Here is a 72,089-nt window from a genome sequence, read left to right as displayed (position 1 = left end):
TTTTTTTTATTTAACTTTGCTTTTATTTATTGAATCTTCTCTTAATTTTGAGACTAACAATAAGTTTACGAATCTTAACATTAAAATTTAACTAACAGTATAATAAGACTGCATTCTGGTTGCGCGTGCCTCAAGTCGGTCGCTGGGTGGGTAAGTCGTTGCGACGAAGGCGTGATTGGTTGATCAACCTTGTAAGACCTCTCGCCAGGTGGTTAGGGTGCAACGATAGCTTGGTAAAGTACTTTTCCTTCTGTTCTGCGATCACTTCTTTGACTGGTAGAATGTTTAAGTCGCGATGTATGGTTTCGTTGCGAACGTACCACGGTGCCCCGGTGATTGTTCTCAAGATCTTCGACTGAGCTCGCTGGACTATGTCAATATTGCTATTGCTGGCATTCCCCCATAACTGAGAGCCGTACATCCATATAGGTTTTAGTACCGAGTTATACAGCAGGACTTTATATTCAAGACTAAGGGGAGACCGAGCGTTGATAAGCCAATGAAGGCTACTGGCTTTTAGCTTTAGGTGTGTTCTTTTGGCTTCAATGTGCCGGCGCCATGTGAGTCTTCTGTCGAGGTGTACTCCTAGATATGTCACTTCGTTTGCTTGCGGGAGTAGAGTATGGTTTAACATGAGCGGCGGGCAGTTTTGCCTGTTCAGGGTGAACGTAACGTGCTTGCATTTTTGTTCGTTCACTTTAATTCGCCAATCTGATAGCCACTTTTCTACATCGACCAGATGAAGAGCGAGCTGCGCAGTTGCTTGCATCGGGCATTTTGAGCGGCTGAGAATGGCTGTATCATCAGCAAACGTAGATGTTGTTAGTCGTGTGCTTGTTGGGATGTCTGCTGTGTAGAGGACATATAATGTTGGCCCAAGCACGCTTCCTTGAGGAACTCCAGCTCCAATAGTGAAATCGTCACTTATAGCAGTGTTGCATCGAACAGCAAATTGTCTGTCGTAGAGGTAAGACTCTAGAAGCTTATGGGTGTTGTAGGGGAGCATTGTCTTGATCTTGTACATTAGACCAAACTCTATCAAATGCTTGAGAGACGTCTAAAAATATGGCAGTACAGTACTCTCGTTTTTCGAACGCGTTCCGAATTTCTGATGTTATCCGGTTGACCTGCTCAATTGTTCCGTGCTTTTCACGAAACCCAAATTGATGTGACGGAATTCCTTCCTGGATTCTTAGGTATGTGTTTATCCGAATCAATACGCATTTTTCAAAGAGTTTAGATAAGCATGAGAGTAGGCTTATAGGTCTATACGACGTGGGAATTGTGTGGTCTTTTCCTGGCTTTGCTATCATTATTATAATCGACTTTTTCCATCTCACTGGAAAGTGTCCAAGTTTTGCGATGGCATTAAAAAGCTGGGTGATAGTGCAAACGGCGCAATATGGGAGCTCAATGATCATTTTGGGAGTTATGAGGTCGCAGCCCGGGGATTTTTTCGGATTCAGCTGATTTTTGATGATGTTAACGATTTCGTTTGGGCGAAACTCAATTGGTTCATGTTGAAGCTGAGGCTCATGTGGTAAAGTCGGCAAGGTGAACGCACTAGTGGCAGGATTTGGTAGGAAGACATTTTTAGGGTGGTTGGCAAACGTGCTGGCTCTGTCTGCATCGCTGCGCGCCCAGCCGCCTGTGGGGTTTCTAATAGGCATCACGGTTACTTTCGGTGAGCTTAGAGTAGGGTGAGCTCTCCATAGTGAGTGTTTTGTGCTAGATGTTGACAATTGCTCTATGTAGCGTCGGTGGACATGTGCTTCTTCTTGCTGTAAAGCTTTTGTGAGTTGACGTGAGGCATATTTGAAGCTTTGCCTAGCAGATGGTGATCTGTGGAGTTGCCACTCTCGACGTAAGCGTCGCTTTTCGAGGACGAGCTGTTCTATTTGTAGATTTGTCTTCTTTTGGTTGCTTTGTGTACTTGTAGTTTGGGGTGTTGAAACTCGAGAAACTCTCTGCAGAGACGAGTACAGACTCCAGTGTATTAACAAATCTGTCTACGTTGGCTTCATCGTTGAGATGAGGACTTAGCTCAATGTTTTTTTTTTTTTTTTTTTCACGCGGGGTCCCACGGCCCACTTACCCGCCCAACCGACCGAGGGGCGCAGCCGTGTATCGTACGGCACGATTCGCGATAGGATAGACGCGAGATAGGAAAATAAAGGTAAAGGTCCGGGGAAAAAAGTAATAGTTAGATCAATCTTGTGCCAATGAAGCAAGTATTAATCGTTTTAGGAGCGGCAGAGAGTCAAGATTTGATATTACAGGAAAAAGTCTATTATAGTCAGAACATAATACTCTGAAAGGCTCATGCAAGGCATAGTTAGATCTACAATGATTTAAAATTAAGGGAATATAATTTCTAGTTAATCTACTTGGCACAGAAAAGTTTAGCCGACTTAACAAGTCGGGGCAGTCAATATCACCATGTATAAGGTTATAAATAAAGATAGTACCAAGCATCGTTCTACGGTTGGCTAGGGATGGTAAATTAATCAAAAGAAGTCTACTACAATAAGAAGGTAAGATAAGATTTGCATCCCCGTTTAGGCGCCGTAAAGCAAAAAGAAGAAAGTTTTTTTGTACAGATTCAATACGACCAATATGTATTCCGTATTGTGGACTCCAGACGGGAGACCCATACTCCAGAATCGGACGGACTAGCGAAATAAATAAAGTTTTAGTCAAATAAGGATCATCGAATTCTTTTGACCACCTTTTAATAAATCCAAGCACTCCTCTGGCTTTATTAACCATGGACGAAATGTGATTAGAAAATTTTAGTTTAGGGTCCAAGAGAACGCCAAGATCGTTTACAAGAGTTATTCTATTCAAAGAGCTGCCACTTAACGTGTAAGTCGCGTATATCGGATTGGCCCGATAAAAAGTCATCAGCTTGCACTTGGAGCCGTTTAAATTTAGTAAATTATCTCGGCACCAGTTTTGAAAATTATCTAGATCGGATTGCAAGTCTAAATGGCAGGAAATGTCCTTATACTGCAGGCACAACTTAACATCATCTGCGTACATAAGTACGCGAGAATGACTTATAATTGAGGGAAGATCGTTAATAAATAATGTAAAAAGTAACGGACCCAGATGGCTCCCTTGTGGGACACCGGAGGTAACACGGAGAATTTCAGAAATTGAATTTTTAAAAAGGACCCTTTTGTGACCTGCCATTTAGATAACTTGAAATCCATTTAAGCAGATCAACTGGAAAACCTAAAAGGTCAAGTTTATGAATAAGAAGTAAGTGATTTACAGAGTCAAATGCTTTACTAAAGTCAGTGTAAATGACATCTGTTTGAAAACTACTATTGAAGCCTTTTATCACAAATGTAGTGAGCTCTAGAAGGTTTGTAATTGTGGATCTACGTTTAATAAATCCGTGTTGACACGGAGAAATAATTGATCTGCAAAAGTGCTGCAAATGAGGAGTAATAATTTTTTCAAAAAGCTTAGGAATAGCTGACAACTTAGAAATACCTCTGTAGTTACTGGCTTCTAACTTGTTACCTTTTTTGAAAAGAGGAATAACAAATGATTCCTTCCAAATATTTGGGAATTGGGACGTTTCTAGAGATAAGGTAAACAACTTGTGAAGAGGTTTGCACAGGGCCTTAGCGCAATACCTAAGCACGCACCCAGGAATACCATCGGGCCCTGGCGAATAAACAGGCTTAATACGAAGAAGATCCAAAAGAAGAGAGCTTTCTGTTAAAGTGGGACAGAATATGAGGTTTGACTTGGGCATGGTGTAAGAATAAGGCTGAGATGAATAATCTAAAGTAGAGTAAGTCGTTTGAAAAAATTGGGCAAATATATCGGCTATTGCCTGATCTGTGGTTCCCGTCATGTTTTCGAACGACAGCGAGGAAGGAAAAGAATTAGATTTACGCTTGGTGTTAACAAAATTATAAAACTGTTTCGGGTCCTGAGAGAACTGGACCTTACAACGGTTTAAGTAACTATTATAACACTGAGCATTAAGCACGGTAAATCTTGACCGAGCACTTAGATATCTAGTAAAAACAGATTGAGAACCGGTATTTTTATATTTCCTAAAAAGTCTGGACTTTACATTTCTTAAGTGTGTCAACTCTTTGCTAAACCAAGGTGATTTATTGGAAGTTGACGGATAGTACCACGGAACACAGGAATTAAAAAATGAGTTTATTGCAGTATAAAAAACATTAACTGCATCGGACATATTATTGCATAAGTAAAGATCAGACCAATTAAAGCCAGAAATAAAATTATTAAGCCTCAGAAAGTCTGCCTTGCGAAAACAATGTATTCGTTTGGACTTTTCTGATTTTTCTTCTATAACTCTACCCGTATCAAATGAAAGTTCGATTGTTGGGTGATATGGATCTTCAGGTTGCGTGAGTGGTGCTACTCTGGACAGAAACACACCTTCAGGATTCGATACAAAACACAAATCAAGTAGGCGACCTAATGAATTTCGAACATGGTTTACTTGAGATAGAGATATGTCAAGCAGGCCATCAATAAAATCATGTTGTGCTATAGGTAGTAAGACATTCGATCCATCCTCAGTGGACCAAGTAACTCCAGGTATATTAAAATCACCTAGAACTATCAACTGATCCCTATCGGAAAGCTTATTTGCAACGGACTTAATAACGGATAGGTGATTTAAATAATCAGGAAGTTCAGACAACGGCGGAATATAAGAGCAAGTTATGTATATAAAGTTACCAGGAAGCGATAACTTTACACAAATAAATTCTATGGTATTGAATTCATCAAAAAATAACTCCTCAGACGGGAAGTTTGAATCAACTCCAATTAAGACTCCACCTCCCCGTCTAGAGGGACGGTCATACCTATATATTGTGTACTTACCTGGAAAAACTTCGGAGCTAAAGATCTCCGGCTTTAACCAGGTTTCTGTGAACACAATAATATGAGATGCAAAGGAAAGGCTATCAGAATACAATTTAGTGAGTTTGCTACGCAAACCTCTTGCATTCTGATAGGAAAGAAGGAGGTTAGAAGTTAGTTTTTTGAAATTGGTACACTGGTTTGGCCTCGACTAGGAAGTTTTACTCCTACGGGCCCCTTCTTCTTTATCTTAGCCTCGAACTCTTTTCACAACCATATTATCCGGCCAAAAGTCGCCCGAGCATATGGCTTCAAAAAGCTCGTTAGGGACAGTTATCTTGAAAGATGAAATGTCTCTAGCATAAAGAAAACTTAAACTTTTCCACCTTTACACTATTACAATCGGCTTTAGTTTTGTCTTGTATATAAGACAATACATCAGAAGATGTTTGATCAGGGGAAAGCCGAGAAACGAAAATTTGTTTCTTTAGTGGAACCACTAAAAGGGATTTTGGTGGAGCAGACATTGTTTCTGCAGAACCAACATGAGCCGGTTGTCCGGACTCAGTAGTCCCTTGTGGTGGTGATACTATATTCTGAGAGATAGGTGGATCCACTAATTGTGAAACCACTACGGACAAATCGGAATTCTTAGAAGTCCCTGGTTGCATGCATTCTGTAACGGATTGTTCGGATACCGAATCTTTTTTAGCTGCTGATCTTAGCAACATTTGAGGGTTTGCTGAAATCAGCTGCTGATCCGCCGGAATGCTCTGTTGTTCTTTTGATTTCGGTTGCGGGGTGTTCCCCTTTTGCTCCTTACCACCGGCGGCCTTTTTGCGCTTTAGGGACTCTTCTAATAGCTTACGACTATTAAACTGCGAGTCCAGCGCAGATAGGAGATCATCAGCTCGGCGAAAACTATCTCTAGCCACTCCGAAACAGCTAATCAGTCCCATCAGGCCGCCTTTAGTTTGGCGCATGAACGATTTCATCTCGTTCGCAACCTCGACACAAGCGTCACAACAAAACTGCAAATTGGGCCCCTTTGAAAGGTCATCACTTGTCCGGCCAGTAAAACCGGCGCACTTGGTGTGCACCATATTTTCACACAGCCAGCAAGTCATATTAGACTGGTCAGCCCTGATTACGAGGCTGCATTTTTTGCAGAAGCAGACTAAATTTTTATTATTCATTTTTTTTATTTACCACTGTACCAAGAAAGCGAAATTGAAATTTATAAGCGAGCAGTTATAAGTACCGCAAGAGCGCAGAAACTGCACGCTTAGAACTTTCAAAAGCAAAGAGAGCAAGAGAGCGGGAGCGTAAATAAATTAAAGTGCATGCACAAAAGAGAAACAGCTTGGATATAAATAGGATAGAAAACACAGATAAGAATTACGAAAAACTAAAACAATTTATTAGTATCAATACAAAGTGCACTCGCGAAGCGAACGGAGTTTAAATTTATGTTTAAATAACCGAAAGAAAATTTAATGTTGTTTTTATAAAACCCACCGATGGGAATAAACGAAAACAAAATACAAAATTCGCAGAAAAAAAACACGACCGTTCACTTTGAAAGTCAAAGACGATTTGGTGAGCTAATGTATTTTTTGTACTTAACCCAATTGGTTTTCTGAGATGTCAATTTAAACGATTACTCCAATGCGCCTGGATGTCGGAGAAGAATAAACAGGACAGGCGAGTGATCCGATGAAAGATCGGAGAGAGGCATTCGGCGCTTATCAGATTTTTAGAAATGTTTTTGGTAATTGCAAAGTCTATTAAATCGGGTAGTTTCCTTGGGTCTGCCGGCCAGTATGTTGGTCTGCCAGGAGAAACATAGTCCAGCTTGTTCTTGGCTTTTATAACTGCATTATAGAGCTGTTTTCCTTTTGGAGTCACGAGACGTGATCCCCAGTGTGTGTGCTTGGCGTTGTAGTCCCCTGCTGCTATGAAGTGGTCTCCTAGTGAGTTGAAAAACTGCATAAACTCATCTTCAGCTATGGTGAAGCGAGGGGGGCAGTATACGGCGGCTAGTGTAAGTTGGTTGCCAGTATTTGTTTGTATATTTATAGATGTGGCCTGTAGATAATTTTTAGCAAATTTGTTATGATAGTGGTGCTTAATACGGCTTCTGATTAGAATTCCAGTCCCACCATGTGCTTTACCATCTGGATGATTTGTTCCGTAAAATGAGTAACCTCGAAGTTGAAAATTGTATTTATTTGTAAGGTGTGTTTCTGAAAGCAGCATTACGTCGATATGGTTGTCGTGTAGGAATTGAGCTAACTCAAGTTTATGCTGTGAGACGCCGTTAGCGTTCCACGTAGATATCCTTAGAGAAGTCATCATTTGGATTGTTGTGAAACCAGCATTTGAATCAGTAGATTTTGGTTTCGCATTAAATCTTGCATAGTTGTGCGCATAAACGACATAAACTCCGTAAGGCTTTGCTGCAGGCTGTATATCATATCTTCGAAGTTGCTTTTTGACTGCTCCGGGAATTGTTGCTGCTGAGCCGTGTTCGGTTCTTGGTATGCTGATTGCAGAAATGAACTTTTTGAGACAGGGTTAGCCAGTCCTGATTTTAAAGCGCTTGCGTAAGTCGCATTTTTATCAGAGTTTAAGGGTCCTAGTGAGGATCTGGCTGCAGTCGAGAAGAAGACTTCAGGGTTTGATCTGGAAGCTGTCATCTGTTTATTTTGGGTGCGGGCGGCAGTTCCTCTCTGGTGGATGCGACTTTTCAGCTCCTTGTAAACAGGGCAGCCTCTGTAGTTAGCAGTGTGATTGCCACCGCAGTTGCCGCACTTTTTCGATTTGCAGTCATCTTTGCTCGTTGGGCAGTGTGCGGAGTCATGAAGATCTCCACAAACTACACACACCGGGCGCAGTTTACAGTATGACCTTGTATGGCCATATTCTTGGCAGTTCGCACATTGTACCGGGCCATTGCGTTTGTGCGGTTCCTCAACTGTAATTCTGCGGTGCAGCAGGAACTGAAGATTGTAAATGGGGTGCACTTCGTATTTCTTTAGGGGCTTATTTTCTGGTTCGAGCTCAACCTTAAAGAGTGGCTGCGGCTTTCTATCCCTGTTAAGGATGTTGAAGACTGTCTTAGCGTTAAATCCCTTCTCTTGAAGCGCCTTTGTTATCTCTGCAGGCGTTACGTCGGACTCTATGCCCTTAAGTACGATTTGCAGGCCCTTGCTACTTTTTAGCTGATACGTGTAAAAGTTCTTTTTATTCTCGGAAAGATATTTCGATAATACTCTGTAATTATCTTCAGACTTCATTTGAACCTTTGTTTCCTGGATGTTGCCCTTTACTAGAGGTATTATGTGGAAGTTATCCTTTCCAATAAGCTCGATAATTTTGTTGATAAGAACATTGGAACTTTTTTCTCGAATATAAATAGGCGGAGGTTTTGGCTTCCTTTTCTCGACTTCAGTGGATTCGGCCGCCTCAACGTCATAGGCGTCTTCCAAGATTTTAAATCGGTTTGAGTTCGTGGGCGTTTCTATTCCAGCTAGGCTAGCATTGTTACGGGTTATTTTGCGTTGAGAATTTAGAGGGCTCAGCTTCCTTTTGATTTGGATGTAGCGATCCATACCAGTCTGCACAGCCGGCTTAGTACATTCATTGGTTTTGTTCTGTTTTTCGGGCAGCGCAGTGGCAGACGTATTAATATTTGCGCTCCTAGCTGATGATGTCATTAAACGAGCAGTCGATACGGTTGCAGTTGTTGTTGTAGTTACAGTTGACGTTGTTAAAGAAATTGCGGTGCTAGTTACTGCTGATGAGCTTAGGTTATTGCATACCTGCATTGGAGCACATTCAGCGCTCTTTGGCCGCAGAGACGTCGATGGTACCGAGGGGGAGCAAGAACGCGCTCTCTCGCTCGATACGTTTAAGAACTCGGTCAAGTTGGGGGTAATTGCCCGCGCTTGATCAGAGCTTGCATTATTTTCGGTTGCTTTAAAAGAGAAGTACGCGTTATTTCTTTGTACTGAGAGCCGTCTCTCGTCTTGCTCACGTTGACGTAGTGTGCGAACGTCGTTCAGACTCATTGTATTCGTGGTAAAGTTAATTAGAGTATTAAGTGTTAAGTTTTATATTAATTAAATGACCAATCAATATAAACATTCGCGATTTCATCGCAGAAAGCGTCTTTTCGCGTTATAATAGATTTATTAAAACGGTCACTGCACTTTTGTGATTTTATTGAATATTTTTTCCCGGAGCACAATAAATACACGTCTGCATGCGACGACGGGTTATAACTCAATGACAAAGACGTTGTTATTAAAAAATGTGTCCACTGCAAACCTCACCTTTGAGCGATTGAGCGCTGTCATAACAAATGTCGAGGCAGTATTAAATTCTCGGCCACTTACTCCATGTCCATAATGACTTTACAGTTCTTACACCAGGTCATTTATTGATTGGAGAAGCACTAGTCGCTTAACCAGACCCAGAACCACTTAGAATAAAATCACTACCTGAACAATGGGAACTGGTGCAGCGACTCAAGCACACATTCTGGACGCAATGGTCCAGAGAATATTTAACAAGCCTGCAACAACACTCAAAATGGAAACAGGCCCAAAAAAATGTAAGAGAAAGCATTATGGTTATTGTCAAGGAAGACAATGTGCCTATGCTTCAATGGCCTATAGGATGAATAATACAAATTTATCCAGGTCAAAATGAATATGTGCGAGTTGCAGACGTAAAAACTGCAACAGGAGTTTTTAAAAGAGCAATTCATAAGCTTGCTCCACTATTCCGTCAAGAAGATCCAGGAGAAAAACGCAAGGAAATTAATGAAGAAGATGCTGAAGAAGAAACAAAGGAAGATCAAGAGCCAAAAAGACGAAAAAGCCCATCCTTACCAATGATATCGATGCCATTATTAATCTTGCTATTACCATTAGCCATCGCCGGTCCGATTAACATAACCAGGTTTGGTTCTAGGCCAGGAATTTATTACGAAAAAATTGGATCTACTCGACTAGCAACTGCAGACTGGACAATCATAGCTTATTATGATTTAAAGCCGTATCTCGAAGATGTAAAGACATTTTACACGGGGACACTTAAGGTTGGTCAAATGTTCACATATACAACCAGTTCAAGCATGTGCTGCTGTATATAACCATTTTCAACACGTTTACGAAGAAATAAAAACTGAAAATGATTTACTCCACATGTCAAGAATACGTCGTTCTCCCTTGGACATAGTGGGAAATATTGCCAACAGCTTATTTGGCGTATTAGACACAGAGTATGCCAAGAAGATGTCATCAACTATTCAAAAGGTGAAATCGAATGAAGATTACATTTTAGAATTTGTTAAGAATCAGACTTCAATAATTGATTCTACGATAAACATCATGAAACGAGATGAAGCTACCATCGATAAAAGGATTAAAATAATGACTCAGCAAATGGAGGATATAGCCAATGCTCGTCTAGATTCTCTCAAAGCCTTTCAATGGTATATTGCATTGACAAATCAATTATCCATATTGGCGGCAAATCTTCAAAGAATTCAGACAAAGATTTCACATGTTCTGACAAACGTCCATCACAATGAAATTAGCCCACTGCTCGTTTCTCCCAAGCAACTTCGACAACATTTAAACAAATTAAAAATTCACATGCCTCAAGGAAAATGCTCCCTCTCATCAACGATGATATACTTCAATTATATAAGTTAATGAGGGCAGAAGCAAAGGTGGTAAAAGATTATGTAATCTTTAAATTAAAACTGCCATTATTATCAACACAGTTATTTGAAATATATAACTTGATTCCAATACCGGTAATCATCAACAATAAAATGATTTCCCTTGATATTGAATTTCCAATCATGGCTGTGAATCAACATCGAGATCAATTCATAACTATGTCATCAAGTGAATTTGATCTTTGTAATTTAATTAATGACGAAGAAAATATTTGCTCAGATAAGCAATCCATGTTTTCTATTGAAAATCATTGCGAGTTTCAAATGTTTAATAACAAATCATCGTCATTGTGCCAAACAAAAAGTTCGACGAAATCATTCTCATGGCAAAGATTAAGAACAAAAAATCAATAGATATTTTCAATTAAATCATCAATGGAGTTATCAGCAGTATGTGATAATCAATTATCAACAATTTCAATTGATAATATCGGACTTTTATCCTTGGATCCGAAGTGCACTCTAAGAAATCCTTTTCTGAGCGTAATTGGCCATCAGGTAACCTCAACTGGAACATTGAAGTTATCGTATGCTCGATTTGGCAGTCTGAATGAATCTTTAACACCGCTTCCTAAAGTTTCACACCCAAATAATTCATTGAAGCTAAGTTATAATGAATTAAATGAGCTCAGTAAAGAATTGATTCCGAGAATAAAAATAAAAATGCCGAACGAGATCGTCGATCTACAACATCACCACATAAGTTCATATGTCGCCCTAATTTTATCACTTGGGGTGATAATATTTTATGTTTGGAGACGTTTCCAAAAGAAATCACATCATTTAACTTCGACATCGTCAAAGGACATCGACTTACCAGAGAGGCCAGCGTTAACCAACTCCCCAAGAAGACATCACCAGACACCTGTATCCGACGCGTTTGAGATCAACATTGGATGATGTTGAACACCTGTTCAACGGCCGGGAGTATGTTAGCGTACCACTTGAGTCGCTAAGCCACTTGACGTTCACGGACAGCGCCAGCTCTGCCTGAGCTACCTTTTCTATTTTTACTAACCCTAGCGTATTAACTCCTTGTGTGGGAGACAATTATGATGACTCTGTAACTTTGTATATCTTAGAACATAAGCAATGCAATGTATTTTTAACCAACAGCCCCATACCACTTCTTTGCTATAGTGCCCCCCTTGACTCTGAAAAACGTGTATATAAACCCGACCTTTTGCCCTAATAAAGTCAGTACTCAAGCAATACTTGTGTATTCAACTACTCTGCGTTCTACGAGTGAGCATCGCTGTGTCTTTGGCCCTCATACGCATAATCCCTCCGAGTTAAACCAATTTAAGTGTTGGTTTAGCAACCTATCGGCACTAGAGTATGTTCTAGGGGCAACAATTCCTATAAATAATAAAAATAAAACTACAAACAAACCCTTTAGTTGTGCTGTATTGGTGAAGCTGGTCGCTCCATTGCTCAAGATTGACTGTTTAAATTCAGATAGCTTACCCGATGCTCCCACGAAATTAGTACCATTGTCGCAGTACACTCGCTTTGGCAGTCCTCGACGGGACACGAACTTTCGGAGGCACAGCAAGATATCCATATTCGTTCACGTAAGAGAGAAAGGAGCACCTTGGCTCCTGCGTGGAGATTCAATTTATGTAGAAACTCGACATACAATTTTGCGAATCGATGCTCTCGTGGCACCAAAGCTGGGAATTTAGCGTCGTACGGCATATCTCCTTTGGCTAATCGCCCACCGACCCGAATTACGATTAACGAGTTATAGTGTGAGTCTACTTGAATTTCCTCTAAAAACGGACATAGACCCTGCAACCTGTCTTTAACACGCTGTTGTTTCTTTAAAAGAGAGATTTCATTGTGATATACTGATTGCTGTATGTGTTCAATTACCCGCCAAAAAACTACGTTAAGCTCTGGCGCTGAGATGTGTACTACTTCTTGTTTGTTTATGGCCCTGTTAGCTGGAACTTTATTTAAGCAGCGAAATACGAATGCAATAGTTCGCATAGCTCGGTTATAAGACGATGAGTTATTAAAGATTTGGTCGATGACTGATGCTTCCTGCTGACTTGCTGCGCTCTGGCAGGTTTTCCTTAGCTTTATGACCGAGGACGGAGGTGATTGTGACTGGGAGGGCTCTCCTTTTAAGTAAAGACTGATCGCCTTGCCCGCACTTTCGGAACCGATTGAGTTGGCTCGACATGGCGCAGCAACCTCTCGACACTATATCAGCTGGGTTCTGTGCTATGGCCACGGGTCGCCACTCAACTTTGTCGGTGGCTTGCTGGAGCTCTGAGATGCGATTTTCTACGAAGCAGTTCATCTGAGAAGAATGCATTTTTAGCCATTGTAGGACTATCTTGGAGTCAGTCCAAAAGTAGGCCTTTCCGATGTATGGCGCTATCTTCTGAGCTATTTTCTTGTACGTACGAGAGAGCAAAACTGCTGCGCTTAACTCCAATTTCGGAAGCGTTTGTACCTTGATTGGCGCTACACGAGATTTGGCTATTAGCAGATTGACATCGATTTCTTGGATCATCTTAGCTAGTATGTAAATGCAGCATCCATACGCGCGTTCCGACGCGTCGGCGAAGCCGTGCACTTCGCTATCGTGGCTAAGTGACGTGTGCACGAATCTTGGTATGCATAGATTCGAGGTATTCTTATGTTCTCCCTGAAAAGTTTCCCAGGTTAGCCGTAAATTGCCTTCTAAGGGTTCGTCCCAATCTAACTTTAAAAGAGTTAGATTTTGTAGGAAAATCTGATAACTTATTACAATTGGACTGATTAACCGTAAAGAATCGAAAACCCTTGCAATGGTTGAGAGAACTGTTCTTCGAGTCTGTGGTTCGTTGACGAAAGCCTCGTGGTGAAAAACGAAGGTATCCTGAAGGGGCTTCCACGCTAATCCGAGGGCTTTAACGGTATCTGGCTCGTCGAGTTGAATGTTAACTTCAGATTGTAGTCCGTCTACCAAGCTAGTTGAGTTGCTGTAAAATTTCGTTAACACGAGGCCCCCTCTTTTCAGCATTTTGGTTAGCTGACGCCTTTTTATATCTATTAGGACAAGTACGTCGTCCACGTATATATTTCGGATTTGAGTACGCTAGCTCCGATCGGAAACTCACTTGCAAATGCGTCGGCGATATACGCCAAGCTGCGAATAGCTAGGAATGGGGCGGCTGACAGCCCGTATGTGACCGTCTTGAGTTCCAGTTTTTCGTTTTGATGCCATTTCGAAAGAAGATCCGAGGGTGGGATGTCCTTCCTTCAATGGTAGACGTACTTGGACACGATCGTCGCACGCTTGTTCTTCAGCAGAGAAGCTTGATGGTGTCGTGTGGTACTCTTCTATTTCCCAGAAGCTATGTACCATGTCCTCGATTGAACTGTCGGATCTCGTTAAATGTCATTGATAGGTTAGCTGTTTGTTGAGCAGACTAGGCAAGTTTTGACCTAGCGATTGTTTGTCTCCTAGAATAGCTTCAAAAAATCCTTCGGTGCTTATAAGGACATCGATTTTGTTCTGTTCGAAGAATCTGGGGTCTGCAAGCATGATTCCCTCGGGAAGCTTCCATGTGGAGGTTGCGTTAACGGTCTTAAACGCCTTTGATTTGCGTGGTTGCTTCGATGATGATAGCCTGGGAATGTCGATTCCACCTACGGGGTGATTTCTTTCGCGTGCTTCAAGATTTTGACACCGGCGAGTAGAAATACGCAGCAATCGTCCCAGGATGGTAATTGATCGTAGCTCTGCCTTTCTTGATACTGCATTTTTGTCTCTGGATCCAGTTTGCTTAGCATCAGATGAATTATGATTGCATCCATTACGTTTGCTGCTGATCCAAGTGAGAGCACTGACGATCGAATTGCCGATATCATATCGACGACGTTTAGAAGTTTGGCTGCATTGGCATTCTCGATGTTTGGAACTGCGACAAATTTGAAATGTAGTCTAGGAAAATTAACACGTCGTTATCGTATCGCTTCCTCAACCGATCCATTGCCTTCGAGTAATTTTTCTCGGTAATCTGGAATTGTACTACCTCAAGAGCTGGCCCAATTAAGCAATTGAGCAGGTAGGTAAACTTGACGATATTCGAAAGGCCACCATCCACGAGATTTGAAAATGCACCAGCGAAACGGTTGTAGTTTGCGTATTTTCCGTCGAAGCTCGGCAACTTCAAATTTGGCAGTCGATTGTGATGCATGACTGACGAATTGAATGAACTATTCAATGTCGTGTCTACTGGAATGCTTGCCCGACGTTTCCTTGATATTGCGGCCAACAGCGTTGTTTTAATTTCCACGAACAGCTCATCCAGACTGCTTCGATCGGTGTCGGCACTGATTGATTGTGTGAGTGTGTGAGTTGGATGGAGCACCAGTCCACGTGGATGACCCGCCTTGTATACGAGCTGGGAGTGTTGCCACGATCGTCTTCTGGATCTTTCTCCAATGCCTTTGGTGTGTCCTAAGATGAGCGAGCTGGTTGGCTTGTGTTGCGGCGCTTTTGCCTGAACTTCGCTGCGAGACGCCTTTGTGGTCTGTTGGAAATTAATAGCGTGGCCTGTACAACACCAACAACTTGACACTGTCGGACGGATCGCTTGTCCTGTCACGGTCGCCAAATTATGTTCAAACCTTTCTCTAAGTAAATCAGCCAATTTCTTCGGGTACGGGGCTGGGATTGATTGCACAGACAGTGACCGGTTGTTGTAAAGAAAAAGCCTTTTTTGTCCACGTTTTTGCGCTTCAGTTTTATTTCACGTTGTTTTCTTCTCTCTCTTATAAACACACTAAAAATGACCAAAAAAGACTCCTTGCAGGCTGGTCTTACAAAGTGACCGTACGAATTATAAAAATATACTAAATCTGTTAACATAAGAAGATTAAATTCAACTAAGTTATGAATTGGGCTCCAGCATCATCGTTGCACGCTCTCTGAGGTATGTGGCGATATAGCTGGTCGGCTTCCATCATGTAGTCTGGATATTTTTGGGGATTTTGGGCTATCTTGCTCCGCATGTCCCTTATCCAGTAACACTCGCATGTTTCCTTCTGCTGTGCTTGTGCTTTTATCCGTCGACATGTTTCTGGCAGTGGCTGTGGCGATAGTGGGTCTGCCACTATATTCAGCTGGTCCTTTCTATACACGATCTCAAAGTCATATTGTTGCAGTTCCAGCGCCCATTCTGCGATTCTTCCGGTTGGACTCTCGATGCTATTCAACCAATTCGGTGCCATGTAGTCCGTTATCACCTTGAAGTGGTAGCCCTCCAAGTACGGTTTTAATTTCCGTATGGCCCACACGATTGCCAAGCATTCCTTCTCAGTCGCTGAGAAATTTCTCTCTGATCCATTCAGAGACCGGCTGGAATACAAGATCACCCTCTCGCATTCGTCGGAATTCTGTGTGAGAATAGCACAGAGCCCGTAATCGCTGGCGTCGGTCTGCAGCACAAACGTCTTCGTAAGATCGGGGCACGCTATGATTGGGTCAGCGATTAATCTGGACTTGATGGCTTCAAAATCCTGCTGATGGTCATCTGTCCCCTCCCATTTTGTGCTCTTTCATAAAAGGGCCTTCAGCGGATGCAAAATGGCAAAATCTGGTACAAAACGCCTGTACGACGATGCCACTCCCAAGTATTGTCGCAGCTTCTTAACGTTGGCCGGGGGTTTATTATTGCAATTGCCGATACCTTTTCTGGGTCTGTTCCGATGCCTTGGTCTGTGATGCGATGCCCCAAGTATTCCAGCTCCTTTCTGAAAAACTTGCACCTTTTAGCGTTTACTTTTAGGTTGGGAGCCCGTAGTCTCCTGAACACTTCCTTTAGGTTTTCCATGTGCTCCTCTAGCGTCCGTCCGAGGACGATAATATCGTCCTGATACGCGAAAGCGTGCGGCATCATTTCCGGTCTAATGACTTGGTCCAATGCCCGCTGGAATGTTGCCGACGTGGAGTGTAGACCAAATGGCATCACCTTCCTCTGGAAAAGGCGTTTCCCTGGTACAGAAAACGCTGTGTACTGCCTGCTGTCTACCTCCAAAGGTATCTGCCAGTAACCGTCCTTTAAGTCGAGGCTGCTGATGTACTTCGCCTCCCGCAGTTGGTCCAGAATGTAGTTTATCATCGGCATTGGGTATGCGTCCTTCACGGAGCACGCGTTTATTTACTGAAAATCTACACACAGCCTCCATTTCCCACGACTTTTCTCCCTCACGACTGACCACTCTACTTGCTCCAAAAATTCCAAGGGCTTGTCGTTTCCGTCGTATCGGAAATTTCACTCCCGGACCTTGGCTACCTTGCGTAGTCCGGCGTGTGCGCCATGGTACTCTCCTACCTATCCCGGCTACTCTCCCGCTGCCGGCCGTTGCTTGCGATGCTCAACACATCCAAGTTCGCTATCAGGCCCTCGGCGATGTCCGGCTCCTCTGTCGTCTGGTCGACATAGTCTCCTAGAATCTTCCTCATCGACTCGACTGAGCCCTCAAGTTCTACTCCCAGAACTTGTCTCTCCTCGTCGAAGTCCTCCTTCCTGAGATTATAAATCCAGGACTTTCCCATCTCGGAGCTTTTGTTTTCTTGGTCACGACAATCACTCTTGGGTGCCAGATGTAACGACCTGATTCTTTATTTCGTGCTCGATACGTAAACGTGCGGCTAGCTCAGAGAGGTTGTGAGTTCGTTCCACCAAATTTATATTGAGTGTCTGCCCGTGACCAAAGGATAACGCCAGAAAGGATTAGGTTGGTGCTGGTTTATTAATTCTCAAAATATCCCCTTATTGCTACTGTTTTGCTGCCCGTTGTCGCTGTCCTCTGCTGCGTCGCTCCTCGCTGCTGCTGCTGCGTTGCTCCTGGCTTGCTGCTGCGTCGCATCTGGCTTATTGCTGCGTTGCTTCGGCTTGCTCCTCCGGGTGACTAAGATCGGGACGGCTCCATCGAGACCCTGGATGTTATGCGAACTTCCTTACCGGGTCCGGCGAGGTGTATCGCCTAGCAGGTGAAACGATGTTTCGCCTGGCTCCCGGAGTTCAGTCTGGACTTTGTCGGCAAGGTGTATCGCCTAGCCACCTTTATCGCTTGACACCGTGCCAGGACTCCCTAAGTTCGATTTGACCACGATCTAGCACCGTTGGATCTCAGCGTTATAGCCTCAGCCTTGTAGACTTGTCGTCGTTCGGCTTCTCGACTTTGCGATCTTGATCCTTGGGCACTTCGGCTTCGATTCTAGTTATTCCGCGTTCACGCACTCGCTTTGATTCTCCTTTTATAGGCGCTGGAGGAGCCGTTATTTCCCTCGCCGAGCTTGGCTCCAAGGTCCACTGATGTACCGTTCATTCACGGTGTGTCCTCTTTGTGCGGGTCCGAAGTCCGCCAATTAACCGTATGACCTCGTTGCCCTTGCCGGGCGTGCGTCCAAGGTCCATCGCGGTACCGTTAGTTCACTGTGGGTCCTCTTTGTGCGGGTTCGAAGTCCGCCAATTTACCGTATAACCTCGTTGCCCTTGCCACATTAGGGTCCAAGGACTGTATTTCCCATTTGACCTGGATGCCCTTCTTTTCTCCGGTATTCTCGCCTCCTTTGCTGTTGCTAAGCCGATCTCCTGATTCGGGAGTTGTGGGGAGTTAAAGACTCCTCACATTTTTTATAACAAACTTACGGTACGAACATTTAATGACATATATAATATTTATAGAAACCTCATTCGTGATTTAACTATTATAGTTGGCTTTTTTTTTTAGATAAGTTCGTTTTGTGGATACAAATAATGTTTTTTTTCGCGAAATGATTTTTTTCAAAGTTTTTTTTAAGGAAATCCTACCGGCTGCGCCAATTATGTTTTTCGCTTCGGGATATATTATATATCGATTTTAATTTTAATATATAGTGGAGTTTATTTGGAAAAGTTCTTTACAGGTAGATTACTGATTTTACAATATTTATTTTTCTTATAACTATGTGTAGGTGGCACAATAACGAGTTGATGATTAAGTGGTCGCAGCAAAAAAGAGTTTATTCTTTTCCAAATTATACGTGCATAGTCTATTTCTCAAGAGTGGAACTTAAACCGATCGTTCGTGCGAGACAATGAGTTTCGCACAAGATTAAAAGATACGTATATAGGATATAATAATTGAGGAAATTATCTTAGAGTATGTATGTACAATAGGATTCTTAGTACTTGAGTGTAGGTGTGTATGTACATGTGTGTATGACTGCTTGCTACAATTCGGCCATCCTGACCGGAGAGCTCCTGATCTCTTAACTATTAACATTATTGATCCATGGGCGCAAATTCGATATTGCCCAAACTATCTTGTAAGGAAGTCTGAACTGTTGAAAACCTTCAACATCCTCCAAGACATATCTATCATTACGTAGTACTTTAGTTACTAGTTAAGGACCTTTAAACTTTGGTATTAGTTTTTTCGACGTTCCTATGTGAGAGTCCAATGCTTCTATTTACTCTTTCGGCTTGACCATTTGTCTGCGGAGATCCAGTAGCTTTTTATGTGCTTAACGTTGTTTTCCTCTAAAAAATCTTGAAATTCTTTGGATGTAAAGCATGTTCCTCGGTCTGAAATCACACATTTCGGCCTTCTATAAAGCCCTAAAATAGTCCTTTAACGCAAAAACTGCTTTCCTGGATTGTGTGGTTTTCGCTAGATAAAGCCTTACCAATTTCGTAAACGCTTCTATAATTACTAACATGTGCTTGTTAGATCTACTTTTATCTACAGGACCATAATGATCAATGTGTATTACGTCAATGGGAGTAGTTTCTTTGGGGATGTTGTGAAGACTTTTCCAGACTTTTCTGAATAGGCAATACATTTCAGGCAATTATTAATGTGTAGCTTGTAGTTTTGTCTTACTTTTGAGAACCAGTAGCTTTTTGAAATCACTTCTACCATTTTATCTATACCAACGAGTCCTAACTGATCATGATAACTTAACAAAACATGTCTATCCATTTCGCTTGTTACATAAAATAAAAGGGATTCCTTATTATTTTTCCTGTAAACTATTCCATTACTCATTTCATAATCTTTGAGTTCTTCTATTTGCAACATAGCAACAATGCTTTTTATTTCCTTATCTCGACTCTGACAAATAATTAAGTTTTCTTCAAATGAGTTTGAATCTGTGCATCCACGTGTTGCATGTCGCTTTCCAGCTCTATGTTCTAGGCTATAGTAGTAATTCTGAAGAAATAGCGCCCACCTTGCTATCCTCGGGCATAGTTCTTTTTTGTTCAACGCCATGGTAAATGTAACTATTTTAATAGATAAATCCTAAACCGTTGTAAGGAGTAAACTACAGTGAGAGTTTCTAGCTCAAAACTATGGTATTTCGCTTCCACGTCTGTCCGAGTGAAATTTATTGGCGCTAGCATCACAATGTAGTTCTGTCGGATTATACAATGCCAAAATAGGAGCTTCTAAAAGATTTCTTTTTAACATGCCGAAGCATTCTAGCTCTGTCCCACGAAAATCTAATTTCCTATCCTTTCTAACCAGATCGTATAATGGCTTTGTTTTTGTTGAAAAATCATTGACAAATCGTCTAAAGTAAGAATACAGTCCTAGAAAGCACTGAACTTCATGCGTTTTTGTTGGTACAGGAAAATCTCTAACCGCTTGCATACCTTTCGAATCAGGTTTAATACTGTTTCCTGATATTATGTATCCTAAATACTTAATTTCACCTTATAGAAATTCACACTTGTCTAACCTTAGTTCGAGTTTGTTGTCTACCAATCGCTTAAATACTTCAGTTAATATTTCTAAATGACTCTTACTATCTTTCGTTGCTATCAAAATGTCGTCCATATAAATAAGAACCTTATCTTCTTTAACCAAATCAGCAAAAATTTTATTTACAAATCTTTGGAACACTGCAGGGGCGTTTCGTAATCCAAACGGCATTCTAAGCCATTCATATTGGCCCATTGGCGTTGTGAGGGCGGTAAACTTAACTGAATCTTCATGCATATGCCCGTGGAAAAACCCGTTTTTGAGATCTAACTTGGTAAAAAGGATTTTTTCTGAAAGTTTATCAATTAGGTGGTCTATTAAGGGGGTGGGGTAATTATCTTTTAACATATTTTTGATTAGTGTTCGATAGTCTACGCACATTCTTAACTCTCCAGTTTTTTTCTTAACTATTACTATTGGTGAAGCATATTCCGACTCGCTTCCCCGTATGATACCATTTCTAATATAATCATCTAACAAATCCTGCACTTGACCTTTTTCTGCGTATGACAATCGTCTTGGAGGTTAATTAAACGGTTTTGACTTGTCAAAATTTAGTTTCGTTTCCCATTTATCTAAAGGGATCTCTGGCCGTTTCGCTTTTATATTATATAATATTTATCAAAAATGTCTAAAAGATTGTTCTTAAAACTAAACTTGCTCTTATCACTTATATTATTTTTAAATGGTTGCATTCAGTTGGAATGCTCGAATTGCTCGCTTAAATTTGGACTTGACTCTGCATTTCATTTTAACCACTCAATTTGCTTTCATTTTCATTACATTGCTCAATGCTCTCCAATTCAATATTAACTTTACTCTTAGACTTTTTAATTTTATTTATCTTTCTATCATTTTTAATTCTATTATCAGACCGATCCATTCTTGTAATGGCAAAACTATTCAAAAATTTTTTTTAAAAAAAGTGAGTGAATGTTTTTTGTATAACCCTCAAATTGAATTCAATTAAAATCAAATTTACTATAATTTCCAGTTATATACCTCCCAACAAACCATTCACCTTACAAGAATTAAAAGATAGTTACAACTATTTTGACACCCATGTTTTAATAACAGGTGATTTCAACAGCTGGCACTAAAGCTGGGGATCACAAAATAATAATAAACGAGGAAGTCTACTGTTTAAATTTATAAACCAATCCTCACTACACAGCACACTTTTACACATATTGACCTCTCACTAACCTCCCCTGAATTAACCCTGCACTCTAAATTGACAATTGACAGTCACCGCTCAGGAAGCGACCACTTCCCGATCTCAATCGAACTTTTTAAAGGCGAAACAACTGACTCCCGTCATTAAAAAAAAGTTTAATTTAAATAAAGTTAATTGGCCTCTTTTCCAAGTAATTAGTAAGCAATGCTCCGACGACAGACCATAAATAAATCAAGAAACAGCTCATCTTTGCTCTATAATATGGCACATCGCACATATCCATATCCATACCACAATATCACAAAAATTCATCTAAACAAGTTCCCTGGTGGGACAAAGATCTGCAAATACTAAAAAAATCAATAGATCCTGTGGCCTCAATTCAATTCGATATCTTTAGAACTGAGAGACTAGTTCGCGTAGAAACAGACAGACGGACGGACGGACAGACAGACGGACATTCTTATATCAACTCAGCTCGCGATCCTGATCATGAATATATATACTTTATAGGGTCGGAGATGTCTCCCTCACTGCAAAGTTATAAAAAACTATAACATACCGGATACCCTCAAATACATATGTAAGCTCTTATACCAATACGATCTAATCTGGAAGAACACATCTCCACACTACAAACTCATTAACTCCAAAAAGCATAACAATATTGAATCTTTAACCTCAACAATCTCTTGAATAGACACCATTAAATTTATGAGACTTCGAATCGGACACACTAAACCCACACACAGCCACTTATTTGACAAAACACCTCATCCTACATGCCAACAATTCAATCAAAACTTAACCCTTTCCCACATATTCCTATAATGTCCTCTTTACGCTGAACACAGACATAAACTCCACCAAAAAACCCTAGAAGAAATAATAGATCCAAAAAATATAGTTACAGCAATCCAATTGATAAAATCCATAAGCCTTTGTAATAGCATTTAAGTATTCTCATTATTAAGTATTCCTCAATAGAATTAGTAACCACATTATCATAGACAACACCCATTCGATTTATAAAATCCATTGGTAAATCTGATCACATCATAGAATTAAAGCAGAAGGCTATTATTTAACAGAAACCAAAAATGGCCTGCACTTTGTAATTGCGGGTAATTTCTTTATAATAATAATAATAAAATTATATTACAGTTAAAAAAATCATTTTCAATATTTCTATCATTTGAGCAATCATTTTCAGTAATCCTAACATTTGAGTAATAATTTTCAATATTTTTATCATTTGAGCAATCATTTTCAATATTTCTATCATTTAAGCAATAATTTCCAATATTTCTATCATATGAGCAAACATTTTAGTAATCATATCATTTGAGCAATTATTTTCAATATTTCTATCATTTGATAGAACACCAAATCTTAAAGTTACATATGTTCATAAAATCTCTTCCTAGAACAGCGCACAACCAGTAATTCAAAATTAAACTTTTCTTTATTCATAACAATAAAGCATGGTAATTTTCCATATATTTCTAAAGGACTTTTTAAGAATTTTAAGAAAGTAATTTTTAAGATTATTTTCACTTATATTAATTTTTTTATTTTTTATTTATACTTTATTCTTATTTATTGGATCTTCGCTATTACTTAAGAGACTAACAATAAGTTTTCAAATCTTAATCTATGTTACGTTAATTTATGTTATTGAAGAGGGATGGGAAATCATTCCGCTGTAGACGGGAATGATAGCTTAGCCGGTTGAGTTGTCTGGCTAGCAGGTTTGGGTAATTTGATAATCTGGCTTCATATTTAATTTTTCTGGAAACAATTTCTTCTTTTACGGGATTTATATCCAGGTCTCTCTGGATGTTTGCGTTGCGGATGTACCAGGGGGCTCCAGTTATGGTTCGTAGGGTCTTTGATTGTACTCTTTGAATAATTTCTATATTGCTGCTGCTTGCGTTTCCCCAGAGCTCGGAACCGTAGGTCCAGACCAGGCTTTAAGCACGAGTTATACAGTAGTACTTTATATTCGAGTGGAAGGGGGGAGCGGTAGTTCATGAGCCAGTGAAGGCTGCTGGCCTTTAGTTTTAAATGGGTCTTCTTTGCTTCTATATGCTTTCTCCAGGTAAGCCTCCTGTCTAAGTGTATGCCGAGATAGGTGACTTCGTCTGCTTGTGGAACCGGCTTGTTGTTTAGCGCCAGTGGTGGGCATTTCGACAAGTTTAGTGTAAACGTAATGTGCTTACACTTTTGCTCGTTGACTTTGATACGCCAGTCTGCGAGCCATTTTTCTACAGCTACCAGGTGTTCTTTTAAATGGGCTGTAGCTGTTTTTGGGCATTTCGAGCGGCTGACAATAGCAGTGTCGTCAGCAAAGGTTGAGATGAGGGTCTGGCGGCTTGTTGGAATGTCTGCCGTGTAAAGGATGTACAAGATTGGACCAAGCACACTTCCTTGGGGTACTCCAGCTTCGATGTTACGGATGGTTGAAGTAAAGGTTTTACATCTCACGGTGAAAACTCTGTTTCTGAGGTATGACTCAAGCAACTTGTGAGTGTTTTCCGGTAGGAGGGTTTTGATTTTGTATACCAGACCGTCGATCCAGACGCGCTCAAATGCTTGTGACACGTCCAGAAATAAAGCACTGCAATATTGCTTGTGTTCGAAAGCCGTGCGAATTTCAGATGTTAAGCGGTTTACCTGTTCGATAGTTCCATGTTTTTCCCTAAATCCGAATTGGTGCAGAGGGATCGTTCTGTTGTTTTGAAGATGTGTTACTAGATGAACAAGAAGCAGTTTTTCAAATAGCTTTGATAGACATGGGAGCAGACTGATGGGCCGGTAAGAGGAATGCTGGGATTTGTCTTTTCCTGGCTTCGGGATCATTGTAATGACAGACTTTTTCCATTGGTCAGGAAAGTAGCCCCATTTCAATATTGAGTTAAATATAAATGCGATGCATCAGACTGCGCATGCAGGTAATTCAATTATCATTTTTGGAGAAATAAAATCGTGACCAGGAGCTTTCTTTGGGTTTATATGTTCTTTAATAGCCTTAAGTATTGTGCTTGTTTCAAGGGTAACTGGGGAGGACGGCGACGCTAGCGAGACATTCGGTAGAGTGAATTGGTTGGATGGCGGGTGAGGCTTGAAGACGTTTTCCAAGTGATGGGCAAAAGTGTTAGCTCTTTCTTCGTCACTGCGCGCCCAGGCACCTGTTTGTGATCGAATTGGCCAATCGGGATCTATTGGTGGTTGCATGTTTGGGTGAGCTCTCCATAGTGGGAATTTGTTACCCGTCGGGGATAGTTTCGCAATGTAGGCCCGTTGGGCCTGGTTCTTTTCGGTAGAGAGGGCCTTCGACAATTTTCGAGATGCTTCATAAAGTGTTTTCTTAGTAGCTGGGGCCGGTGAGCCTGCCAGTCTCTGCGGAGTCTACGTTTTTCAAGTAGGAGAGACTCGATCTGGATACTTGAGCGTCTAGTTCTTAGCGGGTTTGTGGATGAGGGTTCTGGCGTAGAATGTTTGGCGGCAGAGGAAAATCATTTAGGTTTGGTATGGGTGGCTGTGGACGCAATGCTGCAGGCTGGGCGGTAGATGTTTGTGAGATTCCAGGGTAGCGGAGTGCGTTGGCAAAGGAGACACCAGGAGTGGTTGTTGATGGGATGAAGATGTTTGGTTGAGCAGAGTGTTGAGCGGCGAATGGATTACTGCGTCTCTGATTTAGGCGGCTCTTGAGTTCTTTGTAGACGGGACAGCACCGGTAGTTGGCAGTATGATTTCCCACACAGTTACTGCATTTCCTCAGAGTAGGGTCTTCTTTGTTTCCCAGGCATGCTTCAATGCAATGCAAATCTCCACAGGCGACACAAACTGGTCGCAGGGTGCAGTAGGTTCTTGTATGCCCGAACTCCTGGCAGTTTGTACACTGTACGGGGCCGTTCCGCTTATGCGGTTCCTCTACGGTGATTCTTCGGTGAAGGAGATATTTCAGATTGTAAATAGGATGCACTATCCCTGTTTACTATGTTCACGATGTGCTTAACGTCGAAGCCTTTTTCCGTGAGGCCTTCAGCTATTTCTGCTACCGCAACAGTCGATTCTATACCTTTAAGTACAACTTGTAGGCCTATCTTACTTTTTAGTTGGGAAGTGTAGTAATTTATAAGCTCATTGTCGAGATATCTTGTTACAGAACGGAAGTTGTCTTCGTTGTTAACCTGGAGTTTTGCTTCTAATATGTTTACTCTTTTTAGGGTGTTGATATAGAAGTGATTAGGCCCGATTACTTGTTTAAGCTTATTGATCAGATCGACACTGTTGTGCTTCCTAATATATATTGGCGGTGGCTTTACAGCTTTCATGACTTGAGGCGCCTGACCCTTGTCTTCTTCGGTCTCGCCAAGTATGGCAAATCTATTTTCGGATGTTCGTGTGTTGCCTAAAGTATTCGGTACTTTTGGCAAATTTGAGTTTACGTTTTTTTGTGGACTAAGCTTTCTTTTTATTTGTACATACCGATCGATCCCCGTCTGTACGAGAGTATTATTCGTAAGAGGGTCAGTAGAGCTGAGTTTTGCTTGTGGTGTTGAGATAGGCCACTGGGTAGCCGCAGACGTTAAAGTTGTTGTTGTCGTTGACGTTACTGTAGTAAGAGAGGGTACAGTGCTGGTGGGCGCACAAGCCGATGTAGTCGGTGCATCGATGAGAGAGAGGTGACGGGCATTGTGATCTCCACGACTGAGTAACGGCAGCGCTGCTTGAGCTTAAAATCGCTGGTGACAGTGAGCGGGCTCTTTCGGTAGCGGTCAGTGACGTTGATTTTGTTGTTGCCTCCGATGAGTCAATTGAAATGTAAGCATTGTTCCGTGCAGAAGACAGCCGCCGTTCGTCTAGTTGTATTTGTTGCCGATCGCGACTTGGCTTCGTGGCTTTACCGGTTGCACTTGATAATATTTTATTTGCGTTCGACATTTTTAATTGTTTTTGATTAACTAGATCTGTTTTAAATTTAGTTTTAATTTAAAGAGGTGTTGACCTTGGGATATGGCATTGCTGCCAGCGTCTTTTCGCTATTTTTCTTATTTTTGGTGGTCACTTTGTAGATTTTTGGAAGTCTTTCGGCAGGGCGAGCAAAAAGACACGTCTACGCGGTTCGGTGGCCAATAGGTGTATATATTAATGGAGTTACTTTTGTATTACTTCTGTATAAAACTAATTGGGCTCCCAGAATCAATTAGACATTCTACAAACAAATACTGATTAGGTTCTGCCTTAATGTAAATTTTAATTTTTTTTCCTTCTGTGTGCACTGTACAACAGAGTTGCAGTTGAAGCATCTATTAGTGGTGCCCAAGCCAGGTCCATTCCCGGCAACCCGGTGTAAACGCTGTTTTGCGTAACGAAACTTTCGTAAATGCCTGCAAAAGTTGTGCAGACGAGTTGAAGCATTGCATGTGCGCTTGTTGACGCAGAAGTGTATACGGAATTCCTTCGATGATATTATCAATAGGCTCCTCGTCGTCCATCTGAATGTGCGCAGCTAAACATGTTTTTCCATTGAAATAGGTGGCAAAGTTTTCAAATGGTTTCCACTTGCCTTTTTGATACTTGCTTCGGGACATAATCTTGCTTTCCTTAGACTGAAAAGCCTCAGCAAGTTGAGTCAGCAATGCATAAGCTGGCAGCGTCAAAATATTTTCAGTGGAGTGTAACCAAACTTGAGCGAGGTCTTTTAACTTGGAGATCACTAGCATGCAAATTAGATCGTCGCTGATTTTGTACATCTTAATAATGGCATTAAGATGAGCAATCCATGTACCAACAGGTCCTTTGTTGTTGGCAGCACCGTCAAAAACAGGGAGCATTTCTGTCACCATGGTCGGCAAATAATTGTTATTAGAAAATGATGTGCCAGATCTGGCATTCTCGATGACAATATCGTTTGTTGAAGATGCGGTCACACTGTCTAACGGCTAACACCGATAAAGTACCATTTTTAGCAGCTCGGTTTCCAGTTGGAGCAACTCCAACTGAAGCTTCATGGATTCCAAAGAAACTTCCGGAACGTTCACGTTGTTTGGGCTTACGTCGTTGTTTTGGCAAGTAAGTGACGAAGCCCCGGCTTCATTGTTCTCATTGCCTCAGTCTGCTGACGAATTGGGTCTTTCCTCGGATCCAGCTTCTGGCTCGGAAGTGTCCTTGGGATCCAATGTTGGGCAAACTCCACAGGCTTCGGGAGCTACACCATTCAGACGCGATGCGAGCGCCGCTTGTTGCCGCTTTTCTGCATTCCGAGGTTTTCCAACCATCTTCGAAGTTCTTCTGCACTGTATTCGTCTACACCGATGGTTTCCATTTTTACTCACTGAATTTTATTTAAGTTTTACTCGTATGCTAAGTATAATGCAAAATAAAACAATTTTTTGCAATAATCCCACTTCTGAAATTATAGGTGGTACAATAACGTGTTGTTGATTCAGTGGTCGCAGCAAAACTGAGTTTATTCTTCTCCAAATTATTAGTGCTTAGCCCATTTTGCATGAGTGGAACTTAAACCGATCTTACTTGCCAGACCGAGATAGACATAGTGTTCGGTTGACAATAGGTTTCGCACAAGATTAAAAGAGACATATATAGGATATAAAAAGAGAGAACGCTATAGTCGAGTGCCTCGACTATTAGATACCCGTTACTCGGCTAAACAGATTTTGCATTAACATAATGTGAATTAGAGTGACCACAGGAAAAAAGGACAAAAAGTTCAAATTATCAATTTGAATTAGGCGATCTCTTAGAGCTGGCACCTTTACAGCACGAGCATCAGCACCAGCGCTGCTTTAGGCTATAGTATTGGCGCTATTGTATTGCGCCATCTACCCCAAGACATTGGTACCACGGGCCATGAAATGCGGAAATGTAGGCGCTAGCCAGGCTTAAGCGTTTAATGAGTTTGTGGGCGTTAGAGCGGGCGTGGCAAACTTTTATTAGGCCAATCGATACGTATTGACGAAACAAATACACATCAATTAAAATTTTCATAATAGCATCAAAACTGTGGCCACAGCTTGTGGCTTGTGGGCGTCAGAGGGGGCGTGGCACCATTTTAAAAAACTAACTTGCGCTGCTTAGAAACTCCTAAAATCTACATGCAAAATGCCAATCTTCTAGCTTTTATAGTTTCAGAGATCTCAGCGTTCATACGGACAGACAGACGGAGAGACAGACAGACGGACATGGCTAGATCGACTCGGCTAGTGATCCTGAACGAGAATATATATACTTTATAGGGTCGGAAACGCTTCCTTCTACCTGTTACATACTTTTACTCTACGAGTAACGGGTATAATTATTGTGGAACTTATATTAGAGTATGTATGTACAAAAGGATCCTTAGTACTATAGTGTAGGTGTGTATATACATGTGTGTATGACTGCTTGCTACATATGGCTTTTAGCGGTGACAGCGGCGCGAGCAGCGAAAGTGAACTTCGCTTTGAGAATTTGGATTGGTCAAAACTGTGCCCTGATGAAATGGTTTATAGACTGCATCTGTTGTTTAATTAATTTGGATTGCTCTAGGCTTTTATGCTGACGAATGGGTTCTCAGGCTGGACCCTTTGTTTAAAAGTTTAAATATTGTTTATGTTTGCCCTCGTTGATAAAGGCATATGAAATGTTTATAATTACGGTGCCGCCGATCGAAGGAGTGGGAAAGATTTATGTCTAAGGTGTTTAAATGTTTATGTCGGGTTAATTTTAATAACTACAAAAGTAGGCTGTGGACTTATGTTATTGACAATGGAATAATGGGTATTTCGGGATATACAGGTTGTGTGTTGGGTTTGGTGTCCAGGGTATTTCCATTTCGTTAGAAATAATTTCCAGATTTTGGTCAGTTAAGAATTGGTCAGTTAGGAATTGCTTTAAGCTTTGCCAGTAAAAGACTCTCTGCTATGTTATTTAAATGTTCAGCTTTTCGTTTCTACTTTGACGTACACGTAACTTTCATGTCTTGTTCGATTACTTGTGTTGTAAACTTAGGGAATATCTTATTTATTCTATGTTCCTTTCTATAAGCTACGTTTCCTTCCAATGGTTCCTTTCTTTTCTTGTTTAAGTGGACCTTTTTTTTTTCTCCCCGAGAAAAGTTCAAATGGTCTTAATTTAGTAGCTGCATGAATTAGCTGCAAAAACTTTTCATGGTCACATTTAAATTTTAAATACTTTCTAGTCTTCAAAACAATTCCATACATTTCTCTAAGTGTAGAATGTTATCTTTCTACCGTTGAGTTACTAGACAATTGCTGAAAAGAGACAACTCAATTCCTTATTGTTTGCAAAAATCCTTAAATAAACATGATGCGTAATCCTGGTCACAAATTTGGATTTTACAATATCTATGGCAAACCTAGGGAATTTGTCTATAACGGGAGTCTCTGTGTTCTAAAATACTATTTTAGGTATTTCGCATATTTAGGTCTCACACTTATTGATGACCTGCGTAAGCCTGTTTTTTAAATTCGGAAAAAATACTATACGTCTCAACTCCCAAATTTGTGACCGAACAAATACGGTCTGAAGCGTTTTATACCCCAAACTATAGCGAGCGTTTCTTTCTCTACCATGAAATATTTAACTTCTGCATCATTTAATGTCCTGCTACCAAATGCAATAGGTCTGTCACTTCCCATTCCCACAACAGCAAAATTGCTATTCGACATCGACAACGACTTGTTGCTTCCCTTTTAATCTTTTTGTTAGGAGCTTTGTTACTCTTGCAAAATCCGTTTTAAAATTCCTATAATATCCGATTAATCCCAAGAATGATTTGATTTCCTTGGCTGTTTTTGATAATGGGAAAACCCATATGGCTTCAATCTTCTTCGGATTTTGTTTAACCCCTTTGCACCAGCGCACTTAGTCTTTTAAATACCGTCTGCAAGTCCTGCATAAGACTCTGTTATGACAGTGAATAATAGTTTAAAATAGTTTAATATCGTCGATATTTACCAAACAGATTTTCATACTGATTCTCCTAGAATGTTATTCATTACCCTTTTGAAAAGTGGCTGGGGCATTAGTCAGTCCAAACGATATCCTTATGTATTCAAAATGCCCATTTTGTGCAGTAAATGCAGTTTTGGGAATGTTATTCTTTCCCATTTGAAACTGATGATATCCGCTGGCTAAATCTAACACCGAAAAATACATTGCCTTACCTAGCATGTCAAGTACCTCACTGATCACTGGATTGGGATATCTATCTTTCACCGTTTTTTATTTAGTTTTCTAAAATCCTCTACTAGACGTCACTTCTGTTCTTCTGACATCAGCTTTTCGCTCTTCACAGTGAACGGTCGTATTTTTGTTTTGCGCTCCAAATTTTAATTTTTTCTTATTGAAACCACCGGGGCTTACTAAAATCTTTTTAACGTTTCTACACTTTTAAGCGTTTTTTAACAACTTTCCGTTCGCTTCGCGAGTGCATCGTGATTAACTAGATAAAAGGTTTTTATTATTTAATTCGGTGTTGGTTTGTTATTATTGTTTTCTATTGCCTCCCTTTTCAGTCTTTCTCTTCGTCGTTGGGCGCTGTTGGAACGGCACCGGAGTTAATCGGTTAATAATCCCGCTCTCTCTCTCTTTTCGTTTCTATCTCGTTTCGTGGTGCCTAACATCAAAGTTAATCGGTGTTTCGCTACCGCTCTGTCGCTCTTCTTGCTCTCTCATTAAAAAGTTCTTGAGCACTTACGATTTTTTTGTCCACAGTGATCCGTGGACAGTGATAATGGCTTTCTGTTCATTGAAAAATTGCAAGAAAATTATCTCGGCTGGACAGCAAAGTATTCCCTGCCAAACATGTGATAAAATTTATCACGAAAAGTGTCTTGGCTATTTTGGCCTGGTTCGCGTTGCCATCGATAAGAAGAGTGGCCTACGCTACTACTACGATGAATGCATTGTATACGAGAACCAGGCAATATCTATTAGACGGCTCACAAAAAGCAGTGTTACGGAATTAATCCCGAACGACCGTAAAAATACGGACCTGCTCGTGGCGCTTGAATCGCAGCTCACTAGTCGCATGCCAGCTGAGCCCGATTCCCCAAAGCGCATCGGGAGCATTCTATGGCAGGTGCCGTGCAACCTGCTGCCCGTGATTCGATTTCAGCTCTATGATCGGGGGCAAAAAGTGATTCGGTACCCGAAGTTGCTGGAACCGATGTGGCGCCGCAACTTCCGCTACTTCCGCTCTGTTCGATCAAAATAAATTAGTGGCCCCAACACCTCATGTGGACTTAAAGTCCGGATTACCGGCCGATACTGGTAGTACAGATACAAATTCTGTAGGACCAAAAAGGGTTGCATGTGTTGTACCAAAAACGGTTACTTGTGTTCGGGTGCCCCAGCTAAAACATGTATTTGTTTCACGGCTTACCCCAGACCTCTCATCACTGGATATTACAACTTATATCCGTAACAAAATCCAAGTGTATGATTTGAAGGTCAAACAATTTAAATTTTCTTATGCTAGGAAAGTATCATCATTTAAGATTGGTATTCCTTGTGCTACTTTGGCATCTGTGTGCTCCACCAGTTTCTGGCCCGAGGGCATATTTGTAAAAGAGTACGAAGCTAAGAGAAAAAAGAATAGTTCAGGGGAAACGGAAAATTCCATTAAAGAACCATCCCCAGAGCCCTCCACATCTTATTCTATCCCAAAAAATCTCTCCTCTTTTCTTCTTTGCTATCAGAATACAAGAGGCTTACTTAGTAAGCTGACTAAATTGTACTCGGATAGTTTTTCTTTCCTATATTATATTATGGTATCTACAGAGACCTGGTTAAGGCCGGATATTCTTAGCTCCGAAATTCTTCAGGGTAAGTATACAATGTACAGGCTTGATCGTCAGTCCAGACGGGGAGGTGGAGTCCTGATTGCTATCGACTCCACCTTTTCGACATCGTATTCCTAGGTATAAAATTATCGTTCCCCGTTAGTTTTGTTCATATATCCCACCATAATCTAAGTTCCCTATTTAAGCAAATCACCTTTCCGTTATTCAGTCCATTTCCAAAAAACTGTCAGATCGAGATCAGTTAATAGTATTGGGTGATTTTAATATACCTAGTGCGACATGGTCCCCTGACGAAAACTCTAACATTTTACTTCCTTTAGCGCAGCATGACTTTATTGACGGCTTGCTTGACATTGCGCTATCCCAAGTGAACCATGTTAAAAACTCCTTAGGACGTTTACTGGACTTGTGTTTCGTTTCAAATTCAGAAGGCGTTTGTCTATTAAGAGCATCACCACTTACACAACCGGAAGATCCTTATCATACAACTCTAGAGCTGACTGTAGATGCAAGAACAGAGCTGAATAAAAAACCCGAAAAGTCGGTTAAACGAATCCGCTGCTTTCGTAAGGCAAACTTTCATCTTTTAAATACTTTTATATCCGGCTATGACTGGTCCGAATTTTATTCATGCACTAACATGGCTGAGGCCGTTAATATCTTTTATAATGCATTGAACTCCTTCTTTTGCCTGTGTTTTCCGTTATACTATCCGTCAGTTTCAAATAAACCTCCATGGTTTAATAAGGAGTTGTCACACCTAAAAAATATAAAGTCCAGACTTTTCAATAAATTTAAAATGTCCGGTTTACATTCTGCCTTCTCTCGATACCTAAGGGCTAGGTCAAATTTTACCGTGCTTAACGCCCGGTGTTTTAAAAACTATCTGACTCGTTGTAGGGTCCAATTTTCACAAGATCCAAAATAGTTTTATAATTTTGTTAACACTAAGCGTGAATCAGCCTGTTACCCTGTTTGCCCAGTTTTTCCAGACAACATATTCTGTTTCATCCCGTCCAAATCCATCTTATTCAAATGTCATAGCCAAGCCAAACTAAATTTTTTGTCCGAGGTTAAGCGAAAGCTCCCTTCTCTTGGATCTCCATAAAGTTAAACCAGTCTACTCACCAGGTCCGGACGGTGTTCCAGGCTGCGTGCTTAAATACTGTGATGAAACTCTGTGTAGACCTCTGCACAAATTGTTTACCTTGTCTTTGAAAACTTCTCATTTCCCACTTATCTGGAAGGAGTCATTTGGTATTCCCCTTCATAAGAAAGGAAATAAATCGAATACAAGTAATTACAGAGGTATATCCATATTATCCGCCATCCCAAAGCTTTTCGAAAACGTTATTACACCCCACTTGCAAAATCTTTGTAGATTAATTATATCTCCATGTCAACATGGATTTATAAGGCGAAGATCTACGACGACAAACCTGTTGGAGCTAACGTCTTTTGTAATAAATGGCTTCAGAAAGAACATGCAGACTGACGTAGTTTACACTGATTTTAGTAAAGCGTTTGATTCAGTAAATCACTCGCTTCTAGTATTAAAGCTAGACTTATTAGGGTTCCCATGTGATCTTCTAACATGGATCTTATGTTATCTAAGTGGTAGGACTCAACGAGTCCTCTTTAAAAACTCGATCTCTAATTTGATCCGAGTTACTTCAGGCGTCCCACAAGGAAGCCACCTTGGCCCACATCTTTTTACTTTATTTATAAACGATCTCCCTATAGTCTTGACAAGGTCGCGGGTCCTTATGTACGCAGATGACGTTAAGTTATGCCACGTATACGCTGGGTGGTTGTGCGTTGTCTAGAATTACGCATGTTGATGACCTTGGCGTCCTTCTTGACAGAAAACTTAAGTTTTGTGACAATATAACTTCTATGGTGAATAAAGCCAGAGGAGTACTTGGATTTATTAAAAGGTGGTCAAAGGAATTCGATGATCCCTATGTTACAAAGACTCTGTTCGTTTCACTAGTCCGTCCAATTCTGGGGTACTGTTCAGCAGTTTGGAGTCCTCAGTATGGTGTACATATAGACCGGATAGAGTCTGTGCAAAAGAACATATTATTATTTGCTTTACGGGGCCTTAACTGGAATGCAAGTCTTATTTTACCATCCTACTCTAGTAGACCTCTCCTAATTAATCTACCATCCTTATTACACCGTAGAACGATGCTTGGCACAACTTTTATTTATAAACTTATTCAAGGAGATGTGGAGAGTTTAGAGTTACTGGGTCGCATAAACTTCTCCGTGCCTAATAGAATAACCAGAAACTATGTTCCTCTTACTTTAAAATATTTGTAGATCTAACTATGATATGCATGAACCGTTTAGAGTACTGTGTAACGACTATATTAGACTATACCATATTATTTCTACTACCGACTCTTTGCCAAGCCTAAGAGCATTAATTTTATCTTACTTAGCACAAAATTAGTATTAGTATCAGTCTCGTACGTATTTCTAAGTTAGTCTGCCCGCTTCTATATTGTCCTTTTTCACTTCTCGCGATCTCGTTTTTACGCCTATTGGGCTCCGCGCGTAACAAGCACTGCTTGGTGTCGTAAGGGCCACTTGTTTGCGCTGATCATAGTGCATCAACGTCCGAATTATATAAATCTTTTCCGGCACTAGCCAGACTGGTGCACTCCATGGTGATTGGCTGTCCCTACTAACCTTCTGGTCCAGTAGCTCCTGTACCTTTTTTTTATCTTATCTCTCTGTTTGAATCCGTTTCTATATGGTTTTATACATATCGGATTTTCGTCTGTCGTTGGAATTGAGTGCGTCACTACATTGGTGAATGTCAGCTGACAACCATTTGAATGAAATATGTCTGGAAATTTTGTTTAACTTAATTTTTTTTGCTGCCCGTAAAATTTGCCACCTCCAATTCAGCTTGTCCTCATTTTGCCTGATAGATTACACCAAACTTCTACTCCCTTCTTTACTACAGTTGCGTTCAGTAAAAATGCATAGTTATTCAATGTAACCGGCAGGGTTATAATCTTCTTCAATGTTTCTTCCAATAAATGAATACCAGTGACTTTATTCGGTCCTAACTGGAACGGAATCATTCTATTCTTTGTTTCTAAAAATAAACTAAATTTTAAGTTTCCCTGCTGTGGAAACTTTGAACGAGGAATTCAGTAAAACCAACAGCTTGTATGGCTTTAATGCCCTGGCAAGCACCCATATGTTTCACAAAATACAGCATTTCGATACCAAATCCGAAGCATTTGAAAATAAATTTCCGAAAACAGGTTCAAGCTTTTTAGAACATTCTCCTATCAACTAATTCACGACAACACGGCGCTGTCCGATTTCCAGAAGTTCCATTTTCTCAAGCAAGCTCTTCCGTCCAGCCATGACGAAGACGTTGGACGTGGCACTCATTGTCCAACGTTATAACATCCTACGACTGCAGTTTATGTATCACCTTCACTCTTTGTATGGCCTGCCGATGTCATCCAAGGAAAAGGCTGGCGATCTTAAGCATATGCTAAACGTTACAACCGTTTGCATCAACGCGTTCAAACGCCTTAATGTCGCTATTATAGGTAGTAATTAGTGGATTGTGCACCACTTTATAATCAAGCTTCCCGCTACCACTCTGCAAGCGTGGGAGCACAGCCTTAGAAACTCTGTCAAGTTCTCAACTTTCTCGTAACTTGAATCTTTCCTCAACAGCAGGCTTGTCAGCATTGATATTTTGGAAAACCGATGTTCCGCCCCAAGCACCTCTTTTATCGACATCGAGACCAGCCAACAGCACCGTCCACAGAGGAAACAGCTTCCACACCACGACTGGTAATACACCTCCAATGCGCTGTCCAGACTTCCTTCACAAGGAATTGTTTGCACGCAAATAAGCATTTTATATAATTGTCAATATTTGCAGGATCTGGAACTGGTAGACCCTAGCTATTTGCAATCTCACAGAATAGATCTTCTACTAGGAGTAGATGTGATCCCTCAACTCATTCTTCCGGAAATTAGAAATGATTTAAAGGATCAACCTCTTCACAAGTTGTTTACCTTATCTCTAGAAACTTTCCAATTCCCAAATATTTGGAAGGAATCATTTGTTATTCCTCTTTTCAAAAAAGGTAACAAGTTAGAGGCCAGTAACTATAGAGGTATTTCTAAGTTGTCAGCTATTCCTAAGCTTTTTGAAAAAATCATTACCCCTTATCTGCAGCACCTGTGTAGATCAATCATTTCTCCGTGTCAACACGGATTTATTAAACGTAGATCAACAATCACAAACCTTCTAGAGCTTCAATAGTAGTTTTCAAACAGACGTCATTTATACTGACCTTAGTAAAGCATTTTACTCTGTAAATCACTTACTTCTTGTTCAAAAACTTGACTTGATAGGTTTTCCAGTCGATCTACTTAAATGGATCTCAAGTTATCTGAATGGCAGGTCACAATGGGTCCATTTTAAAAATTCAATTTCTGTTACCTCCGGTGTCCCACAAGGGAGCCATTTGGGTACGTTACTTTTTACATTATTTATTAACGATCTTCCATCAATTATAAGCCATTCTCGCATACTTATGTACGCAGATGATGTTAAGTTATCCCTGCAGTATAAGGATATTTCCTTCCATTTATACTTGCAATCCGATCTAGATAATTTTCAAAACTGGTACCGAGATAATTTACTAAATTTAAACGGTTCCAAGTGCAAGCTGATGACTTTTTATCGGGCCAATCCGATATACGCAACTTACACGTTAAGTGGCAGCTCTTTATATAGAATAACTCTTGTAAACGATCTTGGCGTTCTCTTGGACCCTAAACTAAAATTTTCTGAACATATGTCGTCCATGGTTATTAAAGCCAGAGGAGTGCTTGGATTTATTAAAAGGTGGTCAAAAGAATTCGATGATCCTTATTTGACTAAAACTTTATTTATTTCGCTAGTCCGTCCGATTCTGGAGCATGGGTCTCCCGTCTGGAGTTCACAATACGGAATAGATATTGGTTGTATTGAATCTGTACAAAAAACTTCCTTATTTTTGCTTTACGGCGCCTAAACTGGGATGCAAATCTTAACTTACCTTCTTATTCTAGTAGACTTCTGTTGATTAATTTACCCTCCCTAGCCAACCGTAGAACGATGCTTGGTACTATCTTTATTTATAACCTTATACATGGTGATATTGACTGCCCCGACTTGATAAGTCGGCTAATCTTTTCTGTGCCAAGTAGATTAACAAGAAATTGTATTCCCCTAATTTTAAATCATTGTAGATCTAACTTTGCCTTGCATGAGCCTTTCAGAGTATTATGTTCTGACTATAATAGAGTTTGTAATCTCAAATTTTGACTCTCTGCCGCTCCTAAAACAATTAATACTTGCTTCATTGGCACAAGATTGATGTAACTATTACTTTTTTCTCCGGACCTTTACCTTTATTTTCTAATCTCGCGTCTATCTTCTCGCGAATCGTGCCGTACGATACACGGCTGCGCCCCTCGGTCGGTTGGACGGGTAAGTGGGCCGTGGCACACCGCGCGAAAAAAAAAACCATCGCACAATAAACTCACCTCGGCTGGCTCGTTTTTGGCCGAGTTACCCACGCCACTAGCCATACGCTGACTATCAAATCTCACCATACCGCTTGGAGAACCGTGTGCAAAAATTCTTCGACGACAAGCAATTAAAAGACACTAAGCTACTGACCCCAGAACAACAGTGGTGTTAGGATCGCTTTCAACGCACACACACCCGGCAAGCTAACGGGAAATATATGGTGCGACTGCCATTAAAACGATTTTTCGACCCTTCGATGACTTTCTGCAAATACATCACTTTAAACCGCTTTTATATGCTCGACCGAAAATTTCAGCGGCAATCAGAGTTTCACCAACGTTACAAGGAAGTTATTGATAGAGTGAAATCGACGGTCGTTCATGTACCTTACCTCATCACGCCATATATAAGGAGGAAAGCGTTACCACTAAAGTCAGAGTTCTTTATGACGCTTCATGTAAAAGTTCGAATGGGAAAGCAGTCAATGATGTCATTTGCATTGTACCAGCCCTACAAAATGATCTCGCAGGAGTCGTGCTAAGCTGGCGCATTCATCGATTTGTTTTTGTTGCAGACATACTGCGAATGAAAATGTACATCGATATGCATCCAGAGGATTCGCAATACCAACGCATTCTGTGGCAGAGTGATAAAAACCAGATATCGGAATATTTTCTAAACACCATCACATTTGGGACAGCATCAGCCCCCTACTCAGCAAGACACCCGCCCAGTTGGTAAAATGTGCTCCGTTATGAGATATATGTCGACGACGTACAATGCGGTCATTCGACTATCCACGGAACACTGGCCATCCAAGATAAACTGGTTGCAGCTCTTAGCTCAGCATTGTTACAGGACATCCCAGTTTCTCATTTTTGTGGAATTCAACAACCAGGATCCTATAAAGACATAAGGTTTATATTGGCATACTCACCTAGAGTAATACAGTTTTAAAATAAAATTTGAAATTTAACACACATGCACTAAATGGCCCGTCTCTACGGCCCCTTAGGCTTCATCTCTCCAGTAATCACTACAGCCAAGGAGATTCTGAAGGACTTGTGGAAACTTCAAGTACATCGCTCCGACGGGAGCTCGACTTCTCTCCAGTGGCCAGTGGTTCCGTCAGAGGCCAAAAATCAAAGAAACCGATCAGAAAATATTTAAACAGTTTGTCTCTAAAATGTCCAAATTGCAAACCGGTTTTCGCTGGAAACCTAACGGTACTTTCTTAAAATATAATCTTAAAATAAAATCATGAACACGTGTTCATTTCAAGAGCGCATCGGAGCTCTGGTGAAATATTTCGAAGCAAAAGCGCTCTTCAAAACGTGCTGGTAACTATTCAAGCTTATAAATTTATATTGTTTAAAATGGATTATGAAGCTCAAGGAATTTGTTTTACTTTATGAAATTAAATTATACTAACTTGATATGAAATTAATAAAAACTAACTTGATATGAGAAACCCATTTGTTTGTACCTTTTTTGTGTGCCTTAAATTTGTTTACCTAAAGTTTTAGTTGTGTTCCCACACGATTCCCCATTAGGATTATTTTTTTATCTTTATCAGAGTTTTAACATTTTAAAATCGTTAAAGTTAGGTGCGGATGTTGCGCATGTATTTGTAATCGTTAATATGCTAACACGACTTCTCATTTTTTCAAGGTCACATTTTGCCAGCGTGCTGCAGCGGAGCGCCTGTGTCGTCTTTTCTGTCTCTGCCGTTGTGTTCGTCTTTTGTGATTGTTATACCCTTGTCAAAAGTTTGCAACGCAGTGAAGGAGAAATTTCCGACCCTATTAAGTATATGTCGGCGGCAAGGGTATGTCGGCCGGCGGCAAGGGTATGTTATCCATGTTGATCCTTTTTGATTGATTGACGCAGCTGCACAGCGAGTTCCGATCGGTTCGAATACCCAAGCTCAATTAACTATATCAGCATACGCGCTCACGTCATAAACTCACTCAAGTCGAGCGTATGCAGCCAGCTCTGTCTTACTCAAGACTCTTGGTATCTTACCATCGAACCTCACTCAGCAGCAGAGCGTCTCTGCCTCTGCTGCCGTGCTTTCGCTCAATATCAGCTAGTAAAGCAGAAGCAGGGAATTCCCCGAATTCCCAAATTACCAGAATGCTACATCTACTAGGAATCACACTGCGACACGGCCTTCCTGACCTCTCGCACGTCCTCGTGTGCTACATACACCACCCATGTCCAAGTCACACACCAGACTCTTTTAATTATGGTATCTCTTGGTTTTAATAACATTATTCTCTCTTACAATTTACAAACTTACAGAGCCGCTTACACAAACATTAACTGACCATTTTTCTTATCTAGGAAGCACAATTTTCTTTTGTTTAACATAATACATCTTCAACTTCATGATCTTACTCACATCATTCAATTCTAATCAGAATTTTCCAATAATTCAGATTTTACACAACTTAGACTTGTCTCTCAGTTTCTCAATTCAATTTGGTGTGCACACTTACACCCAATCACCTTGACCCCCGCCATAACACTTTTCATCCCTGTGAGACAGCTGTTTATGGTGCAGTCCTCAATTCCCCTCTTGGGACACAGGCGCACGCTTACTGACGCCGTCTATTAGTTCGTTCCCCTTCTGGGAATCGCCATCACTTAGGCCATCGAATTCTTCGTTTAATTCGTTAATTATTTGTCTACCAAATAGAGCGCTACCAAGCTCTTAGCCACTCATGTGAATATTTATACGTTCGCTTATTAACTAATGATTTTAGTTGATCACCTCAAATGGACCTTTAAATTTGGGGTCGACGGTCGTTCATGTACCTTACCTCATCACGCCATATATAAGGAGGAAAGCGTTACCACTAAAGTCAGAGTTCTTTATGACGCTTCATGTAAAAGTTCGAATGGGAAAGCAGTCAATGATTTCATTTGCATTGTACCAGCCCTACAAAATGATCTCGCAGGAGTCGTGCTAAGCTGGCGCATTCATCGATTTGTTTTTGTTGCAGACATACTGCGAATGAAAATGTACATCGATATGCATCCAGAGGATTCGCAATACCAACGCATTCTGTGGCAGAGTGATAAAAACCAGATATCGGAATATTTTCTAAACACTATCACATTTGGGACAGCATCAGCCCCCTACTCAGCAAGACACCCGCCCAGTTGGTAAAATGTGCTCCGTTATGAGATATATGTCGACGACGTACAATGCGGTCATTCGACTATCCACGGAGCACTGGCCATCCAAGATAAACTGGTTGCAGCTCTTAGCTCAGCATTGTTACAGGACATCCCAGTTTCTCATTTTTGTGGAATTCAACAACCAGGATCCTATAAAGACATAAGGTTTATATTGGCATACTCACCTAGAGTAATACAGTTTTAAAATAAAATTTGAAATTTAACACACATGCACTAAATGGCCCGTCTCTACGGCCCCTTAGGCTTCATCTCTCCAGTAATCACTACAGCCAAGGAGATTCTGAAGGACTTGTGGAAACTTCAAGTACATCGCTCCGACGGGAGCTCGACTTCTCTCCAGTGGCCAGTGGTTCCGTCAGAGGCCAAAAATCAAAGAAACCGATCAGAAAATATTTAAACAGTTTGTCTCTAAAATGTCCAAATTGCAAACCGGTTTTCGCTGGAAACCTAACGGTACTTTCTTAAAATAGAATCTTAAAATAAAATCATGAACACGTGTTCATTTCAAGAGCGCATCGGAGCTCTGGTGAAATATTTCGAAGCAAAAGCGCTCTTCAAAACGTGCTGGTAACTATTCAAAATGGATTATGAAGCTCAAGGAATTTGTTTTACTTTATGAAATTAAATTATACTAACTTGATATGAAATTAATAAAAACTAACTTGATATGAGAAACCCATTTGTTTGTACCTTTTTTGTGTGCCTTAAATTTGTTTACCTAAAGTTTTACTTGTGTTCCCACACGATTCCCCATTAGGATTATTTTTTTATCTTTATCAGAGTTTTAACATTTTAAAATCGTTAAAGTTAGGTGCGGATGTTGCGCATGTATTTGTAATCGTTAATATGCTAACACGACTTCTAATTTTTTCAAGGTCACATTTTGCCAGCGTGCTGCAGCGGAGCGCCTGTGTCGTCTTTTCTGTCTCTGCCGTTGTGTTCGTCTTTTGTGATTGTTATACCCTTGTCAAAAGTTTGCAACGCAGTGAAGGAGACATTTCCGACCCTATTAAGTATATGTCGGCGGCAAGGGTATGTCGGCCGGCGGCAAGGGTATGTTATCCATGTTGATCCTTTTGATGATTGACGCAGCTGCACAGCGAGTTCCGATCGGTTCGAATACCCAAGCTCAACTAACTATATCAGCATACGCGCTCACGTCATAAACTCACTCAAGTCGAGCGTATGCAGCCAGCTCTGTCTTACTCAAGACTCTTGGTATCTTACCATCGAACCTCACTCAGCAGCAGAGCGTCTCTGCCTCTGCTGCCGTGCTTTCGCTCAATATCAGCTAGTAAAGCAGAAGCAGGGAATTCCCCGAATTCCCAAATTACCAGAATGCTACATCTACTAGGAATCACACTGCGACATATATATATTCTTGATCAGCATCACCAGGAGAGTCGATCTCGCCATGTCCGTCTGTCCGTCCGTCTGTCCGTCCGTTTCTACGCAAACTAGTCCCTCAGTTTTAAAACTATCTGCTTGAAACTTTCCCAAAAGTTGTCTTTCTATTGCAGGTAGTATATAAGTCGGAACGAGCCGGATCGGGCGACTATATAACTGAACGATCGGAAAAGCCATAACTTTGGTGTTTTTAAAGTTAGGAAGTTGGGATTTTCTATGGGTTTTATTTTTGGCCAATCAATCCGACCTAACAAATTTCATAAGGATCGGCCGACTATATCTTATAGCTGCCATATAACGGAACGATTGGCAATGTCATAACTTTGGTGTTTTTAAAGTTAGGGAGTTGGGACTTTTTATGAGTATTAAGAATGCATCATATAAATATTCTGCAAGGGTATATCAACTTCGGCTCCGTCCGAAGTTAGCTTTCCCTTCTTGTTTATCGCTTATATATGTCAGTTAATTTACATAAAATTCTAATTATTTTTCCGTTTTTATACCCTTGCAGAGGGTATTATAATTTTGGTCAAAAGTGTGCAACGCAGTGAAAGAGACATCTCCGACCCTATAAAGTATATATATTCTTGATCAGGATCTCCTCCTGAGTTGATATAAGCATGTCCGTCTGTCTGTTTCTACTCAAACTAGTCTCTCAGTTTTAAAGCTATCGAATTGAAACTTTGCACACACCCTTCTTTCCTTTGCACGCAGTATATAAGTCGCAACGGCCGGGATCGGCTGACTATATCCTATAGCTGCCATATAACTGAATGATCGGAAATGCCATAACTTTGGTATTTGTAAAGTTAGGAAGTTGGGATTTTCTATGGGTTTTTATTTTATTGGCCAATCAATCCGACCTACCAAATTTCATAAGGATCGGACGACTATATCCTATAGCCGCCATATAACTGATTGATCGGAAATGCCATAAATTTGGTGTTTGTAAAGTTAGGAAGTTGGGACTTTTTATGAGTGTTAATAATAATTTTGAATAATTTTGGAGAATATAATTTACAGAATATTCTGCAAGGGTATTTCAACTTCAGCTCCGCCCGAAGATAGCTTTCCTTTTTTGTTTTAAAATAACATTGCTAGTGTTCCAATAAATACATTTTTAGTACTATTTCAATGCCTATTAGCTATATATATTATGAGGCTCGGATAAAAGTACTTTAAGCAAATGCTCGTTTTTTTTATTTTTGCATTCCCAAAGGAGATTCGTATCGTTGTGTATTTTCACGACAGTATAAAGATGGTAGCAATGCTGCGAAATTACGGGAAGCTATCGAAAATGTTCAATATAATATTGAGAATAGCGGCTAAAATTTCGAACTCAACGAACATTGTAAATCGATTGGCTACAAGAAAGAATGTAAAAGAATTGCTGCTTTTTGGACTCGGTATGATCGGAAAAAGTCGTCAATTGTACAATATTGATTGGCTAAATGTAAAATAGTCAATTGTCCTTAAGTCCTCCAAAAATTCATCTCAGCAAATAGCGGAAAGAGCTCATCGTGGTCGTCAAAAGGTTGATTTTGTGGATTCTTCATTTAGAACAAGGCGACGTCGTATAGCTCAGCTAATTGAAATGAATGAGTCCACTGTTTCTGCTTTGCGCAATGAAAATCAGCAACAGCCGTTAATGCAAGCAGAACCCACTGAAGTAATTTCCCTGATAATGGAGACCGATTTGTCTAAAAGTCAATATTTGCTTATAAGGAATTTCGTTAATAGCAAAATATCCTTTGACTTATTTCCAAGCTACCAAACTATAGTAAATGCAAAAAAAAGAGATACCTTAAAAATAGTAGTAGTTGTAATAGGATGTTTATTGTTTGTGTTTTGTTTTTCTTGGTTGCTTATTTATAGCGGGCTGTACATATTTAAATTTACATCAAAACAAATAAACAAACAAAAATTGGTTACAACGACAATGGCTTTTATGCCGTCAGTCGGTTAATTTAGTTAAGTTAGATTCTAAAATTGTTCTAAAATAATTTTTGTTCTGTAATAACTGGCTTTTGTAATGAAGAATGCCAGGTTCTCCCAGTTTTCCCCATTTAGAAGACTGTGGAGATCCGATTCGCAAAGGGTGGTTTTCGTAAAACATGTAAAACGAATCTCTCTCAGAATAGGGCAGACTGCAATGAAGTGTTGAACATCCTTGATTTCTTGCATGTTGCAGAGGCTGCATTCCAGTGATGGGTTGCTGCTGTATGGCCTGCCATTTAGAGGTATAGTCTCGGTTCCAGCTTGGAAGATCTGTTTTATGAGTTCTCCATTATGTTGATCGTGGTACTTCCACTTCCTTTTTCAGATAAATTATGCTCAAGATTTTTATACACACTCCTCGACGCGCTGTTTTTGGCCTTAGTTATAAACTTTTCTATTTCTATGTTGTGTTATCTGGTAATGATTTCGGCATGAGTCCTGCTCCACGAACTTGGATCGTCGAGATCAAGGGGGCAACTGCATTCGGTTGGAATATCCGTCCATTTCGTTTCTTTCACAGAGAGTTTTTGCAATTATTTTCGTTAGTATACTATTTGGAACATGCATAACCTTATCGATGCAATTAAAGTGCTGCTGAAGTGTGTAGGAGAATATACTAGGCAGTCCTGTTTCAATAAAAATTGCATAGTCGGCAGTATTTTGTGGCATTCGAAATATCTTTTTTACAAAAAAAGTTAGTACTCGTTCCGCATCTTCATATCTTTGATTCCCCACACCTCTGCCGAGTAGCACATAATTTTTTCACTGTCGCCTGGAAAAGGCTGTACTAGGCACTCAATTTAACGTTTTTTCCGCCAAAAAAGTTTTTCCAGGTGGCGTTCATAGCTATTTTTGCATCTTTGAGCGTATCTTTTATGTGGGTATAAAAACTCATATTTGTGGTAGGCGTTACACCGAGGTATTTGAATGATTTTACACGTTCCAGCTGGATTCCGTTCAGTTGCCATTCTTGGTTCCTAGCGTGACGGCCACCTGTACCCTTAACTACCATAATCTTTGATTGGCTTGTATTTATGGTGAGGTTCCATACTTTACAGTACTCGGATATGCTAGCAATCATGTCCCTTAACGTTTCAGGGCTGTCAGCCAGTAGGCACATGTCATCGGCATACATAAGGCTCTTAACATGGGTTCCATTCACGGTCACTCTACCTGGTAAAAAATCAACAACATCGTCCACGAAGAGAGAGAAGAGGAGAGGGCTGAGAATGCAGCCTTGTTTAACTCCACTGTTAGTATCGAACCATTTCGAAAGCTCTGATCCGTCCCACACACTTGCTTTGTTATCCTCATAGATACTGGATAGTGCTAGTATGGCTTTTGTTGAGAGTCCGAGTTGGCTAAGTTTATACATTAGGCTATTTCGGTTCACTGTATCAAAGGCGGCTTTTAAATCGACAAAGAAAATGTACAGCTTCTTTTTTTGTTGCAGAAAGGTTTGGGCGATTGATGTCAGCACGAAAACACTGTCAACCGTAGAGAAACCCTTTCGAAAGCCTGTCTGAAATTCACTAATAATGTTTTCTCGGTTTACCCATGTCGTCATACGTTTCAACAGTGCTCCTGCAAAAATCTTAGCGACTGTGTTTTGAGCAGATATGCCTCAGTAGTGGCTGGGATCGGTCTCCACACCTTTTTTAAAAATTGGGCTGATCAGACTGGCTGACAGCTTTTTGAAGCAATCTGGGAAAATTCCATGGCTGTAATATTCATTGTAGGCATCGGTAAGTCGCTGTATAAAACAAAGCGGCGCGTTTTTGAAAAATTCTGCAGTTATTCTGTCTTCACCAGGAGCTTTGTTTAGTATTAGTGTTATAACAGCGCTTTCTATTTCTGCAAGGCTGAAAGGGGAGTCCATATGATCTGAGGAAAGCAGAGGCTTAGCATAGCTGATTTGTTTCATTTTGAATTTGGGAGAGTAGGCTACTAAAATAGTTTGCCAAATCTGTTGAACTTACTTTTATGGGTTTTTCTGTTTGTTCCCGTTTAATCATTAGGTTATTGCAACCTGCTGTCAGTCCGAAATCGTACACCTTTTTAAAATCTGCTTGCCAGTTATTGCAGTTAATGTATACTGGGAGTATATGTACTTTTTCGTCTTTCGTGTTTATTTCGATGACTTCTGCGTTTTCCTTGCTCGTAAAGGTAATGTGTCCTTCGTTCACCAGCTGCTTTCGGATTCCGTAAACACTTCCTCCGCTGGCCCGTCCACGGGCTGCTACTCTCACTGCTGGTATCCAATGCAGCAAATGATCAGGAAAGTAATTTGCAAAACTCGTTTCGTCGTTGGTCAGAAAAGTTTCAAATAGTAGAAAAATGTCGAATTGTGTAACAAAATTAAAGAATTGTTTAAATAATGTTTTATTTGCTAAGCCACCTATATTGTACGAAACAATTTTAACATTAAGGGACGGTACTACATTAGGGACATTTAGTTTTTTGAATTTAGTTTGCTCAATATAACTTCGTAGTCGAGGGCTATTTTAAATGAGGTACCATATATGTACTCCAGGACATTTTGTGCTAACTCTACTCCTTTTATGAGCTTGCCGTCTTTATTCCAGTAGAACCATTTACCTTCAATAACCATGCGATCGTTTCTAATAGTGACCTTAAAGTTTTTGTGGCTTTCCAGAATGTCCCGGAGGAGGCTTTGCATCACGCGTTTTTGAAGTCTCCTTTCGATGTTCAGATCCTGTTCGATTGAGACTCGCGTTCCTTTCAGGTTTTTGGTGTGCTTAAGGATGACCTGTACTGCGGTTAGTTCAACCAGAACAGCCATTTTTCCGTCGGCGGCGTGTAGCTTCTTTACCGAGTCTATCTCCATACGGTCCTTTATCAACAATTTCCTCTTAATTGGGTCAGATACAGCATTAAATGGATTTTTTTCGGATTGTAGACCTCGGATGATTATGTTTTTTCGTTTATTTGCGTCTTCTAGTTGTAGAAGTCTTGCTTGTTTGTTTTTGTTGTCGCTTTTGATTTTGTTAATCTCTGCCTGCAGTATTTTGTTTTCCTCTGCTAGCGAGTCGACCTTTGTTGAGAGACATTCTACATTTTGCTGTGTGGTATCCATTTTTGTGGCATTTTGTTAATTCGAATTAACTTCCGATTTTGTAGCTAGTTCTTTGAGTCGAACATACCCTCCAGCATGGATTTCAGATCTTTAAGATCTACCAGATTGCCTGTGTTTGTTGGTGTGCGATTATTTTGCGGGGGAGTGTCTATCGACTCCGTTTTGAGACGCTAGCAGGTGTCGCATTGAATGTCCCGGCCTGACCGGTACCCTGAGGCTTAGTAGGGGTCCTGGCGAGTCCTAACATTTTTATTTAGTTTTGTGCAGAGATTTAACAGTATGCCTAAAACGATGCTTTTATATTTTTTCTAAACTTTTCTAAACGCCACCTATTGGCTAAAGCTGGGACCGTAGATTAGACTAAGCTATTATTCTGGTGGGCGTTCGATAAGCAAGAGGTTTGGATCCGACTCACTGTGATTGCTTTTCAGCTGTTGTGTTCCGTCACTAGTTTTGTTTGCGCCTAATCATTGCCGGTCTTCTGAGTGGTTTTTTATTTTGGTTTTCCTCCTTTATCGTCGGTTTTCACCATCAAAAATGGTCCGTTTGAGTGAAAAGCCGCGTTTCCAAGTCGGTTTGGGAGGGGCGATACCAAGTGATTTTAGCGAGATCCGGAGGTCTTTGGCGAGAGATTTGACGGTGCCAATGTCTCCCCTTCCAAGTGACAGTGTTTAGGTACGTCCAGCAGGGCTTCGGCGGACCAGGAGTTTTGTATTTTGAAAAGATTCAGGAGCCACTTTTTGCACGTCCGTACTGCGTATCTTCTTCTCTAATATATCAGTAGATTAATCTCATGCTGAAATTAAGTTGCAAAGTTTATTGGATAATACAGCGTCGAGTATATTGAAGCTTCAATGAGATGTAAATAAATCAATCACGGATGAATCTACTGAAAACCTAACGTTAATTGAAAGCACGGGCCATAGTAAATACAATCAAAGATTTTCAAGTTACGATTCAGAGGTCAAGACCCTATTTGTCACATCATACGTACCTCTCCAACTAATTTCAAAAATTGGAAGAATCTGCGGCCTTCATTAACACGTTACTGCAGCCAGTTCGTTTTCAGTTCAAAAAAGAGACAACTGAACTGCCAATCGAAGAGGAGAAATACTTTAGGAAAAAAATTCATCAACTCAAGCCGATAGAATTTTTGATTTATGATATAAAGATAATTGTTGAGCATAGTTTACAACTGACTATGATAGACGGAAAAGTATGCAACGCTTTAAGTGAGTCATCCTCTTCAAAATGTTTTATATGTAGAGCAAATCCAAAAGAGATGAATAACTTGGATAAATGTTTAAAGAAAGAAAAGAAACAAAGAATATTTCGAAAATACGTTTCTTCTACATCTTTCATACAATTCCAAAAGCATAAAATTCAAGCGGCGTTTTGGGAAAAAATGGGAATAATAGTGGACAAGCCCAGAGATGGAGGTCCAAACGATGGAAATGTGGATAGAAAATTTTTCTCGAATCCAGAATTGGCTTCTGAAATTACAGGGCTTAATGAAAACCTCATCCATCGTTGTGCAATTATACACCAAGCTATTGCCTCGAGGTACAAAATAAATTTGGACAAATTTAATGAATATGCCATCGATACAGCTAAGGAATTGATAAAGGAGTATCAATGGTACTATTTGCCAGTTACAGTCCATAAGGTGTAAGTTCTGTTAGATCTGTGTTCAACTTAGTAGAAAAAACATTATACATTTTGTTTATGGTTGTGCAAATATCAATTTAATAAATTGGTTTCGGATGGTTTAATTTATGATATTTTGATATGATAATATTTTAGAAGGTGTATAGTTTGGTGTATGGATGGGGGAAGAGTTTCAAAAGTATAAGATTTAACTGAAATATAATAAAACACAAAATAGTTGATTTTTCCTATGACAGCTATATGATTTAGATATCCGATTTGAATAAAATTTGATAAGCAGTAGCTTAAAATAACTACACCGAAATTATAGTCTGGGAGTTTAGATAACATATCTTTAAAAATAAAAAAAAAATTTTATTTATAACCGATCGTTCCATTAGGGTTGTCGAAAATTTTTAAAATATATGATAATATTTAAAATATCACATAAAAATGTCGATATATTTTATATTTTTTGTGTTAAATGAAAAATTTACCGCCCACAATAAAAAGACAATAAGTTTCTTTTTAAAAACAATAGTATTTTATTATATGTATTTTATGACAAGTATGCAGGGTTTAGGGATTTTAATAACACCCTTTGCGTTATGTGTGCGTCAGTCATCCTGCTTCTTGAGTCGCACACAACACATTTGATGGCGGACGCCGTTTTTTATATCCATATAGTTTGATTTTAGACTCAATTTTTTATTTCGCGCCTGAATTCTTTTAGTCGATGTCGCTTTGGAATTCAGAGGGACCAAAGACAAAAATATCAAAAAATATCAAAAAAAAATATCGGAATACCGATATTTGGGCAAATAAAAAATCACGATATAAATATATAATTTTTAGGAAAAAATATCGATATATTGATATTTTGATATATTATCAACAACCCTAGTTCCTATAGCAGCTATATCATACAGACGTATGATACCATCGGTTAACTCTTCAGCCAATCCAGACCATAGATCTCATTCCATCAAATCCCGTAGCTGCTGAAATTGCCGGAATCGGAGGATCATAAGCAAACACATCGAAGCATGCCGCAAAGCTCACAATCAGTTCGTGTGGGAAGCCAGAGTTTTATATAAACATTGATACGACATTTATTCTCAATTCTCTTACCATTCATTTACCTAAGCATTTTATATAATTGTCAATATTTGCAGGATCTTTTTTGTTTGTAGGCGGCCTTTGATGTATGTTTAAATTTTTTGAGTTTTTCCGGCTCGAGGTCAACAATTGAAAAATGTTTTAAATAAAAGTTTTCAAATTTTATTTGTTCTTTCCAATATATTACGGCAACCTTGGCAAAATTTACACGTCTGCACCGTCGGACGTGGAGATTAATCCTGCAGACGTGTAAAATTATATGCCGAAGACGGTTGCCAAGTGCAACCGAAATATATTGAAAGAACAAAAAATAAAATAAAACTTTTATTTAAAACATTTTTCAATTGTTGACCTCGAGCCGGAAAAACTCCAAAAATTTAAGTTTGCAGGATCTGGAACTGGTAGACCCTAGCTATTTGCAATCTCACAGAATAGATCTTCTACTAGGAGTAGATGTGATCCCACAACTCATTCTTCCGGAAATTAGAAATGGTTTAAAGGATCAACCTCTTCACAAGTTGTTTACCTTATCTCTAGAAACTTCCCAATTCCCAAATATTTGGAAGGAATCATTTGTTATTCCTCTAAACGGTTCCAAGTGCAAGCTGATTATCGGGCCAATCCGATATACGCGACTTACACGTTAAGTGACAGCTCTTTGGATAGAATAACTCTTGTAAACGATCTTGGCGTTCTCTTAACTAACCCTAAACTAAAATTTTCTAATCGCATTTCGTCCACGGTTAATAAAGCCAGAGGAGTGCTTGGATTTATTAAAAGGTGGTCAAAAGAATTCGATGATCCTTATTTGACTAAAACTTTATTTATTTCGCTAGTCCGTCCGATTCTGGAGCATGGGTCTCCCGTCTGGAGTTCACAATACGGAATACATATTGGTTGTATTGGATCTGTACAAAAAAACTTCCTTATTTTTGCTTTACGGCGCCTAAACTGGGATGCAAATCTTAACTTACCTTCTTATTCTAGTAGACTGTTGATTAATTTACCCTCCCTAGCCAACCGTAGAACGATGCTTGATACTATCTTTATTTATAACCTTATACATGGTGATATTGACTGCCCCGACTTGATAAGTCGGCTAAACTCTTCTGTGCCAAGTAGATTAACTAGAAATTATATTCCCCTAATTTTAAATCTTTGTAGATCTAACTATGCCTTGCATGAGCCTTTCAGAGTATTATGTTCTGACTATAATAGAGTTTTTCCTGTAATCTTAAATCTTGATTCTCTGCCGCTCCTAAAACGATTAATATTTGCTTTATTGGCACAAGATTGATCTAACAATTACTTTTTTCCCCTAATTACTAATTTTTCCACTAATTACCTAGACGAGGCTAGGAAACCCTACTACACGTACCAGCTCAAGAGTAGCAAGGGCTTGCAAGTAGTGCTAAAGGGCATAGAGCCCGATGAGATAAAAGAGGCACTGAAAGAAAAAGGATTTTTCCCCAAAAATATTATTAATATTATCAACAAAAATAAAAAGCCGCAACCACTCTTTTAGGTCGAACTGGAGCCTGAAAGCAGAGCCTTGAAGAAAAAAATACCGATCTAAAACTGCAATCCTGTTGCATAGAAGGATTACTGTTGAAAAACCGCATAAGCGGAATGGCCCGCTGCAATGCACAAACTGCCAAGAGTATGGACACACCAGAAACAACTGCGGGCTTCGTTCAGTCTGCGTAGCTTGTGGCTTTCACAAATCCGAACCTTGCCCTGCAAGCAAAGAAGACCCAAAGACAAAGAAATGCGCTAACTGTGGAGATAACCATACCGCAAACTACCGAGGCTGCCCGGTCTATAAAGAGCTGAAGAGTCAGATTCAACAAGCTAAACAAGCGCGCTCCCAGAATGCACGAAATGCGTACGTGCAATCCCAAACCACACCTAATGTTTTCTTTGCGAAAGCAGCCAGATCTTCATTTGGGCCCCTCAACACAAATGGGGGAGTTTCATACGCCAGTGCCCTAAAATCAGGACTTGCCAATCAGACGGGGTTCCCACAAGCTCAATGCTCTGAGCAAAATATAATAACACCTCAGCAAGCAATAGGACAAATACCAAACAGCATGGAAACCATGATGCTGACTTTACAACAGGGTATGATGGAATTTATGTCCTTCATGAAAACAACAATGACAAACCTTATGCAAAATCAAAACATTTTAATAAATTTGCTCACATCCCAACAATCTAAATAATCGATGTCTTGTCTTCGAATATCCATGTGGAATGCCAATGGCGTTTCACGGCACAAACTTAAAATAACTCAATTCCTCAATGAAAATCAAATAGATGTAATGCTGCTGGCAGAAACGCATCTCACAAGTAAATACAACTTCCAAATAAGAGGTTATACTTCATACACGGTAAGGCTCACGGAGGAACTGGAATCCTAATCAGGGAACGCATTAAGCACCACTTTCACCAGAGGTTTGCAACAAATTATTTGCAGGCTACATCTATAAAACTACAAGCAGGCAACAGCAGTATCACTATAGCCGCTCTCTATTGCCCACCGCGTTTTACAATAACTGAAGAGCAATTCTTGGACTTCTACAATTCACTCGGAGATCGCTTTATAGCAGGAGGAGACTACAACGCCAAGCACACGCACTGGGGATTAATACTCGTGACGCCCAAAGGAAGACAACTGTATAAAGCAATCATAAATTTGAGCAACAAACTAGACTATGTCTCCCCTAGCAGCCCCACATATTGGCCAGCTGACCCCAGAAAACTCCCGGACTTAATTGACTTCGCTGTGACCAAGAACATCCCAAGAAATTTAGTCAGCGCCAAATCGCTATCGGACTTATCATCGGACCACTCGCCTGTTTTAATAACTCTCCTTCAAAGCCCGAAAGTAATCGAGCACCCCTTCAGGCTGACCTCGACTAGAACTAACTGGCTAAAGTACAAAAAGTACGTAAGTTCCCACATTGAACTAACACCACAGTTAAACATAGAGAACGACATCGACTTCTGTGCTGATGCCCTGGAGTCAGTACTCGTGGCAGCAGCCAAAATCTCAACACCAGAAGAGACAATCGTGCGTAGCAACCAATACAAAACTAATCTGCAAATCGAACAACTGGTTCGGGAAAAACGACGTCTACGACGCGTTTGGCAATCCTGCAGATCGCCCCATTCGAAGCAACTCTATAATGATGCCACCCGCAGACTCACCAAAACCCTCAAGCAAGAAGAGGAGCTTGCGCAGCGCCGGTACATCGAGAAACTGTCGCCGACCAGTACAAAGCATCCTTTGTGGAGAGCTCACCCAAATTTAAGCTCTCCGATAGAATCAGTCACTCCGATTAGAAACTTCTCGGGTACTTGGGCCCGCAGTGACGAAGTCAGAGCCGAAACATTTGCTTTACACCTACGAAATGTATTTTAGCCGAACGCCGCCACAAACTCTCTTCATCTACCGCCGCTTAGCTCTGAAATTGCAATTAACCCGATTTTGTTTCAAGCACCTGAAATTGCTAACGTCATTAGGAAGCAAATAAAACCGAAAAAGGCTATAGGGGGCGACCTAATAACCCCAAAAATGAACTTCCAAACTGCGCAGTGGGTGTTATATGCAAGCTATTGAACGGGATCACAAAACTTGGCTACTACCCCAAAAAATGGAAAAAGTCCGTGGTTATAATGATACCGAAGCCTGGCAAGGACCACACAATTCCCTCATCGTACAGGCCAATAAGCTTACTATCGTGCCTGTCCAAATTACTGGAAAAATGCCTGCCCATGCGCATTACACCATATTTAAGAGAACAAAACTTAATCCCGACACATCAATTCGGGTTTCGTGAAAGCCACGGAACCATCGAGCAAATCAACCGGATAACTTCAGAAATTCGTACAGCCTTCGAACATCGGGAATATTGTAGTGCGATATTTTTCGACGTCTCTCAGGCATTCGACCGAGTGTGGCTTGAAGGCCTTATGCATAAAATCATAACATTACTGCCAGAAAACACTCATAAGTTTCTTAAGTCTTACCTCTACCACAGAGTCTTTGAGGTTAGATGCAATACAACGACATCCAACGAGTATAACATTGAAGCCGCAGTCCCACAAGGTAGCGCCCTGGGCCCTACCCTGTTTGTCCTATACACAGCAGACATCCCTACGAACGAGAGGCTGACTACGTCCACATTTGCTGACGACACCGCAATCCTGAGCCGCTCGAGATGCCCAACTAGAGCAACAGCTCAACTGGCTGATCATTTGGTGGTAGTTGAAAAGTGGCTATCAGACTGGCGAATCAAAATTAATGAACATATAACGTTTACCCTTAACAGACAATCGTGCCCGCCGCTAACTTTGAATAGTACGCAGATTCCCCAAGCCAGCGATGTAACATATCTCGGCGTCCACCTCGACAGACGCCTAACCTGGCGGAGGCACATTGAATGCAAGAAAGTACATCTCAGACTTAATGCTAGCAGCCTACACTGGATTATAAATTCTCGATCACCCCTGAGTCTGGACTTTAAAGTTCTTCTCTACAACTCCACCCTCAAGCCCATTTGGACCTACGGCTCCCAGCTCTGGGGGAACGCGAGCAACAGCAACGTTGACATCATACAGCGCTCAAAATCAAAAATCCTGCGAACAATCACTGGGGCACCATGGTATGTTCGGAACGAAAACATCCACAGGGATCTGGGCATACCACCTGTCAAAGATGAAATAGCAAAGCAGAAAGCTGCCTACCATAACAAGCTTACACTGCACCCAAATAATCTCGCAAGGAACCTAAGACGGGTTTCGAACAGAACTCGTCTGCATCGTAACGATCTACCAGCCCAGCAATAAATATTAGGGCCCGTTAGTCTAAATTCAGTCTACATGACTGTAAGTTAAGTTATATTCTTAAGATTTTATATACTTATTGTTAGTCTCATACAGAGAAGATTCAATAAATAAAGCATATATTTACAAAAAAAAAAAAAAAAAAAAAAAGCGCTCAAGAACTCTTGAAGAATTTGCACACTTCGGCATTTATTCTCAAGTTTTCTTCCTTCCGACGTCACAGCACTTCTTACAAGTTATCCACGTGTTCTTTTCATTACAATAGTGTCATCTTGATACGCAAACGCTTATGGTAACATTACCGGGCTTATTACCTGATCACGAGCCCTTTGGAACGTGGCCGACGGTAAGTGTAACCCGAATGGCATAACCTTCTATTGGAATATGCCGGGTATTGTAATACAGCATTTACTATTTTCTTCTAGGGGGCTTTTGCCAATATCCGTCTTTCAGATCCAGACTGCTTATGTATCTTGTTTCTCTCAGTTGGTCCAAAATATACTTGAACCACGGCATTGAAGTCTGCCATAGTCTGCATTGGCCCGTCTTCCCTTTAACCATTACAATGGGAGAGCTGTAAGGACTTCTTGAATGCTCTATAGATCTCATTTGTAGAAGCTTGTCTACCTTCGCGTGATCTCCTCTTGAACTTTGCGGTTCTTAGGGTAGTATCTCTGATTGATTGGTTTGTCGTCTCTCATGGTGATTTGGTTCCCGTCCACGCCAAATGTTCCTGTCAGCTGCTGAAAATCCGCTTATTAACTCAAAAACCTAATATATTTTGTTGGCCGATAATTCCGAAATTTTTTTATTCTTTCTATTTTTTCTTTCATTCCTCCCTGTTTGTAATTTTTTCTCACTTGGTGAGGTTAAATTTGTATTTTTTTTCACTTTTCTCTTCTCTTATTTTCCCTCACTCTTTTCTTTTTAACGATTCATTTCCTTATTTCTGGGTTAAGGGCACTTTTAAGCAGGAGTTTTTGGGCAAAATAACACTTGTTAAACTTTGCACATTCTTTTAACCAATTTTGGCTGCGATTGCCTCCCCGATCTCTTCCGCGACGTCCGCGTAGATACTGGTGCCTTCTCAGTAAAACCACTCCACTGAGAGTTTCTGTACGTTCTGCTGCTAGAGAGTTACGTGTTCCGCCTTTTCGGATGTCGTAACCGACTTTTTCCTTGCCGAGACCCCTAAGACTCGGCCGAAAAGAATAAATGCTTTTTCGCTTCGGGGTTTTTTTTCCTAGCTGCCTCTTCCTCGAAATTTCTCCCGAACTTCGCTTATATACCAGCTAGGCTCACGTCTTCACTTGATCAGTTGGAGGTTCGAATGGATAAGAACGTTGAAGCCGCTCGCCAATGGCACTAAGCCCCTTAACAGCCGAAAAGAAAACCGCTCTCAACGAAAGTCGCCCTGTTGAGCTATTGGCTTTCTCTTACCCCCACAAATAAGTTATGAGGAGTCATAAACTCCCCACAAATCCCGATGCAGGAGATCGGCCTAGCAACAGCGGAGGAGGCGAGAAAGCCGGAGAAATGAAGGGCATCCAGGTCAAACGGGAAACATTCGGACCTTGGACCCTCATATGGCAAGGGCAACGAGGTCATACGGTGAATTGGCGGACTTCGGAACCGCCCAAAGAGGACACACCGTGAATTAACGGTACCTCAGTGGACCTTGGACCCGAGGGAAATAACGGCACCTACAGAGCCTAAAAAAAGGACGGCGCAAGCGCAGCTCGGGACACTTCGAGTGCGAGAATCAGAGCGAGTGCGTGAACGCGGAATCGAGATCGTAAAGTCGAGACGCCGAACGACGACAAGTCTACAAGGCTGAGGCTACAACGCTGAGATCCAACGGGGCTAGGTCGTGGTAAAGTCAAACTTAGGGAGTCTTTGCGCGGTGTCAGGCGATAAAGGTGGCTAGGCGATAAGGGAGAACTTTGTTCTACCTGCTAGGCGATACACCTTCCCGACAAAGTCCAGGCTGAACTCCGGAAGCCAGGCAATAAAGGTGGCTAGGCGATAAGGCGTAACTTCGGTTTACCTGCTAAGCGATATACCTTGCCGGCCCTGGTAGGGAAGCTCGCATAACATCCAGGGTTTTTGGTGGAGCCGTCCCGATCTCAGTCACCCGGAGCAGCAAGCCGAAGCAGCGCAGTAGCAGGCCAGGAGCGACACAGCGGTAAGCCAAGAGCGACGCAGCAGCACGCCAGGAGCACAGCAGCAGCGAGCCATGAGCAACGCAGCAGAAGACAGCGACAACGGGCAGCGGATTAATAGCAATAAGGCTATATCTTAGAGAAACAATAAACCAGCACCAACCTAATCATTTCTGGCGTTATCCTTTGGTCACGGGCGGTCACTCAATATAAATTTGGTGGAACGAACTTACAACCTCTCTGAGCTAGCCGCACGTTTGCGTAGCGAGCAGAAAAAAAAGAATCAGGTCGTTACATCTAGCGCCCAAGAGTGATTGTCCTGACCAAGGAAACAAAAGTTCCGAGATGGTGAAGTCCTGGATTTATAATCTCAGGAAGGAGGACTTCGACGAGGTGAGTCAAGTTCTGGGAATAGAACTGGAGGGCTCGATTCGATGAGGAAGACTCTGGGAGACTTCGTCGACCAGACGGCAGAGGAGCCGGACATCGCCGATTTGGTAACGGGCCTGAAATTCCGGAAAATGCCCACGCCAAAATTCAATTTCACAATCGCAAGCCACGCAAGCCGGCAGCGGGAGAGTAGCCGGGAAAGAAAGGAGAGTTCCAGGACGCACACGCAGGACTACGCGAAGGTGGCCAAGCAGGTCCGGGAGTGGAATTTCCGCTACGACGGAAACGACAAGCCTCTGGAATTTTTGGAGCAAGAAGAGTGGTCAGTCGTGACTTACGGTCTCGACATAAACCAGATCCCACGAGCAATGCCGGAGCTGCTCCAAGGCAGAGCCTTGAAGTGGTTCATCGCCAACAATCGGCACTGGGAGACCTGGGGAGACTTTATATACAGCTTCCAAAATTACTTTCTTCCCTGAGGATACATGGCGAAGCTGGCGGACCAGGTCAGACAGAGGAAGCAAGCCTACGGGGAAAGCTTCAAAGATTTCATGGTGGACATGTAGACCCTGATGCGGCCACTGAATATGTCGACCAAAGAAACGCTGGAGAGAATAAAAGAGAACAGCACGCCGGCACTCCGAATGTTCGTTCGCCCATACGAATGTCGAAATTTGGAGACCCTGATGGCGCTGGCAGACGAGTTTGAGGAGCTCGACCAGCAGCGGGAGAAGTTCGAGCTGGAAAACAATCCCCGTAAGCAGCAAGGGCAGTACCAAGGCCAAGAACAGACCAGGGTGCGGTGTGCAGGCGGTGCCTGGAGGACCCGGACGCACAACAACGAAATACGCCGCGCGGCCACGAATCAGCAAACAATCGCGGCGGATACGTAGCAAATCCTACCCAGGCCTGCCGCAGATGCGGGGGTCCAGACCACTGGGCGAAGGAATGCCGAAACCAACGGCTTAAGTTCTGCTGGCGATGCGGAAAAATAGGAGCTCGGACGGTTCAGTGCTGTTCCGGGTCGGGAAACGCCCAGCGACCCCAGCGTCCGAGGGGCGGACAGGGATCGCAAGGTGCTGCCTCTCGAAATTAATGGGCGACCTACTAATAGGTGAAAGTAAAATTAAGGCCACGGTGGATACCGGCGCCACGGCGAGCTTCATCAGCGAAGAGCTGGCGGACAGCCTGCAGGCAAGTACGGATGGCAGACGGTCGCTGCGGGGAAATAAAATCACAGCTGGAGACCAAAATTGGACTGGGCACGAAAACTGTGTCAATGGAGCTGCTGATTTTACCAGGACTGATAGACGATCTGGTGTTGGGATGGAATCTCCTCACCAGAATCGGGGCAAGGGATAGACGAGGAGGACGCTGGAAGAGAAACTGTTTGTGGCAATAGTTGAAACACCCAAAAGATTTGCGGAAAAGGATGTGGAGGGATTTCTAAAAGCCGAGTTGGACGAACTGGAAGGCATAAAGGGAACATCCAACGTGGCCATACATAGGATCACCATGAAGGACGACCAACCAGTCAAACAGCTAAAAATCCAAAAATGCAGGGTGAGATAAATGCCAAGGTAGGCGAGCTGCTGGAAAAAGGATGTATCGACGGGGGGGGGTTTTCCCACCCCCCCCTAATTTATTGGGGGAAAGAAGACTGGAAAGTGGAGGCTGTGTGTGGATTTCCGGCAAATAAACGCGAGGTCCGTAAAGGACGCATACCCGATGCCGATGATAAATTAGATCCTGGACCAGCTGCGGGAGGCGAAGTACATCAGCAGTCTCGACCTAAAGGACGGTTACTGGCAGATCCCCTTGGAGGCAGACAGCAGGCAGTACACGGCGTTTACTGTACCAGGGAAGGGCCTGTTCCAATGGAAGGTGATGCCATTTGGCCTACACTCCGCGTCGGCAACATTCCAGCGATGCCGCACGCTTTCGCGTATCAGGACGACATTATCGTCATCGGACGAACGCTCGAAGAGCACATGGAAAACCTGAAGGAAGTGTTTAGGAGACTACGGGCTGCCTTCAGGGTGGCAGTAAATGCGGAAAAATGCACGTTTTTTAGAAAAGAACTGTAATACTTGGGGCATCGCAGACCAACAGACCAAGGCATAGGAACAGACCCAGAAAAAGTGTCGGCAATTGCCTTAATAAAACCCCCGGCCAACGTTAAGGAGTTACGACAATATTTGGGAGATTTTGCAACGTTGGTGCATCCGTTGAATCGCCTGCTCCGGAAAAGCACAAAATGGGAATGGACAGAGGATCATCAACAGGCGTTTGAAGCTGTCAAGGCCAGGCTAATCGCAGACCCAATCTTAGCATGCCCAGATTTCACAAAGACGTTTGTGCTGCAGACCGACGCCAGCGATTACGGGCTCGGTGCTATTCTCACACAGAATTCCGACCAAGGCGAGAGGGTGATCTCGTATTCCAGTAGGTCCCTGAATGGTTCGGAAAGAAATTTCTCAGCGACTGAGAAGGAATGCCTGGCAATTATGTGGGCCATACGCAAGTTAAGGCCATACTTGGAGGGCTACCATTTCAAAGTGATCACGGATCATATGGCACTGAAGTGGTTGAATAGCATCGAGAGCCCAACCGGAAGAATCGCACGGTGGGCGCTGGAACTGCAGCAATATGACTTTGAGATCGCGTACAGAAAGGGCCAGCTGAATATAGTAGCAGACGCACTATCACGACAGCCACTGCCAGAAACGTGTCGACGGGTAAAAACACAGGAACAGCACAAGGAAACCGGCGAGTGTAACTGGATAGGGGATATGCGGACCAAGATTTCCCAAAATCCCCAAAAATATCCAGACTACATGACAGAAGCCGACCAGCTATATCGCCACATACCACATACACAGAACAGGCAACAAGGATGTAATCATGGAAGCTGTGCGTGCCAACGGGGTCCAGGCGGCGGGTAATGTCGGAGAACCACAACTCACCGACAGCTGGCCACATGGGCAGTCGGAAGACAATTGCCAGAGTCGCAGCAAGATACCATTGGCCGGGAATGCACCGCGACATAAGGAAATATGTGCAAAACTGCGAGAGCTGCCTACGATATAAGCCAAGCCAACTACAGGCGGCCGGGAAAATGCTGACCCAAGTACCGGAAGAGCCGTGGGCCACTGTGTGCGCAGATTTCGTCGGAGCACTGCCCCGCTCCAAACACGGGAATTCTATGCTACTAGTGCTGGTAGATAGGTTCAGGGCACCGACGGAAACTCTGGAAAAGGCGATCCGCGAGCGGATCCTCGCAAGATACGGCGTACCCAAGGTGCTGATTACAGACAATGGCGTTCAGTTCACCAGCAGGGCGTTTAAAAAATTCCTGGGTGAATTAGGCGTCCGACACCAGTTTACGGCCCCATACACGCCCCAGGAAAACCCGACGGAGAGAGCCAAAAGGACGGTGAAAACGATGATCGCCCAGTTCACCGGGGCAGACCAAAGGACTTGGGACGAAAAGTGTCCGGAACTGCAGTTGGCCGTGAATACGAGCGTGGCTGAATCCACGGGATATTCGCCCGCCTTTATTACGCAAGGAAGAGAGCCTAGGTTACCCAGCGCACTGTACGACGAAGGAACAATCGGCACAGGAAGGCAAACGCAATGCAATTGCAAATTGCGGCATGAAAATACTGGCAAAGAAAAAACCGCCCACGTTAGCCAATTAAAACAATAATTCATTGGTGGCCAAATCCGAGGATCAAAGTCGGACTTAGCGGGGGCCCACTGTGAATCCAAAGAGAGGGAGAGGACGATACACAGTATCGAACTCACACAGATGCAATAGGAGCGGGAGAGGGAGGGTCTTAGGATGCGGATACCGTTACCGGGTAACGCACACCAAAGAGAGGACCCGTCGGAGCCCGTAGCAAGGGAAAGTCCAAAGGCCGCCGCGGATAACGGAAACAGGAAAATAGGAAACCGAGGTTTCGTCAGCGTGCGAGCGCCACAAGACGGGCCTATTTGAATCAGGACGCCAAGATGTACAGAAGCAGCAGCAGCAACAGTAAGGCCGTGAGGGGAGAGGGGCGGGGAGGCAGCACTGGGAAACAGCCAGCGGCGAGATGGAGGCGGACTCAGGTTCCGCACTCCAGCTGCTGGCGTCCCCCTGGTGTCGCGGTCCCCGTCGCCGAACCCCGAGGACGAGGAGCGGATCACCGACGTAGAACTGTAGGAGGAGGAGGAGGCCGGCGTCCGGTCGGCAGGGCAGGAGGCCGAGGTGCCCACGATCGACCTGGTCTCAGAAGAGGAGGAGGACACCGGGACGGAGACGGTGAGTCCGGAGGTTTCCTCAGACGAGGAGGACGAGCCACGTCGGGCGGCGAAGGCCCGGATGGCATTCCAGAGAATACGGAGGGCCGCAGCCGGATTCGGGCGGATCCGCTTGGGCGACGCAGCGCCATCGGGCCGCCCGGAGGAGGCGAAGCGGATATTCGCAACCCGGGCGGAGGTCACGGGCAGTCGCCGCAGCCAGAGAGTGGCAAAAGCGGCTGGATGAGGCTGAGGCCGAAGAGGCCGCGGGGAGCACCACCGCCATCACCATCGCCACCGCCACCGCCGTCGCCGCCCCGGGCAGCAACACCGCCACCACCGTCGCTGCCCCGGGCAGCAACACCGCCACCCCGGGCAGCAACACCGCCACCACCGTCACCGCCGCAGGCACCTCGGCACGGAGCAGGAACACCGCCGCCTCCACCGCTGCCGTGGGTGCTCACGCCATCGCCGCGGCCAACAAAACGGCTCGGCGTAGACCCGGAGGGTCTGGAGAAGGGACCCTGGGTGTGGCCGCCGCCAGGGGAGCCGTCATGCCCGGAGCCTCGGTGCCCTCCAGCAAGGCCGCGTATGAGTCGCCAGCAGTCGGCGGACAGCAGCCGCAGGGAGGAGGTGGCCGAGGGAGGGTGGCCGCCGAGGGTGGCATCCGAGGCTGGCAGGCAGGTGCAGAGGGCTCGGAGCAGTCGCTGGGCCAAGTTAATAGTGGTGGATGGCGTCCGCTACCGCATCCGGGTGGCAAGCGGGGTAGTAAGGGTCTTGAGGGCCCAATAAAAGGCCTTTAAGGGTTTTAACACACAAATTGATTTGTTTATTTACATTTTGGAGTAATGGGTTGCCGGACATAGGCAATAGGGACGGGGGCGCCGAGATAGGCGGTCGATCGATAGTTGCGATCGATGGGTTAACAAAAATTGGTTATTTCTATGTTTAAAAATTCAAATGGCAACTTAAGACAACGAAAAGGCAACGACGATGGCAACACTGGAACCCACAATCGATAAACGCGATCGTGGTGAGATTCCAGGGAGTTGCCGGACCGAGGGAAAACGGAATGGTGAATTTTAGTTTGGGGAAATGTCTGGGCGGGAAAATTCGAATTCCACGCAGGGAACTGTCTGGGGAACTGGGAACTGTCTGGGAACTGGGAACTGTCTGGGGAACAGGGAAACAGTCTGGGGAAATAATCTTTCAAGGAGCTGCATTGAAAAGTCTTTTAGTGAAACAGTCGCGGGAAAGTTCAAGTCTTTCAAGGAGCTGTACGAGTAAAGTCTTTTAGGAGAACAGTCTGGGGTAAAATTAAGTCTTTCGGGGAACTGTCTGGGGAACACCTAACACGCAAGTCAGGCGGGGAATTCGAGTAGTCTAAACATCAAGGGCGGGGAAAGTCACCACTTTCATTACGTTTCCGAAGGAAGGGGGAAATGTGAGGAGTCATAAACTCCCCACAAATTCCGATGCAGGAGATCGGCCTAGCAACAGCGGAGGAGGCGAGAAAGCCGGAGAAATGAAGGTCATTCAGGTCAAACGGGAAACATTCGGACCTTGGACCCTCATATGGCAAGGGCAACGAGGTCATACACACCGTGAACTAACGGAACCTCGATGGACCTTGGACCCGCGCCCGGCAAGGGCAACGAGGTCATACGGTAAATTGGCGGACTTCGGACCCGCCCAAAGAGGACACACCGTGAATTAACGGTATCTCAGTGGACCTTGGACCCGAGGGAAATAACGGCACCTACAGAGCCTATAAAAAGGACGGCGCAAGCGCAGCTCTGGACAGTACGAGTGCGAGAATCAGAGCGAGTGCGTGAACGCGGAATAAGTAAACATCGAAACCGAAGTGCCCAAGGATCAAGATCGCAAAGTCAAGACGCCAAACGACGACAAGTCTACAAGGCTGAGGCTACAACGCTGAGATCCAACGGTGCTAGGTCGTGGTAAAGTCAAACTTAGGGAGTCCTTGCGCGGTGTCAGGCGATAAAGGTGGCTAGGCGATAAGGGAGAACTTTGTTCTACCTGCTAGGCTATACACCTTGCCGACGAAGTCCAGGCTGAACTCCGGAAGCCAGGCGATAAAGGTGGCTAGGCGATAAGGCGTAACTTCGGTTCACCTGCTGGGCGATACACCTTGCCGGCCCCGGTAGGGAATCTCGCATAACATCCAGGGTTTTTGTTGGAGCCGTCCCGATCTCAGTCACCTGGAGCAGCAGGCCAGGAACGACGCAGTAGCAGGCCAGGAGCGACGCAGCAGCGACAATGGGTTGCAGACTAATAGCAATAAGGCTATATTTTAGAGAAACAATAAACCAGCACCAACCTAATCATTTCTGGCGTTATCCTTTGGTCACGGGCGGTCACTCAATATAAATTTGGTGGAACGAACTCACAACCTCTCTGAGCTAGCAGCACGTTTACGTAGCGAGCAGAAATTAAAGAAACAGGTCGTTACACAACCATCTGTCACCATTAGTCCCAGGCCGAGGGACAATTCGGCGAATAAAGATCCTACTAAAAACATCCTTACATTCTGTGCGTTCTCACTAGACAATCGGGTTGTCACGTTTATATAAATTTGGTGGGACGAGCAGCACACATCTTCTGAGCTGCGCATCTTCGTGCGGCTGCACGATACTCGTAGCGAGCAGACCGTAAAAATCAGTTCGTTACATCTGGCGCCCAAAACGTGATTGTCCGGTCGGTGAGAATCAACATCTAAACAAGAATGGGGAAAGGATGGATATATCTCCTCCAGAAAGAGGATTTCGCAAAAATATTGCCTCCTATTTTAGGCATCACTTTGGAGGGTAGGGCGGATGACATGAGGAAAGCCCTCTCAGAATACCTAACAAGGAAACAGAATGACCCTGGAGTAGCAGATATCTGGGCTGAGTTGGAAGAGAAGTACGACAATAAGCCAGGCCCAACTGTCAAATTACTGAACCCTGACGCCGAGGAGCTCATAGCAAGTCTTGGAGTGGGCAGCATGAAGGAAGCGGGCAGGAGTTGAAACACAAGCCAAGAGAGAAAATCAGGGCAGCAAAGACCTAGCACACCAGATTACGCCAAAATCGCACAGCAAGTGAGAGAATGGTCGTTCAAATTCGATGGCACAGAGAAGCCACTGGAATTCCTAGAACAGGTAGAGTGGTCCGCAAACACGTACGGTCTGAACCTGAACATGATCCGCCGTGCAATGCCAGAGCTATTGCAAGGCAAAGCACTGAAATGGTTTCTTTCAAACAATAAACATTGGAGAACATGGGGAGAGTTCAGCGAAAGTTTCCAGAAATACTTTCTGCCGAAAGGGTTCTTCTCGAAGTTGGCAGACAAGGTGAAACAGCGGAAACAGGGTTTCAGGGAACCGTTCAAAGATTACATGGTGGACATGCAGGCCACTCGGGTACTCCCCAAAAGAGACCCTAGAAATAATCAAGGACAACTGCACACCAGACCTGAGAATTTCATTAAGAACATACAAGGTGGATGATCTGGACACATTAATGATCCTGGCTGACGAGTACGAAGAGCTGGACAAAAAGCGATAAGAATTCGTCCACGAACACAAGTTTCCACGAAATGGGCAGCGATCCCAGTCGCAGAGAGGCGCACAGGACGCAAGGTGCCTCCTCTCCAAACTAACCGGCAATTTGATCGAGGAAGAGCAGCAGTTATCCGCGTCCGGCCACAATTGACACGGGAGCCACGTCAAGCTTCATTAACGAGGAGCTAGCGGATAGACTGGCTGACAAGGGAAGGATCACAAGGACAAGACGGCATGTTAGGTTGGCAGACGGCAGATGCGGCAGAATAAGCTCACAGCTCGAGATCACGGTGAAATTTGGAAGCAAGCAATTGGAGATGAATCTGCTAATACTTCCAGGAGTAGTGGATGAACTAGTGCTGGGATGGAATTTCCTCACGGGAGTCGGGGCGGAAATAAAATGTGCCGGGCATGAATTGCGAATACCTACAAGAAAACGGTACAATGGATGTCTGGAAGAAAGGCTGTCGGTGGCTATAGATTCACACTTAAGTGATGAAGAGGACATTGAGAAATTCCTCGACATGTCAGGAACATCTACAGTGGCCGAGCACCAAATCATCACGAAAGACGACAAGCCAATCAAACAGAGGTATTATCCTAAGAACCCAAAAGTCCAAGGAGAGATCAACGCAAAAGTGGACGAGCTGTTACAAATGGGCTTTATAGAACATTCTAGAAGTCCATACAGCTCGCCCATCGTAATGGTGAAAAAGAAGATGGGCAAGTGGAGGCTATGCGTTGATTTCAGACAAATAAACGCGAAGTCCAAAAAGATGCCTACCCGATGCCGCGGATCAATTATATCCTGGACCAACTCAGAGAGGCAAAATACATAAGCAGTCTAGACTTAAAAGACGGATATTGGCAAGTCCCTTTGGAGGTAAATAGTAGGCAATATACGGCGTTTACAGTACCCGGCAAAGGTTTGTTCCAATGGAAAGTAATGCCTTTGGGACTACATTCAGCATCGGCCACGTTCCAAAGGGCTATAGATCAGGTAATCGGCCCGGAGATGTCACCATACGCGTTTGCATACCAAGATGACATCATTGTGATGTCACGTAAAGAACACGTGAAACAACACGTGGAGAACCTAAAGAAAGTGTTTAAGCTCCTAGAGGAAGTCAACTAAAGAATAAACGCCGATAAATGCAAAAGGTCATTTCATACTCAAGCCGGACCCTGAACGGCGCGGAGAAAATTATTCCACAACAGAAAAGGAGTGCTTGGCAATCGTGTGTGCAATCAGAAAGCTGAAACCTTATTTGGAGGGCTACCATTTTAAAGTGGTTACAGACCACATGGCTTTAAAGTGGTTAAACAGTATAGAAAGCCCTTCTGGAAGGATAGCAAGATGAGCCCTGGAGTTACAGCAGTACGACTTCGAGATAGCGTACAGGAAAGGACAGCTGAATGTGGTGGCAGATGCCCTATCTCGACAACCATTGCCGGAGACTATTAGGGGCATGAAAGACACATCGGCAAAACCGACCAATAGCTGCTGCTGGATCAGGAGTATGTGCGAGAAAATAAAAGCCCAACCACAAAAATATCCAGATGGAAGGCGAGTCACTCTATAGGCACATTCCCCAAAGAGCGGGCAATGAAGATGTCGTGGCTTGGAAACTGTGCGTTCCGCAAGGTCTAAGACAGCCGTACTAGAAGAAAACTATGACTCCCCATCCGCTGGTCAGCCCGGTACTACTGCCCAGGAATGCACAGAGACGCCAGGACCCATGTACGCAAGTGTGAAGTTTGCCTGAAGTACAAGCCCAATCAGATGCAGGCTGCAGGGAAAATGCTCACTCAGGTACCAGAAGAACCATGGGCAACAGTATGTACGGATTTCGTCGAGCCATTGCCGAGATAGGCACGGAAATCAGATGATACTTGTGTTAATCGATCGGTTTTCCAAATGGACGGAAATTGTGCCGCTACGAACAGCAACAGCGGAGACCCTACAGAGGGCGTTCAGAGAACGCATAATATCAAGGTTCGGGGCTCCAAAGATAGTGAAAACCGACAACGAAGTACAGTTCACCAGTCGATCCTTCAAAAGATTTCTTAGCGAAATGGGAATAAAGCAGCAATTCACGGCGCCCTACACACCGCAGGAAAACCCAACAGAACGGGCTAACCGTAAAATAAAGACGATGATAGCTCAATTCGCAGGAAAGGATCAAAGAACTTGGGACGAGAACTGGCCAGAGATTATGCTAGCAGTGAACTCAAGCATATCTGAATTAACTGGATACTCCCCAGCATTTTTCACACAAGGCCGGGAACCCCGTTTGCCAAACGCATTATATGACAGAGAAACTTCAGGCTCTGTGAGAAACACAGAGACTCCAGACGAGAAGGCCGCTAAGTTTAAAGAAATCTTCGAAATCGTACGTCGAAATATGGAAAAAGCATCCCATGAGGAGGAGGCAGTGGACACCAGAGGTGGGTGGCATAGTGTGGGCCAAAGAACACCACCTATCCAAAGCAGCCGAGGGATTTGCTGCCAAACTAGCCCCGAGGTACGATGTCCCTTACCAGGTTATGGATTTCGTCTCTCCGGTGATCTGCAAAATACGGCACACACATTCAAAGAAAGAGCGGACGGTTCACGTTGGCGAGCTTAAGCAGGAACAATCAGAAACGGCAAAAGAGCAGACGGAGGACACATCGGAGAACTAGGACAAGGATTTCACTTTGATCCAGACTACGAGGCAACAGGATTAGGCGTCAGGCCGAAGCGAGAGTCATCCATACGCCACGCGAAAAGGACAGTCACAAGGATAAGACACAAGGACATGAATGAAAAAGGATGCTAGGGACCCCGACTACGAGGCAGACGGATTCCGCGTCGGGTATAAATCCGAGTCATCCATCGAAACGCCGCGTAGATAAGGTGATAAGGTGACCCCAACAAGACAATCGGATTCAGCGTCGGGCATACGCCCGAGTCATCCGCCTATACGCCGGATGTAATAGGTTTATACAGCAACTGCAAATCCGTAGCGTCGTTAGACTCTATACGGACTAAAGCAGTTTGAATCTACTGGCTGCCGAAGAAAGAGGAGAGATGGCACAGCAGAGCTGGCACAGGGAACACAGAAACACGGGCACAGCAAACATAACAAACGCGCACAATACAATCAACTAAATAACACCGTTCACGACATCGAGGCCCCACGGCCAAAGGCGACTGGAGGGCGAAAGGCTAAAAGAGAGAGTAAAAAGTGAGAAGGGTGAAAGTGGAGAAAGAAAAAAACTTACCATTGAAAATTTCTTGTCATGTCGCTCATCTAAAGGGATGGGGGCGCTTCGATTAATAAGCGGTCGATTGGCACAGGACGATAGTGTCGACCGATGGGCACAGAACACTGGAGATGTCGGCACAGGAAGGGTCACTCTAAAAAAATATCGGCACCACCGGATGGCAACGCTGCGCTAATTCTAATCATCGAGATCGGCTGGAAAACCGATCGGGAAAGCGGTAGTGTGACCAAACAACGGAGGAAAGGAGATGCTTAGAACGCGAAGCATAAGGGGGAAACATCTTGGGCGGGACATTCAAGCGGGAAGGAGAACACGAGACGTCTATGGGGAAACATTTTGGGCGGGAAAAGAAATAAAGGATCGGTGCTGTGGAACTCAGGTACGAGCTGCAAGCGTCGACGGAACCATTTTTAGGAGCAGGAGGACTCGAATGATTTACAAGGAAGACAGCCGGAGCAAAGAAAATCAAGTCCATTAGGGAAACATCTTGTGGCAGGAACTACATAGAACGAGAAGGAGAGACGTCGAGGGAAGGAGAACCAACATCAGCGATCAGGAACAGCAGATCTAGAGAGAACTCCAAAATAACAGCCGGAGAGGAGGTGCAAGTCTCATTTCGTTCCCGAAGAAAGGGGAGAATGTAAGGAGTTAAATAACTCCTCACAAATAAAAGAGAGTTTGGTGCTTCTACAGCTGGAGAGAGTTTGGAGAATACAGCTGGAGAGAGTTTAGAGAGAAACGAGGAGAGAGTTTGGAGAGAAACGAGAAGAGAGTTTTGAGAATACGGCTGGAGAGAGTTTGCAGAGAACGAGGAGAGAGAGAGTTTGGAGAGAAGGAGTAACGGTAGAAGGCGGCGAACTTCGGAACCTAGTTTAGTGCCGTGCGCAAAGACGAAAAAGGAGAAGCCGAGAATTAACGGGATACGCCGGCCTATATAAGCAGGCCGAGCGCGGGAAGCGGGATCAGTCGACCACAAGGAGTCAATCCAACGAGATCAGTAGACAAGAAGCAAATCAGTGAATAACACAAGCCAAGTTAACATCAGGAGGAAGTAAGTCCAGACGCTTTGTTCTAATTCTTGTCGCGATTTGAGCTTAGCATATTGCTCGGCGAGTCCGACAGAGTTAAATAAAAAGAGTGCTTCGACAAAGAACCGTGGGCTCGGAAGGGAAGTTGTTCAGAACCAGCTGCCGTGCGAAAACAATTCCATTGTCGAATTCCGGCGTACGCCTGAACCGGCAGGCGAGAATTGTGAAGGCCCTGGTGCGACTAGCCAAGAAGGACGCGCGTCCGAAACACGGGTGTCTCGAGAGGCGTATGCGTCGAGAGCACAGTAGTTCACAGCCAGAGTCCTAGACAGGCAGCTGACCGAATCCCGAGAGCCAAAGACCCGCTGCACTAGTCTCACAAGAGCACGCAGACAACGGAGCTAGGATATCGCGCCGTGAGCAGAGCAAGGAAATCGAGGACACAAGAAACGACGAGCAGTCATTGCAGGCCCAGCAGCAACCAAGCCATACTTCGACGTGTCCAGTCCACGGCTAAAAGGCGAGGGCGGAAGCGTTCGTCTTGAACCTAGCTTCCTGCCACATGGACTGCATTGGCGGCCTTCTGGCGTATGTCTGAACCGTCAGGTAGAAACTGTGTAGGCGTCTGGTGTGACCGGCCGGGACAGATCCAGGGACGCAAGGCTGTGGCTGCGAAAGGCGTACGCTTTGAGAGCCCAGTCTGGGAACCCTAGGCTGGGAACGGTAACGCATCCCTAGACCCTCATAGCCCCGAGGCCAAAGACAACGGAGGCGTTCCGGAGAAGCTAGCAACGAGGCAGCAGAGAGCGACGGTGGAGCAGCCACAATTCTTCAGGAAAGGCGTTGAGACAACCATCTGTCACCATTAGTCCCAGGCCGAATTGCAAACCGGCCGAGGGACAAGTCGGCGAATAAAGATCCTACTAAAAACATCCTAACATTCTGTGCGTTCTCACTAGATAACCGGGCGGTCACGTTTATATAAATTTGGTGGGACGAACAAAACACATCTTCTGAGCTAGCCGCACGATACTTTTAGCGAGCAGACCGTAAAAATCAGTTCGTTACAAACTGGTTGCAGCACTTCGCTCAGCATTGTTACAGGACATCCCAGTTTGTCATTTTTGTGGAATTCGACAACCAGGATCCTTTAAAGACATAAGGTTTATGTTGGCATACTCACCTAGAGTACAGTTTTAAAATAAAATTTGTAATTTACCACACATGCACTAAATGGCCCGTCTCTACGGCCCCTTAGGCTTCATCTCTCCAGTAATCACTACAGCCAAGGAGATTCTGAAGGACTTGTGTAAACTTCAAGTACATCGCTCCGACGGGAGCTCGACTTCTCTCCAGTGCACAGTGGTTCCGTCAGAGGCCAAAAATCAAAGAAACCGATCAGAAAATATTTAAACAGTTTGTCTCTAAAATGTCCAAATTGCAAACCGGTTTTCGCTGGAAACCTAACGGTACTTTCTTAAAATAGAATCTTTAAATAAAATCATGAACACGTGTTCATTTCAAGAGCGCATCGGAGCTCTGGTGAAATATTTCGAAGCAAAAGCGCACTTCAAATCGTGCTGGTAACTATTCAAGCTTAAAATTTATATTGTTTAAAATGGATTATGAAGCTCAAGGAATTTATTTTTTACTTTATGAAATTAAATTATACTAACTTGATATGAAATTAATAAAAACTAACTTGATATGAGAAACCCATTTGTTTGTACCTTTTTTGTGTGCCTTAAATTTGTTTACTTAAAGTTTTAGTTGTGTTCCCACACGATTCCCCATTAGGATTATTTTTTTTATCTTTATCACAGTTTTAACATTTTAAAATCGTTCAAGTTAGGTGCGGATGTTGCCGATGTATTTGTAATCGTTAATATGCTAACACCACTTCTTATTTTTAGGGTCAGCGCGCTGCAGCGGAGCGCCTGTGTCGTCTTTTCTGTCTCTGCCTTTGTGTTCGTCTTTTGTGATTGTTTAGCGCTTATATTTGTCAGTTAATTTACATAAAATTCTAATTATTTTTCCGTTTTATTTTTGTTTGCATTCCCAAAGGAGATTCGTATCGTTGTGTATTTTCTCGACAGTAGCAATGGTAGCAAT

The 72,089-nt window shown here is 42.7% G+C and overlaps 2 protein-coding genes across 2 annotated transcripts; both read left to right on the top strand.

Moving 5' to 3' along the window:
• The first annotated feature begins 61,844 nt into the window (after positions 1-61,844).
• LOC123037198 (basic salivary proline-rich protein 3-like) lies at positions 61,845-62,906 on the top strand. Its single transcript, XM_044456821.1, has one exon. It carries the CDS (start codon positions 61,845-61,847, stop codon positions 62,904-62,906), a length of 1,062 nt encoding a protein of 353 aa, XP_044312756.1.
• Positions 62,907-67,754: 4,848 nt separating this feature from the next.
• LOC123037197 lies at positions 67,755-68,364 on the top strand. Its single transcript, XM_044456820.1, has 2 exons — positions 67,755-68,127; positions 68,198-68,364. Exons 1-2 carry the CDS (start codon positions 67,755-67,757, stop codon positions 68,362-68,364), a joined length of 540 nt encoding a protein of 179 aa, XP_044312755.1.
• The last annotated feature ends 3,725 nt before the right edge of the window (positions 68,365-72,089 follow it).

The sequence above is a fragment of the Drosophila rhopaloa genome, unplaced genomic scaffold, assembly GCF_018152115.1.
Source record: "Drosophila rhopaloa isolate 14029-0021.01 unplaced genomic scaffold, ASM1815211v1 contig_154, whole genome shotgun sequence".
Classification (NCBI taxonomy): Eukaryota; Metazoa; Arthropoda; class Insecta; order Diptera; family Drosophilidae; genus Drosophila; species Drosophila rhopaloa.
The sequence above is the reverse complement of the archived record's forward strand: the minus strand, read 5'-3'. Positions and strand labels throughout refer to the sequence as shown.

Excerpts from the sequence above, each read along its gene's own strand:
- LOC123037198 (XM_044456821.1), top strand. The coding sequence starts at position 61,845 with ATGTACAGAAGCAGCAGCAGCAACAGTAAGGCCGTGAGGGGAGAGGGG.
- LOC123037197 (XM_044456820.1), top strand. The coding sequence starts at position 67,755 with ATGGGAATAAAGCAGCAATTCACGGCGCCCTACACACCGCAGGAAAAC. Across the intron at positions 68,128-68,197 it reads GGAGGCAGTGGACACCAGAG|CCCCGAGGTACGATGTCCCT; the intron begins GTGGGTGGCATA and ends CTGCCAAACTAG.